At 31.2% G+C, this 72,089-nt stretch overlaps 6 protein-coding genes across 9 annotated transcripts in view; 5 read left to right on the top strand and 1 right to left on the bottom strand.

Moving 5' to 3' along the window:
* The window catches only part of LOC144998925 (RAF-like serine/threonine-protein kinase 20), a 4,516-nt gene extending 1,320 nt beyond the window's left edge, over positions 1-3,196 (bottom strand). Inside the window, exons 1-6 of one of the 2 annotated variants that reach the window (XM_078958661.1) lie at positions 2,993-3,196; positions 1,415-2,784; positions 689-1,335; positions 536-616; positions 278-436; positions 37-200 (exon numbers count right to left, since the gene is read on the bottom strand). In XM_078958661.1, coding sequence (XP_078814787.1) covers positions 37-200; positions 278-436; positions 536-616; positions 689-1,335; positions 1,415-2,528 — 2,165 coding nt within the window. In that variant the 5' untranslated portion in view covers positions 2,529-2,784; positions 2,993-3,196. The remainder of the gene's footprint in view (positions 1-36; positions 201-277; positions 437-535; positions 617-688; positions 1,336-1,414; positions 2,785-2,992) is intronic. The other variant, XM_078958668.1, reaches the window with a different exon arrangement.
* Positions 3,197-19,364: 16,168 nt separating this feature from the next.
* Positions 19,365-23,756, top strand: LOC145038862 (RING/U-box superfamily protein). The gene is made up of 9 exons (XM_078987091.1): positions 19,365-19,713; positions 20,160-20,956; positions 21,052-21,496; positions 22,169-22,252; positions 22,384-22,557; positions 22,662-22,747; positions 22,852-22,951; positions 23,029-23,124; positions 23,342-23,756. Exons 1-9 carry the CDS (start codon positions 19,669-19,671, stop codon positions 23,402-23,404), a joined length of 1,890 nt encoding a protein of 629 aa, XP_078843217.1. The 5' UTR covers positions 19,365-19,668; the 3' UTR covers positions 23,405-23,756.
* Positions 23,757-30,286: 6,530 nt separating this feature from the next.
* On the top strand, positions 30,287-34,589 carry LOC145038850 (aspartate--tRNA ligase 2, cytoplasmic-like). Its single transcript, XM_078987081.1, has 10 exons — positions 30,287-30,951; positions 31,111-31,221; positions 31,349-31,462; positions 31,543-31,833; positions 31,930-32,040; positions 33,299-33,352; positions 33,435-33,514; positions 33,608-33,723; positions 33,815-33,929; positions 34,278-34,589. The coding sequence occupies exons 1-10, from the start codon at positions 30,457-30,459 to the stop codon at positions 34,402-34,404; spliced, it is 1,614 nt and encodes a 537-aa protein (XP_078843207.1). The 5' UTR covers positions 30,287-30,456; the 3' UTR covers positions 34,405-34,589.
* Positions 34,590-39,272: 4,683 nt separating this feature from the next.
* Positions 39,273-41,533, top strand: LOC144998914 (aspartate--tRNA ligase 2, cytoplasmic-like). The gene is made up of 5 exons (XM_078958651.1): positions 39,273-39,348; positions 40,054-40,249; positions 40,328-40,437; positions 41,042-41,157; positions 41,274-41,533. The coding sequence occupies exons 2-5, from the start codon at positions 40,112-40,114 to the stop codon at positions 41,282-41,284; spliced, it is 375 nt and encodes a 124-aa protein (XP_078814777.1). The 5' UTR covers positions 39,273-39,348; positions 40,054-40,111; the 3' UTR covers positions 41,285-41,533.
* A 20,196-nt stretch (positions 41,534-61,729) lies between these two features.
* On the top strand, positions 61,730-65,319 carry LOC145038823 (uncharacterized). 3 transcript variants are annotated; one of them, XM_078987074.1, is made up of 3 exons: positions 61,730-62,124; positions 62,274-63,663; positions 64,732-65,319. In XM_078987074.1, exons 2-3 carry the CDS (start codon positions 62,326-62,328, stop codon positions 65,062-65,064), a joined length of 1,671 nt encoding a protein of 556 aa, XP_078843200.1. In that variant the 5' UTR covers positions 61,730-62,124; positions 62,274-62,325; the 3' UTR covers positions 65,065-65,319. The 3 variants fall into 3 exon arrangements, with proteins under 3 accessions (XP_078843200.1, XP_078843194.1, XP_078843187.1); XM_078987068.1 differs by having other exon boundaries at positions 62,241-63,663; XM_078987061.1 differs by having other exon boundaries at positions 61,730-63,663.
* A 1,955-nt stretch (positions 65,320-67,274) lies between these two features.
* LOC145038811 (Tetratricopeptide repeat (TPR)-like superfamily protein) lies at positions 67,275-69,681 on the top strand. Its single transcript, XM_078987054.1, has 4 exons — positions 67,275-67,525; positions 68,484-68,696; positions 68,792-68,947; positions 69,044-69,681. Exons 1-4 carry the CDS (start codon positions 67,406-67,408, stop codon positions 69,467-69,469), a joined length of 915 nt encoding a protein of 304 aa, XP_078843180.1. The 5' UTR covers positions 67,275-67,405; the 3' UTR covers positions 69,470-69,681.
* The last annotated feature ends 2,408 nt before the right edge of the window (positions 69,682-72,089 follow it).

The following is a 72,089-nucleotide window of genomic DNA, read 5'->3' as shown; positions in this document are numbered from 1 at the left end:
TTTTTCTAATAAGTAATAAGTTGATGTTCAACTTACTTATCTTTTCTCAATAGAACATGTCTAAGTGAACCATTAACCATATATTCAGTAACAGTGGATAATGTTCCCCCGGGTCCATCTGACACCACACCATAAAGTGCCACCACATTTGGGTGGTGAAGTTTTGAAAGTATTTGAGCTTCTCTCCAAAAGTCTTTAGTCTAATAAAAGAATCATGGATCAAATCTAATCTTTATTTATATATAATTTAGGTTAGATGCAAGAAATATCAAATTACCAATCGCTCTTGCTCTGATTTTTTTGCTGAAAAACAACTTTTTTTAATCCTTTTTATAGCAACGTCTGTTCCCCTCCATTTACCATGATAAACAGTTCCAAATGTACCAGATCCTAATTCACGTAGTTCTTCAAGATCAGCATTTTTTATGATCTGCATCTATGGAATCCTTAGTTAAAATAAGCTATTTGATTTAAGTTTTTTAAACTTTTATTTATTCGCCCTATTTGTAACAGGAGAAAGCATGAGTTACATCACCTGTAGACCATGCATTCCAGCTTCAACTTCAGCTACTGTTGTATGGTGTTCACCCTTTACTCCTTTATCATCCTCAACATCCTAAAACTGGAGATTAATCAAATTGACCAAAAGAAAATTACTAAATAAAATGAATTTCTATCAATAATTCACCTTGTTATGAGATTGAGCAACAATCTCATTTTCTCTGTTTCTAATTACTAAAACTCCATCGCTTGATTCGTCTTGAACATATGGCATCATTGCTGCAGATGAAGGGATGCCAGGTGGCCGATTATCAGTTACATCTTCAACAATAACAGGAAACTCTTGCACACTATCGTTTTCCACAAAGCTTCCAAAACGAGAAACATCGTTACTAATGGCAGAAGAAACAGCTGTACTTGTAATGATGACGTCATTCATACGAGGGGTATTTTCGTAATTCGATCTCGAAATGGACCTACTTCCGCTTCCGTTAGATGATAAGAGAACACAATTTTCAGCATACACGTCAGCAATTCCCATTTCTGCTGATGTGTCATGATGCCATCCGGAAGATAGGTTGAAGATTGCGTTGCTACTTTCTGTTCTAACGACATAATTTTGTTTATTTGAAGGAGGATATACAATGTTGTGCTGATTTTGATGTGGGTCCCTTATATCTTGACTCCATTCAGTATATTGATTGCTAAAATCAGAAGTTATGATAGTTGGAGGAAAGTCAACTTCAGATGTTTGACTTGTCTTCTTTATCATCTCTTGATGCACGAAGAAAGGGTTTTCATGTTGGGTAGGCATTAAAGATTGAACCATGTAATCTGCTCATAACGATAGTAGACAAGGGCAAAATAGTCAAATGATGAGGATCAAATGAGAAATTAAGGTCATAAAACATACCAGATTTATCATGCGGGAAAACAAACTTTTTTGGCTGGATTGAAGATTCATTATTTACAGGTGTTTGAACATCAACATTGTCATGATAAGAAGTAAGATCAAGATGATAAGAGCTCCCATATGATGGTTGTTGATCTACTCGATCTCCATAATTAAGCTGACGTGGCATTTGAGTTGGCATATATGATGTCATCACATTAACAGGAGTCTGAATCACCTGATTTTGATTTGTTAAATTTGTTAAATTCATCAAATTCAATGAACTTCCTTCAATTGGTTGAAGAGTTAGAGAATCTTTACTAGAAATCTTGCGAACACATTGATCTTTCATGCCATTTACAGCAACCACATACTGAATAGAACTTGAATCATTAGAATCTGAACTCTCGGGGTCGTTTAAATTTATAAGAAAAATACGTAATCTTTGAGACCCTTTTTCAAGTTCATGATATTCATCAATCATATGGTGAAAGTCTTCATTAGAACATACGGATATTAACGCATCAAGATCTTCATCTGGAAGTTGATACTTTATTGTATGAGGGTGGTTGCAGATATATGAAGTTTTATTTATAAGTTCTTGATAATTTAAATCTTTTCTAATGGATATAATCCGTGTCTCCCCTCCAACATATCTAAGCTTCCCATCACTTGGCCTTGGTAATATTTTCCCTCCAAAACTACATAAAAATTTCATTTTTCCAGAAGAAGAATAATCAGAATACGCATATTTTTCTACTTCAATTGGAAGTTGAAGTCCTATGTGAGGATGATCTTCATAAAGAATTTGTGGGTTTGGATTGAAATGAAACCCTGCTTTCTTTTGTTGGTATGGATCAGTATATGTGTTATGATCTTGAGGGTATTCTAAGGGGCAATCTTCAAGATTTTCTAATAAGTTTCTTGTTGATCGAGTTTTTATGTAAACTTTTTGAGGACATTCTTCGGTTGTTTGTATGATTCTTCTAGGTGTACGTTCTCTTATAAATTCTGGGGAAAATTCTTCGCCTGTTTGTACAGAAAGATTACGTATACGGGAGTCTAAATCACTTTCACGCCTTGTTATACCATTATATACATAAGTGCCTGAACTACCCGAAATTTCATTTGTCATTGTCTCAAATAAAACCGATGATATAAAGATTGGTTAGCAATGAATTAGCATTATTGTCCCCTTGCAAAAGATGCACTTTATATGGGCTTGATATTCCAAAACAAGAGATGTTGTGGCAGGAAAATCTCAACTGAAATGGGTTTCGGATTAAAAAATATACCCTTTCAAGCTGTTGTTCTTCAATTTCTTATCAAATTATGAACAAAAAGGATGGCACGTCTTCATTTGACTCCAGTAAGTTACAATTCAAAGCATCCTGCAATCAGAAAACCACATATTGTCGTTTAGGTATTTCATTGAACAACTTATCAACAATCACATTGCATGGAAACCGACAAAAAGCATGGTCCATGGAGACCTTCTGTTTCTAAGCTTTCTTTGGAGAATTATGACATAAATTTGACATTCTCGTAGGAAACTTCAAAACATAAATTTAAGATGAATTATTGAGAATCGATGGTTACCTGCCATTTTCCCCATGGATTCAATTAGATTGAGGTTTCATTATCCAATCAAACCCTCATGGGGATCAGACAGAAAATTGGATTAGGGATTTCAGTTTTGTTTATTCATGAGGTGTAAAAAGATAGAGGCGGATTGATCTTTCATAATTGTCGGGATTACGCGCCACTAACCGATGAAAAAAGGAGGAGGCGGGTGGGGGCACCCTAACTAACTTATGAATTGGGATTATATGTTCATATGTTTTAACGGTTGGAAAGTTTAAGAGTTTTTGGTAAAGATAGGTAATTTTGAAATTGATAAAATGGGTTTTTTTTTTTTTTTTTTTGTGTGTGTGTAAAAATAGGTCTTTTTTGCTTGGGACCCAGGGTTTATTGACTTTAGAATTAAACAAAATTCAGATTTTATATTTTTTTTCCTTTAGCTTATATCATTAGTTTTTATATAGCTTTTGGACAAAATTGCAAAAATAATCCCTATAGTATGTAAATTTTAGTGTTTTAGTCCAAACTACGACTTTTTTGGATTAGTGGTATTTTGAGCTAGTTTCTTTGTGTTTTTGGTCCCTCGATAAACTGAAAATACTATTATGTCATTCTGATATATTTTTTTATGCTTATTCTATTTAATTTAAATAAAAAATAAAATAATTACCTAATTTGGGGCCCACCCCCCCTCTCTCTCTCTCCAATTTTCTGTGAAATTCAAAGGAGTCAACACCCTCCTAGTCCTTCAATCAACCTTACTGCCTTTCTTTTTGGCTGCACTGTTAAGAAACGACACCACTACTGGTGGTCTTGAACCACCATGTTGCACCACCAAACATCATCCAACCTTATCCTTCTACACTCTTCCTCTCGAAGACATGTTTCTCATAAAACGAAGAAGGAAACAAGAACCGCTAAGGGTAGCCACCCACGACTACCCACTGTCGCTAATGCTGTCGAGTTCCGACCATCACCGCCACCACCAAGTTGTTGTTGTCAGGGCACTCCAACCATCACTAGTCACCGAATTCGATCACCACCAATCTCCGTAGAGAGTAAGTCGTAAACAAAGCAACAGAAGCCGCCGGAATTCCACCACTCGCCTACATCATCGCTCGGTGCCACCACGTCTCCGTTACTATGAAGCTCCGCCGTCGTCAGCTGCTGCTTCCTCTTGACCCCTCGTCGAACTCATCGGAGCAGCAAGAAAATGAAGCAGTTGAAGCTACCGTCGACCGCCATTACATCCCACCACCAATGCAGTCCGCCACCATCGCCTTGCTGCCATTGGTAAGTCTATTCAAGATCATATGTTTCTCATGACACTAAATCCTTGAAACCCGATTATATGAGCCAATGATAATCAATGAAGTAGATCAATGGAGAAAATCTTCATTCCATGTAGCCGAGTACAGAGTAAATATGAAGTTCTAATTCCATCATCTTCTTCTAATTTCATCCAAAAATTAACCCAAATCAAGTTTCTTTTGGGCTTAAATTCGTCCCACCGGATACCTGCATCTGGATCGGTGGGCGGTGACTGGTGGGGACTGCCCACCACAACAACGACAGCGAGTAGTGGTAGCACAGCAACTTCGTTGCTTCTGTCTTCCCAGTACAACGGTGATCGGATAGGAAAAAAGGAGCAAGGATTGGGGTTTGTTTGGGGTTGCTCAGATCAACAAAAAAGAAAAAGAGATGGGGTGAGGCTGTAATGGTTCTATGGTGGGCGGAGATGTAGCGGTTCATGGTGGAGTTTGGTGGTCGAATGGAGGGTAGCAGGTGGTGTGGTGGCTATCTCCAGATTGTCGGAGGTAGCAACCCCTTCTTGTTCGTTGAAATAGGGAACGAAAGAAAGAAATGGTTATACGACCCGGAGAGAGAGAGAGAGACAGAGAGAGAGAGACTTTTATTTTTTTAATTACTTAAATAAATAAATAAGTATTTAGATTTTTTTTTAAAATGAAATAAATGAAAAATAAGTAAACCTAAGGGTATTACAATCATTTTACTATTTAGATGGACCAAAAACGCAATTAAACTGGTTTAAAAGGACCACCAATCCAAAAAAGTCGTGGGTTTGACTAAAACCTCAAAAATTTGAATACCACAGGGACCATTTTTGCAATTTTGTCTAGCTTTTATTATTAAAAACTATACATTTTAACCTTATTATATGTTATATATTAATTACTTTATTCATTATACATAATTATCTTATTTAAAAATATGTTCATGTATTATTTTTAGGAAATTACATTTTTAAATAAATCTAATCAACACCTTCAAATAAAACACCAATATTGAATATATTACATTGTTACGAAATTACAAAAGCATTTAAATATGACATTACATTACTAAATAAGCATTAAACAACAATACAAATTAAGCACACATTTATACATAAATTAATAAAGTACATACTTTACATGACATTGTATATTGGTTGAGAATTTCAACAATTTCTTCGACTATGATCAGGTTGGTGGCATAATCTATATTTGTGAGGTTCGTCGGGGTGCTGAATGTCCATCTCATTACGAAAACGGTTTAAACGTCTCCGACCTTGATGAACAGAGAGTTTCGAGTAATCTGTTTGGATCTTCCAATCTGACTCTAACTAATAATCAACGTGAGAAAGCGGTACAAAAGCAAAATTATATTGATGTTTATACGTCGTTGTAGTGTACACATTATTCACAACAAAAAGAGGGTTATCATATATATTCCGACAAACTAAAAGAGCATGAGTACACGAGAATATTTCCATTTTCCATTTTCCATATGTGCATGTTTGTTGAAAATAATGGACAATATGTGTATTTCCTCCAGGGCCATTTATTCGTAACTTTGTAACAATTATGTAGACGCCTTCATTGTGATCAAACCTGGTTAAATTATGGCTTTGTGCATGAGTGTCCCAGTTACAAAATAGACACCACATATGTGACAACCCGAAATTTCCATTCTGAATAAACCATTTGAAGCCAATAGAAGTAGAACAGTTACAGTGAAAACTCAGATTTCGAGTATAAGTTTGGTAGTTTTCAGGATTTTACACTTAAGGAGATATTAGGAGAGTGGATGCACTAGGGTTTTGTGAAACACTGTTATTCCAAGACTCTAGGACATTAGAGTTCGTTCCAGGAATACAAATATTTTCTGCCAAAAATATCTCAGGACTATAAATAGAATTATGAACCAAATTGGTTCATTTGTTGAATTCCATTTAGAGAAAAGTCAATATTCTCTCTCACGGATCTTCAGGTTTTCATCCCAAATCGTGAGTATACTTCTCTAGTTGTTTTATAATACTTTTTATAAGCTTAATAACATGGATTACATGTCAAATATGTGAGATCCGGGAGTTTACCGCCCAAGAACGTTCTTGGGGAGTAAACTCCATTTTAAGGTCCTTAAGGGTTCCAATGACCCTCAAAGCTTTAGAACTCGAACTAGAAGCCTCTAATTCATGCTTTAGACCATAAAACAATTAGGAACCATGGCTAGAAGTGAGTTCACGGCCAAGGAGCTTCTTAGGCCGTGAACTCCCAGTTTTAAGTGCCAAAATGCTTTGAAACACTTCCTAAGGCTTAGACTTAAATTAGGACATGTACCCTAAAGTGTTTATAGCCTAGAAAACATAAGAAATCACAAGGAAAAAGGAGTTTACGGCCAAGACAAACTCTTGGGCCGTAAACACCCATAAAGGGGTCAAATGACACCCTAACTCCTTCCTTAAGCCAAGAGACAAATTAGGACAAGTACCTTAGTGTGTTTGGGGCTAGCAAACACCACTAAAGCACCAAGAAAAGAGATTTTATGGCCCAAGATATTTTAGGGCCGTGAACTCCAATATATGGTGCCAAATGGTGTCATAATTCATCCTAAAGCCTTGAACAATTGCCTAGAACATATCCTATGTGAGTATGGGACTTGAAAGCATCATAAACACCCTCCCAAGGGAGTTTACAGCCATAAACTCCAAGGGATTATGTGTTGGATTAGTGTCTAAGTCCATAACAATTTTGGTATGTACTTGACCCGATGGTGCATGGTCCTTTTGGGTTGCCTTCACTAAAGCAACTTGATTGGAGAAATAAATAAAGAGAGAGAGGTTATTATGATTTATTAATATGTTATAAGAATAATATATTAAAGGAGAAATCATATTTTCTTAATTAATATTGGTCAATAATTAATTAGGAATTAATTTTGTGATCAAGTGTAATTAATTAAACTAGAGGGGCTGAATTGTAATTATGTGATAGTTACAAAATATGGTAATGGTTATCCTAAATATGGGTTGAACGAATTCAAGGAGATAAGGATCCTTGAAATCATCCAAAGGATAAAGGATAAGGGTTTTCAAGGCTTATCTTATGGTTGCTTTGTGGATAAGCAACTAGATAAGGATAATGACTGAAACCCTATCTCTACACCTATACAAAGACCCTAAGGCCTTAGAATTCGTGTACTTGTTCCCAAGAAGTCCTAAGGACGAATTCTAACCTCTCTCCTCTCTCTTTATACCTTCTCCATTTGCTCTTGGTGTTTGTAAGCCATTAGAGGAGTGACACTTGTGACTCTAAGCATTCCAAAGTCAATTCAAGGTGGAATTAGGATTGTTATTGCTATATAACAATCAAGGTATGTTCTTAAACCTTATTATATGTTAATATCGATTTCCATATGCTAGTATTAGGGTTTGAAGTCTTGGATTCAAAGCATGTACAATAGAGAAACCTAGATCCAAGCATTAGGGTTTATATGAGCACATAGGATGTCTTATGACCAAAACCCATCAGTGGTATCAGAGCCATTAGTTTGGTTTCAATTGTATGAACTTGATATATTAGGGTTTATTGCCAATAAACCCTAGGAGGCTAGTTTTTTTTGAGATTAGGGTTTGCAAACCCTAATTTGCAAGAGTTTGAATAAGATCTTCAAATACTTTCCTTAAACCCTTAAATTTCGAAATCTAGGGTTTGTTATAATCCCTTGATTTTCGAAATTTGCCTCCTCCCCAAGATAAGATCCTAATTTTTAGGATTTGGATTATCCCATATCTTGTAATTATGCTCTAGTTGTTATATATGGTAATTCAAGATCTTGCATTATCCATCCATATTTTCGAAATCTATATAGATATTTAAGGGATTAGGATAACTTAAATGTATAAATGGTAATTATCGTCATTATTTAGATAATCCCTTATGATTTAATAATTAAATTAATAGTCTAATTTAAGATAATTATTAAATCAAGAGTTTTAATATTTAAAATTTTAAATTTAAATGTCATAAATTCGAAATTTTAAGATAGATTAAAACTAAATTGTTTTGAAATGTTTCAAAACTTTCCCTCAAGTTTTGGAATTTAAAAGTTGATTAGGAATATTAAATTCTATAACCCTAGTTTTGAAAAGTTCAAATACACCCTTATGGTTTTATTAATTAATTAAGAAGTATAATTAAAAGAGATTTAATAAATCCATAAAAGTTTAGGTTAACCATTTAATTGAATTAAAAGTGTAATTGTTAAAGTTAACCACATAGTATTTTAAAAGTATGAAATGCACCCTATACTATATATATAACATTAAAAGTCTAACATTATATATATGTATGAGTAAAAGTCAGTCTTACCGTTAGTAGGCCTCATTCACGAAGTTGGTCTATAAGGGGTGTTTAAGGAAATTGCCTATAAAATGGCGATTGAATGGGTATCCACTCTTACCCACCGCATTCTTGACTAGTGGAGGGTCGTTAGCCGAACGGGTAGGATAGGACGAAACCTTCCATTATAAGTATAATGAAATACAAAGTAACTAACTGTTTTTCAAATTCCCAATCTTAGTTACTTAGGAAAAGTGAATTGATGCAATTCCATGAAATTACACTTTGTGCCCTTGCAAAGACGTTAGTGGAGCGTGTGTGGTTTACCGGCACACTAAATGGTTCTAAGCAAAGGTAGCAAAGGGTAACTCAATATTTGTCATAGTTCGGTGAAGCGTGTGTGGTTTACCGGCACATCGAATAGGTGACTGTAACATGTGAGGGCACCACGCAACTTTGCATGGTTATTCACACCCGCTTTGTGATCCTCGGCATCCCAGTCACAAACAAGAGGGGCACATCGAGAGTTAAACATGCCATTGAAATGTTCAATGAATCTCAAAGGATCTAGGAGTTTTCATAGATTTAAAACTTAAATTTCTTTTTCGTTTTTCGTGGTGGAAATTAGTGAATCGTCATTCACTTACCTTCAAATATTCTGCAATTAGGGTTACGGCATCCCTCTCCCGAGTTGTAAAATATTGTGTTGGGTCCTAGCCTTAGTATTTCATTTGGGTGATTTACTAAGGACTTAATCGATCAACTAACTTGAATTTTGTTTGTCCTGTTTTGAAGATGTCAAAGTTCGACAACTATGATCTTCCCAAATCTCGTGGAACAAGCATTCCACATGAAGATGATATTCCACGATTCGATCGAGGAACAAGAAATCATGCTTCACTTCCTCCTCCTCCTCCAATTATTCTCCCTAACCCACAAGATTGTAAAATTGAAAGGTTCAATATCACTCAAACCCTTTTGGCAAGTAAACATAAAGAAGGAAAGTCGGTGTGTGCACATGTCCTAGGGATGGAGTCACACATTGATAGGTTAAGTATGATGGGATCCGTTGTTAGTGAAGAGATGGCTGTTGATTGGGTTCTTCAGTCACTTCCCAACTCATATAGTGAGTTCGTAAGAGAGTACTATATGATGAACCACGACGTGACCCTTATGGATCTCACCTATATGCTTATTGCTGCTGAATCAGCAATGGTTTGGCGCAATAGAAAAGAAAATTTGATTGGTGAATTTGCCTTCAAGACCTCTATGGATATAGACAATGGCAATGAAAGACATGCAATGATCGAAAAGTTTGATCATAAGAGAAAGGCGATGTCTGAAGTAGTTCCATGTGTTGTTCCAAAAGAGTCAATTTGCTTTTATTGCCAAGAGAAGGGGCATTGGAGACGAAGTTGCCCTATTTACCTAAGAGATCTAAGAGATCTAAGAGATGGGAGAGTCAAAAGTATGACTACGCTTCAGGTAAAATCCACTATCTAACTCCATTAAGTTCTTATTCATTGATTCTTAATACATGATGTGATAAGATTGCATTTGAATGTTTTGCAGGATCGATGAAAAGAAAGGAAGCTTGATGAAAGAGCAAGATGAGTCTAATCACAAGGAATGGATCTTGATCGCATGGACTTGAAGATTAGATTTTGAGCTTAGATAGTTATGATAGAGTTGTTAGAAATTTTCTTTTTGAAATACATAGTTTTCAATTGATTTTGCATTGTAAGGACAAATGTTTTTCCGCTGCTTTTATAAATAAAATAAATTTTGTTTGACTTATTTATTTATTTGTTTACTTCCTTGCAATGAAATCGTTATGAAAATTGATGTTTGCATATTTCTACAACGAATGGATATGATTCTTAGTTATGTTATTTATGGGAATGTCGAGAATTTACCAAATAGGGAGAGTTTCTTATCGCCCAAAGTTTCAATTGGACTGAAATTTGGAATCACGCAACTTGGTTGCATGATGAATGAGAAATTTCATATTTGGAAATTAGACAAATTCGTTGACAAAGTGTCAAGTGAAGGACTAGGAGATCGAGTACACAAAGTTGTGTGTTGATCAAGTTCACCATAAGAGTAACAAAGATATTCGTCATGATTTACTAAAGGCTTAGTAAATATGATTACACTTACAAGATTAAGTGTGATTCTGAATTGATTAAAGGGTTTAGATCAATAGTAGAACAAATAAGAAGAATCAAGTAGGTAGAAAGATAAGAATTTCTCTACTCTAAGAAGAAGGGAGAGTAGCTTTTATGCTTTATGATAAGTCTTAATGATTAAGAACCATATCTCAATTGATCCTCTAAGTGAGTCTTAGTACAATTGTATGTTTAAGAAGAGGAATCAAGGATTGAAGAAATGGTTAGATCAAGAAGTCTATCATACTTCGTTCCAATAACAAGTCTTAAAGTTAAGATTGTGGCAATGAGTGAAAAGTATTAAAGGTTTATAACATTCATAAAATGTGGAAAGTTGTGATGTCTTGAATAAGACAAAGACCAACTTGGACCAATTTATGAAGTGTTTTGATAAAAGCTACACTAACTCTTGAATATTTGTTTGTCAAGAAATGTTTTGACAAGAGAATCGTATATGTCAAGGAGTCAGTGGGAGTCTTTATAGTCTTGAAAAGTTTCAAGAACAAATCAATTAAACCTTATCGATCATCACTAGCACACGAGTTGAGGTTTACAACCTATCGTGTTGACATTATTTTGTTTCTGTGCTGTTTCCAATTGAGTTAATTATGCATGTGAGTTCTATGAGTTCTCATTTTGAACGCATAAAAGGCAAGGCACCTTGATTAATGAAAGGTACATTGATAGGAAAAGGTGAGTTGCTTAACTACTTGGAAGACGTGGTGGGCAGCTGAGCTACCATAAGGCAAGAAATCAAGATTAAAAAAGGCTCGGTCCATATGAGTTTGAATTTATCGTAAACTTTGGTTTTAACAAATTCACATGGATAGGAACAAATACACCATTTAAATTTAAGTATCATAAGATTTCCTCCTTCATGAAAATGATTGTGAGGAAATGCTTTCACTAAGAAAGATTTTAAGAAGATAGTGATTGTAAAATTGCATTCTCGAATTCAATCATGGTTACGGTATCCATTTCCATAATTTGAATTGTGAGGTTTGGCAATTAGTCTTAATTGTTAAGACACACATATGCACTATCTAAGGCAAAAGTGTATAAGTTCAAGAAGCCTTGATAAAAGATTATCAAAGCACCAAGTATTAGAAACATGGACTTAAGAAATTCAATAGGTATTGTCTTTCTGAAAGGTAAGATGTTTATGAATACATGTCAAAGCTAGTGGGAGCATAAGTGTTATGTTTTATAGTAATCATCATGATAGTGGGAGCATAAATATTATGAGTGTATTATTATTATGGAAAGTATTGCAAGTTGGCAATATTAATTATAGAAAAACAAGAGTTATACCTTGCAAAGTCGTAAGGGTTGTAAAGTTGTTTTGCTATAATTAAGGGAGAGAATATTATGCTTCATTTCAAATCTAAAGGATTAGGTTGTGGAATGTTAATAAATTTAGTCAAAGGTACATTGTGTGTTCTTAAAATTTTGATTATGATTACGACATTCCTCTTCACAATTTGAATTTTGAGAACATAGCGAATAAAACATTGTGCATTGTGCATTGACCATTCTAAAATTTTCCAAATGTCTAGCGCATTTAGAGGGAAAAGGGACTAGAATTGGTTTTGACTAAAATAATTAAACAACTATCAAAGGACGATCCAAAGTTCGACGAGGATTGGTCGCTTGTGAGTAGTTGGAAGTATAGTATTGGAAGATATGGAAATGTTCTCATATTGGATGGACCATATCGACATATTACGAATAGATAAGATTCTATTAAGAATGAGTTGTCATATGGAAAATATGGAAGCGTGTTCATATTAGGAAGTAAATATTGAAAATCTATGACTAGATTAGAAACTTTTATGCAAAATGATGTTCAAAGGAATGTATTTTAAGAGAGAGACATCATATCTAAGGAATTGTCTTGCAACAATCTCCGATAGAAGACTTTGTAATATCATTGGCAATAGTCTTTGTGACTTTGGTGCAGTGAAATTACAAAAGGATCATTGCATAAAGTTTTAGAATCTAGTATATTCTATAAGTAACAAGAATTTGATATTCTTACACTTAAGAAAATGGATTTGGAGTTGTAAAATGAGAATGATTGGAAATGTGTTCAATTTGTCTATTTCACAAAAGTAAGAACCACAGGTAAACATTGTGTGCATGCTAGGAGCATAGGACAAGTGTAATAATTCAAGTAAGAAGTTGATTACCCGAAACAACAAATAATGAGTAATCGATATGGTGATAAATAAAAGGAGTTTTATTTGTACTCAAAGGTTTGAGGCCATATGGGATTAGTATTATTCTTGTGTTTCACTTTGCATGTTTTGACTTCCAGAATAATTGAGTTTATTAAGAATAATCGAATTATTCAAACGGGCCACAGTCGTTCATATGTTAATGAGCACATAGGATGTCTTATGACCAAAACCCATCCTTATGGTCCCATGGCCGTAAACTCCTTAAAGGAGTTAATATGGAACCCAAACACTTGATTTAGCCTTGAAACAATTCACCACATGAGTTGTATAATTGATAGACTTCATTTAGGGGCTTGTTGAGAGTTTACGGTCAGGAGCTTACTCCCCTGGGCCGTAAACTCCAAGACATATGGTCTTTCGACCATAAACTCCCATTAGGGGCATTGCACTCCTTTGTTAAAACCCTTTAGCCTCCTAGCACTTGACCAAAAATGTTTTCCTCGCGTTTAAATGGCTATACTTGTATAATTAGTGTTTTAATCACTAATTATTTATATATACATATGTTTTCATATGTAATTAGGATCATTGTGTGTGTCTAAGTCTTCACTTGACACCAAGCACTTGTCCAATCCTTTCGTATGATAACAGTCCGTTCAATTCCAGTCACTTACTGCAGGTGAGTTCATACCCCTTAACGAATGTTTTAAACTATTTTTAAATGTTTTATGGGGGGATACAAGTAGGATCATGCTACTTATTATGTCAATCACATGTGATTAGTAAGTAGAATTATGCTACTTATTACATCAATCACATGTGATTAATATACAACATTCAAATGATTTGGCTACTCATTAGCCGTTTTACCAAACAGTTTCCTTCAAATGATTTTTATAAACATTTTATATGTTTTAAAATCCTTATTACACTGTACCTCTTACTCTGTATATCATATTTCAAACTTATTTACAACTGTGTTTCAAACAAATGTTTCTATATACTAAACTGTTTTATCAAACCCATGCCTTCAAACTGTTTTATAGATTGACATCAAGTCGATCATTTCTTAAAATAATATTTATGTTCCAATGTTTTACAAACCTTGTTTATGCTTTTATATTATAAATTTCATGCCTTTATATGTATAGTTATATAAGAAATGTTTAAAAGACTTAGGAAGGCTATCCACCCTATTTCCTTTTCGCGCTTGAGATGTGGTCTGGTGGGATATCGAGTACTCGTCCGAAGGTCGTTTAAATATTAGTTATATATCATGTGTACATATATAGTCATAAAAGGTCCTTCCAGTTCATCCTATGCCCTTGGGTAGCAAGGGTATACATCCATGTCCATACGTACCAGTTAGATTACTAGTAAACTACCATATGGGTAGTTTAGGAAGATACTAGAACCATTACTAGAACGCGATATCATACAATGAGTCAGTTCATTCATGAGTCAATACTTTCTAGAACATTACAGTAGAGAACATATACAACTATACTAGGAAGAGAACATATACAACTATACTAGAATGATTACATTACTATACTTGCTAGGTAGAGAGCACGTACATTACAGCTAGAACAGTTCATTACATTACATATACAAAAATACGTTAATTATTGTGATTTAAATCGGAGCATGACTTAAATGTCATGGATCGAGTTGTAGCCAGAATTCTCTTGGAGGGAGAGTGTGAGTTTGCGTATAGATCTATACTGGATTGACAATCCTACACCTTGCTGCTAGCTACAGCCGGACCTGCAGGTCTGCGGGTGCCAAACGTCATTCCGTTATTACGACCATTCATTATTTCATTGTTACTAGTCGATAGTATGGTGCAATTTATCACATAATGCCTTAATATAAATCCGGTTTAAGGTAGTTAGTACGGCAGTAGTTCTTATAGCACTACACCATAGTACTATTTCATTTTTCCCATTACATTCACTTCGTGAACATTCACACGACGCACGATAATGTAGAAACTATATTTTTGGATAATGATAGTTATACTTAGGAATTTACATAGTCTTACAAGAGACACACATTCAGAGCAGTTAGGTCTTGGTAGAAGACTACATTCAGAACAGTTAGGTCTTGGTAGAAGACACCTTCATAAACTAGTAGGAATCATAGGGATTTCTAGGGTTTTTCAAACACTTACAGTTCATATACACTTTCAATACTTACAATACATATACTTACAAATTCTTACATACAAATTAAGACACTAAAATACTTATGATCTCACCAGCTTCAAAACTGATACTCGCTTTCAAAATTACTTGTATCCTCAGTTCATCATAGACAGGTACCGATGCAAGGAGAAAGGAAGATGCAGCTTGTTCAAGACTTATCTTTCATTTTGATTTATGCTTTAGTGTTTATCAAAATTTGACAGAACACATTTGTATAATAATTATATTATTAATGCAATGGATGATGTTGTTTCTTGTTTACTACTTTACATTGTTGTGATATTATACATGACGTCCTCCCCCCCAGAACGTTTCCGCCGTTCTTGGTTTTGGGGTGTGACAACATAAATGATGGTGTAGAGGTGTATTGCAATTTGTTGCAACATTACTATGCTTTCTGTGACAACCGTCTATTTTGGTCAAACAAAGTCAACTTGATCAACTCAACTACTGCTTGTATAATAGGGTTTACGTTATGTTTTCCTATTGTACAACTTACTATTATAATACAAAGTACCACTCGAGGATTTCAAAATTTCAAATGTAAACTCTAAATAGAGTGAATAACGTAACAACTCGATAAAACTCAACCATGTATCCTACTGGGATGTATAATACTCATAAGATTATGTAGTGGAATCCTAACACTATGGGGAAAAGCTATAATAAAGGCTACAAACAAAATCTCTTTCTATCTCTCTCTCTCTCCCAAATCTCTCTTGGTAATAAAAATCACATTTCCAACTTTTTCACAAACACTCATACCATTCCAACCCTTCCTTTGTTGAAAATGGCTCAAAACTGAAGAAGAAAACCAAAAAGGCCAAGAAGGGTTCGTAGGTTACTGTTCGCATGCGAACCTTCGCAAGCACTCCAAGCCATTAACTACATGTAAACCCTCTTAACATCTCGCATGCGAACCCTTTCTTTCGGATCGAAACCCTCACTTTCGCATGTACCGACAACTTTCACATCTTCTTGGTGACTCTCGCACAGAAGCCCCTCGCAACGAATCAGACATGTTCGCATCAGACACTCTTGCAACAAAATCTCCTCTCGCAGCCAGACACTTTCGCATCTACACCTTTTGCACCAAACCGAGAACTTTCGCATCAGACACCTTCGCTACGAACTTCTTACTCTCGCACCGAACCTCCAGCTCCGCGGGCCAGCAGCCTTCGCACCTTCGTACCCCATTCCGGATGTTTGGCAGTTTCGCACTTTTCGTTAGTTTTATGAGTTTGACGTGAAATTTCCACCAAACCCATATTTTCACATCCTAGACCCCCTAAGCTCATATTTTATCCACATCTTGAAGATTTATTAATAATAAATCATACTTTTGCATTAAATAATATCTAAAGTTAAATAGATATTACATTTACACAAGTGGGTCAAGTGGATCCCCACTTGCCATATTTATGCCACTTCTCAAGTCTTCATTGGTCAAATCATTATTCATTACACTTCTAACAACCAATCCACTTACCCATTTCCTTCCATATAAGAAAAACCTCCAGGAGGTTGAAATCACTTCTCTATTTCCTCCAAAATCCACTTTTATCCAAAAAAGAGTTCCCACTTTTTCCCTTCCAATCACGATTTTTTTGAAGTATCTTTGGGTCATCTCCTCACTCTTGGTAAGTATTCCTTCAATTTCTAAACAATCTACATATTCTATACAAATCTCAAATCATTTACACAAATATTTATATATATTTGTTCATAGGACCATAAAATCTTCAAGTATTTTTCAAGTGTTATCGACTTGAAAACTCCTCACCATATCCTTCCACTCATCAAGAAAACACATAAGGTGAGTTCATACCCCATATATTTTCTCAAGACTTTTTCTATGTTTTAGGGGGGAATACAAGTAACATACAAGAAAATTTACGTTAAAACGCAAACATTTAAATACATTATTTTACGAAGAGTGTTAAATACGTGAAACGACTTTACTACCGATCTCGTATATTTTTACATACAACGTTTTGATAAAACGTAAAGATACGTAAACGGTTACAAAAATACATTACATTATTCTTATATATATATATATATATATATATATATATATATATATATATATATATATATATATATATATTGAGTACAAAACGTTCATTTCATTAAAACTTTATAAATATAGCTTACAAAACTCTACCCCCTTTGTAACCCGTTGAGCAAAGGGTAAAATTATATAAAGTGCATATATAATTGTTTTACGACATTTTCGATATTATCCTGGAAAAATGGGATAATTTCATATACAAATGCTTTCATTTCAAAAACACATACACTCGTTGAATAAATTTGTGAGACATTGTCTTCATCGTACCTAACTGAGGTATACACGAAAGTCCTATATTATAATCGGAATCTCTGATACGAGAGTGTGATACTTGTAAATAGATCTATACGAGACTGATGATCTCACACCCTGACTATTAGCTACAGTCAGACCGACAGGTTATGAGTGACAAATGTCATAAATATCTCGACGCTTGAAGAACGTCGAGACAGGCAGTTCATTGTTAGCACGGTTATGAAAACTCACATGGGGAAACGACTACATGTATATTTTACACGAAAACACATTTCTTCAAACGGTTTTATACATGAATAAAACTATATATTACTACTTTAAGTATGTAAAACACTAGTACATTTCGGTCTTGGAACCTTTAAGACTACAACTAATTTCTAGGGAAAATATTGGATTTCTGGAATAAACACCATCATTTTACAAGTGAACGACTTACATCACATTTATTAGAAAATATCGGATTTTCTGGAAACAACACGATATCTTTTCACGGAAAGGGTACTATTTTTATACAAATTCTTATGAACTCACCAACTTAAATGTTGACATTTTTTCAAACAACTTGTATTCTCAGGAAATTACTAAAATAGGTAACCATCAGCTTTTGAGGATGGGGCGCTACAACGCCAAACAAATCTTTTGTCATCATATTGTAATTGACTTTTGAAACATGTAACACTTACAATGATGTAACCTTTTCAATTATATATATGATGACTGTATTTGCTTTCTTTACTAATACTTAATTGTTATGATACAATACATGAAAGTCATCCACCCTCGAGCGTTTCCCGTTATTCTGGTTTGAGGGTGTGGCACTTTCTAAAAAGTTGCACGGTTATGTTGAATGCAAGGTCAATACACACATGAATCAGTAGATATCTCGCTCCCCGCAACGCATTGTTCATACTCTTAGAGATATTTGTTGTCAAGATACCCCATCTACGATTTTTATCATATAAAAGACATCACTGACTTTTATTGATTTGTTTTAAATACTGCCAAGATTGAAGTTTGAGTTTTTTTGACTTCTTTCATATTTGTAGCAAACTTCCTTTTCTATGTGGTGCTCCCAATAGTCCAACATAATTTTTTAATACTAAAGTTCTTGTACCTTTTCATTAGGTAAAGGAAATGCTACATTTGAGGGATTGAGCTTTTACACTTTAAAATTACGTAGAAGATCTACATAAGTGATTATAGTAGGAGACATTACTTGTTATAGGGGTATTCATTTATTTGTTGTATAAATAGATCTTATATGAGTCTTCATTTACTTATTGTACAAATCCAACTTCTAAACCACAAGAGTACATCCTATCAAGATTCTTAATAGAGCTTTTAAACCACAATAACATCTATTGAATCGGTTAATTTGTTGACATTGCAACAAAATTGTAAATATAATGATATAATTGAGAAAAAAAAAAACTTGATGTTAATATTGAAATTTTATGGTAATATAATGACTTTCCTGCAATTTGAAACTCGGTGTTAAAATCAAAATTTTGGTAAACTTAATGATTTTATTGTAATTCGAAAAAAATGGTTACCGGAAAAACAAATTATTTGATTGATATTACAACAAAATTATAAATATAGTAACATAATTACGAAAAAACATAACTCGTTATTAAAATCGAAATTTTACAATAATATAGTGAATTTATTAATTTACCCTACATTATGGCCCTCTGTGTAGTCTATTTTGCTTTTGGTATTTTTTTAATAATTTCTTAGATATCGGTAAAAATCAAATATATATAGTTTTTTTTGAAAAATTTGGATTTGATTGTCGAAATGTGGACAAATTCTTTGAATTTTACGTATTCCGAAATCCAAAACATATTGTTATTATTGATTATTGATATGGCATAAAGTTGGAAAGAAAACAATTCGTTTTGGGCTTTAGCGTGACTGCTTCGACCTCCTTGTAATCTTGTATATCACAAATACCAACAGAGGGTGCCCTGGTTTTGAGACAAAGATTATCAACAGAATTTGGAATTTTAGAATTCAGACAGCTCATAAAATTTACGATGGGCTGCTTGTAGCTATGAATCGAGGCCCAACGATTCGCACCGCCTGTCAATTGTCATCCCAGAAAACAAAATGGAAACTTGAAGCATGCGCATCATCGTCTTCCATACGCCAAGAACCCTAGATTCCTAAATCGATTTTATCAGATGACTTTGAAATCAAGGTCGGAACTCCTACAGGAACAATCCAAGGTATAATCCATCACTTCAGTTTTTTTATTTTATATACTAGAAATTGAGGATTAGACATGAATTTAACACTCGTGGGTATGAAATTCATGTTTATATCTATAATTTGGGATAACTTCCCAGATATTGCTCAAAATCCAGGGTTTTAACTTTATATGCCACAGAAGGGATCAAACAGAGAAGCTTGGTTTGGTTGCTCTCATTAGAAGTCCAGAACAAATTTTGTGCTTTTCTTCTTTAACCCTTCAGTTTATATATATTCTGATCAATAAGATTTTGAATTCGGCAAACCCCTGAAAATCTTGTCTTATTCCTTCCAAATATTATGATCATGAAGAGCACTTCTAAACTACAGATTCCCAATTTTGCCTATTGTTTTAAGTTTTCCAATTATGATTTCAACATTGGGATAAACCATTGATCATGCTTGTTGACTTTTTGTGATGCAGACCATGGATTTAATGGATGTGAATCAGGTGTTGGAGGTTCCCGACACACCTGATAGACAACAAGTATCAGCAACACATGATAGTAACTTCAATGAAAGGCAAAACAATGCTTCCACAAATAATCAAAAACCAAGTAAAGATTATATTAATGGAAGAATGAGAAATCAGCAAATTGAAAATGGGAAATCAGTCACAGTTAGTGGGAACCGAAGATTGTTTATTCATCCCTATAGTTCAACCTCTTTTGAACATGCTAAACCTTCTGTAGACACTACAAGACATGACAAAGGTAAAGGTAAATCTTTGTGTAATTCTGATGTTCAAAAGTTAACTCATCAAGAAGGTGGTAGTTTTGTTGGTGTATCCAAGCAAAATGGAATTGGACATTCTGGAATTAGCAGAGTAAACGCTTTTACAAAAGGTGTATTACCCCTCAATCGTATTCCTGCAGTAGAGTCTTTAGATAGATCAAGCAAATCATGTAAAGTAGATAATACTTTCAAAAATGTTGCTCATTATAAAGCTGAAAGTAGCATTCAACCTTGCACATCTATCAAAGTCCCTCATAAGAGAATGTTGGTTAGAAATGGATGTATATCTCCTCATAACATTGCAAAATCTAAACACATTGAAAAGAAGGATGAAACTGGTATTGTGGTAAAAGAAGTACAAAATGGTTCAATTTCAAATACAGTTGATATTAAGGATATGGTAACTGAAGATAAAGATTCACATAGATGTAAGGGAAAAGGAGTATCTGTATCACATTCACATCATCCTTTAAAAGAGCCTGATAGGTACCAAACATGTAATCTTTTGTCAAATTGAATATCTTTTGGTGGGTATTTTTGTAAATTTAACTTTATTGATTGTATGATATATATACTTGCAGGAAAACTATTCATAAAGAACAATCTATCGAATCAGAAAGATGGAGAACCACACACAACCATAGGAAACAGAGAGACATTGAACAACAGAAAAAAGGGTTGATGCAAAGGGATCATAGGAATGAAAAAGATTTTGTTAATCTTGATGAATCAAAGATAGTGTCTTCTTCTTCTTCTTTTTCTTCAGTGTCCACTTCAAGAAATCTTGGAAAACGTTCTGTGTCACTTGTGGATGATTTTAATGGAGAAACTTCAAATTCAAGACCAAAAAGGAACAAGAATCTTAATGGTGTGGGCCCCTCGAATCCAGTGGTGGAGCCCATTACATGTAATAATGAGGATTCAAGTGTTAGAGCTTTACAGGTCGAGGCAGATGAGATGTTGGCTAGAGAATTGCAACAACAGTTATACAATGAGGAACTGACACCTGTCCTTGAAGTTAACGAGGTTTTTTCTTTTTGTTTTTGTTTTTATACTTAGAGTAAATTATAATTTGGTTCTTATTTTGATGTTTCATAACGATTTTGGTCCCTAAATTGTCAATTCTAACTGTTAAGCTGTTAACTTTTAAAAAATGACCATTTTACCCTCAAAACCAAAACTGAAAAAAAATATACCATGTTTTTAAACTACCTTTTCTTCTATGTCCAACGGGATTTGAGTGTTGTTGTTTATTTTTTATTGACAAAATCGGTGGACCAAGGACAAAATGATCATTTTAATTGTAACCTAAACTAAAAAAAAACTAAATACTTCTAAAGATATGATTTAGAAAATAATTCAATAAAAAAAAAGTAAGAAAAATACAGTGGTATACTATTTATTTTAGTTTTTGTCCAAGGGCAAAACAGTCATTTAAAAAATTAACAGCTAATAGTTAGATTTAACGATTCATTGACCAAAATTGTCATATGAAACTTTAAAATCAGAACCAAAATTGCTAACCGATACTTATTGGAACCAAAACCGAAATAAATACTAAACCGAGGGACCAAATCTGTAATTTACTCATATAACTATGAACAAAAAATGACTTATGTTATATACTTATATAGTTATACTTATATGCCTACCTTTTATTTACTTACAATATTACACATGCCTTGCCTATTATCACAGATGGATTCAAATCTTCCATTTGCAATGCCAGCTCAGCAGGACAACAGTACACGCCAGGCTGGAGGTCGCCGTCCATATCGCCGTGTATGTCATCATCCAACGAGAAATTATATTTGGATTCGATCTTTTCATAATTAATGTTCCAATATCACTTTTATGCTTAACTTTTTTTTTCAAAAAAACATTATTTATTTATTTTTTTTTTTTTTATGCAGCAAGCTCCATCATCATTAAATGCACGACAACCAAATACTTCACGCCCCTCTTCAATTCAAAGACGCCTTCAACCTCAAGCTCGTGCCTCCTCAAGAATGTCTCAATTGAGAACTCGTTTCCAAACAATTAACAGAAGAAACTCAATATTTCCTCCAAATATGGATGTCGACGTGGTATTAATTTTTTTTTTAAAAATCTTTTTATTTATGTGTTTTCATTTCGATAATGGTGTGATTGACTTAAAAGAAGTTGAATATGTGTAATGTGGTGAATACAGAGAATGCAAATACTTGAAATGTTAGAGGCGGATGGTGATAGGAGAAGGCGTAATGATGTGTCACGAATTAGGCGGGAATTCAATGAGTAAGAAAGTTGACTTGATTTTATTCTTTCAATGCTTTATTCTATAATATATTATGTTGTTATTATTATTATTATTTTACATTTGAGGTGTTTGTGATTTTTAGGGATGATTATGAAATGTTATTGGCTCTTGATGATGATAATCATAGACATGGAGGTGCAACTCCTGCACAAATTAATAACTTACCAGAGTCAACTGTTCAGGTAATTTACAATTTGTGGTTATTTTATTTTTATTTATTTATTAGTAATAAATAAGGAAATACTATTTTTGTTTGCAGGCTGAAAATCTTCAAGAATGCTCAATTTGTCTTGAGACTCCTGCAATTGGTGAAACCATTCGTCATCTTCCTTGCCTTCATAGATTTCACAAAGAGGTAAAAACACTTTTATGATTAACCCAAAAAATAATTAAGGGCAAATTTTAAAAAAAGGTAGGACTTAATGGGGATAGCCTTACTTTCCTTAACTTTCTCCATTAAGTTGTTCTAACAAAAAAAGAATAAATGACTATAAATTAATTGGAAATTCTTCAAAGAAGACAAATCTTTTACTCATAAACCATTGCTCTTTGTGTGTGTGTGTGTGTTACAGTGTATCGATCAATGGCTGAGAAGGAAAACATCATGCCCTATCTGCAAATCATCGATTGCATAATTTGTTGGGATTTTTTAATCAAAAGTCAAAGCCAAATATGCTAATAGTCTCATTTCAGAATCCCAAGGTAAACTCAACTTGGTGTTTGTGAGTTATGAGAGGAAAATTAGTTTATATAGTTAGTGTTGGTTTAGTAAAAAAAAAAAAAAAACCATGGTATGGGAATGGCATCATAGAATTAAGCTTTTGAAAATTTAAAGTGTATTTTATTCTATCTTCATTAATTTGTTTTTTATAAGCAGATGTATGTGCAATGGTATTTGTAATTATATCTATGATTTCATTACAAATTTGTAATGTTGTTTGTTAATAAAATATGTATAAACGCCACAGAAGGGGGTGGTTAGATTTAGCGTTTGGGTAAAGTTATTATGATTATGATTTTGATTATTTGATATTTATATCCATACAATCAATTTGAGTAGCTATAACAAAAACAAACACAAGAAATAATGAATTACTTGTCGTTTTAAACTTAAATTTATTTATTCTGTTCTTAACAGCTAACTTACACCGATCTAATCTATTTCTAAATTTACACATTTTGGGAGAGAACTTTTTTAAGATTCATAATCATGTGGCATGTAAATCGTTTTGCTATGGTTTGTTTAAATATTATTTTTATAAGTTTGAAGAAATCAATTATATATATATATATATATATATATATATATATATACACACACACACACTAGCCGTTACCTGCGCAATGCGACGGACGGCGAATAGTTTCTAGTTTTCTTACGGCTATCAAATCAAACCATAAAAGTCATTAAGTATTAATCATGTTACAAAATATTGATAATTATTTACTTTTTACGATTCTTGAATCAAAAAATATATATTTTTTAAACATGATGTTTAAATCTGCATTTTAGATATATCAAAACATTTCAGGTTTATTTTAAGTTATAAACAAAAATGACAAAATTCAAACTATTTAGCTTATAAACAACTATCTATTTTAGATCTTTAAAGGTAAACTATCGATTTCATTATCTATTATTGTTTGTCTTCAAAATTAGTAAGAACTTGGTCCTGAGATCTCAAAGCATCACAACCACATATAATTAGCAGAGTAACTTAAAATTTGTAATAAGCCACTCAAATCATTAAAATCAAAATTATTAGTCTCCAAAAAACACTAATTGCGTGTATTTATATCCAGTCAACATCATCATCCAATTAAGACATCAACCTTAGGGGTAATATCGTCTAAACCATGACAAATTTATATATCTCAATCCATTTGAGCAATATCCAAACAACAGTAGACTTATTTAATGACCTTAAACTCGAAACCATCGGCAAAATCGTCCAATTTAGCTTAAATTGCCAAATCCATCCAAACTCTTAACCTGGTATGCTTTATACATTTCACATTCTTTAATCCAACCTGTCTTCCTTTTTTTTTTTTTTTTTTTCATATGCATACTTGTTTAAATTTTCTTTCCATTGGAATTCTTGACATTTTCTCTTCCATGTCATCTAGTACTATTTAGCTCCCATTTAGTTATCATGAATTCCCTTATTTTTTTGTATTGTATGCATAAAAAGCTATCCATCAAAAAGATTTGGTATCAATTGGTTTAGTTATCTCAATTGGTTGTTGCTGGAAAAGTTGAAAAGCACATTGTCCTTAAATTATAAACTGAAAATAAAGTATCTAGTGTTATACTTTCAGTCTTGCCAGTGCTGCTCTTACATATTAACTACAACAAATGGGAACTAAATATATTTACCATGTGATGTGTCCATGCATATTAAATCAATTAGTTATTTATTTATTTATTTATTTTTGGCGAATAAGCTACAAAAACAATAAACTTGGGACAAAAAACATGGATGAAAAAGGCTAAAAAAATATCTTATAAGAAAATACAATATACAAGATGACTTGTTTATAAATTTTGATGAGAACACTGTGGCTACTCCTGACGTCCAAGGTGGAGGAATTGATAGAGAAAACATACAAGATATAGAATGGGGTCCAGAAGTCGTTCAATATATGTGTGTTTTGCGTGATTAGATTGTAAATCAACTACTTTCACCTAATTTACATTAAATTATTATGTTATTTTAAATTTCATTATGTTTTTATAAGAATATTAAATGATTATGTTTAATTTACATTTTGTATGACAATTTTTATTTGGATTTTTAAATGATTTGGTGTAATTTACATTTTGTATGATAATATGTATGTTTTTATAATTATTCAACATCTTCATCCATCACTATATAGAGCAGCAGAGTAAAATGATCATTTTTCATCGGTCAACATATTTAGTCAGATTACAATCAAACAACATGGTTTCTTACTCAATCATGATTTCTTACCTAGATAAATCTTTCCTAATCAACACTTTCTCAGTCAACAACTATCAAACGGGGCATCATGTCTCTATTTTCGTCGAGTCTTCGTTTTTCGGAGAAAGTGTTAGTGTATCCCATATTGGTGTGGCACCATTCTATATAGGATCTCCTTTTTTCCACTAGGTTTTTTTGGATTGATAATTTGTTTACAAATAAATGTTTTCTTATAATTCTCATATTATAACCCACTGTTGTAAAAATCCCGACTAGGTCCCGATTAATCTCCGATTAATCCCTAGGCGCTACTCGACCGATTAGAGGGCGTCTAGCGATTAATCCCTACATACATAATGAGTGAAACACTATAATACAATAAAATTTTATAATTTTGAAGTAGTTTTATTTCAATGGACACTATTTGAGGTATGATTAGTGATGTATTAATCATATTAACCAATTTTGTTATTATATTAATGGTATTTACGAACTTTGTATGATATTACTCATATTTAATTTTTTAAAATTCAACAAATTACCAGTTAATGGTCCCCGATTAATCCCCCGATAAATCTCCGCCTAACCGATTAATCCCTTGACCCCGGTCCACCGACTAGTTAACGTCGAGCGTTTTTTACAACCTTGTTATAACCACATCTTATGTCACTGAATCAGTGTCTAGCTTTATGTATATGGATTATGTGTGTTTTTGATGATCCAATAGCACCAAGGAAACACAAAAAGGCCGTTAGAATCACATAGACTTTTCGTCCTATGAGTGGCATACAACTATAAGGTCGTAAGTGCTCTAAAAGGGTTATTTGTAAGGGAGATTAAAGAGCATATATGTGAGAAATTAGAGATAAGTTATGAAAAAAAGTACATTGCAGCACAATGCAAGAATCGGTACTTTTTTTTATGCAATTCCAAAAATATTTCAAGCAAACAGAATTAGGGGTGTGCAAAAAAACCGCAAAACCGAAAAACCGAGCCGAACCAGTCGATCCGAAACAGAAAAAACCGAAACCGAAACTTAAAAAAACCGAAACCGAAAAAACCGGATATCAATGGATCGGTTTTGGTTTTGATATCTAGCTATCCGTGGATAACCGAACCGAACCGTTTGATATATATATATATATATATATATATATATATATATATATATATATATATATATATATATATATATATATATATATATATATATATATATATCATTGGTAAAGAATAACAAAGAAAATATCATTTAACATCACTGGATTGAAGGCCACCACTAATAGTTAAAAATGATTAAATAAAATTAACATCGTTTTTACTCCTTGGACAAATGAATTTGAACAGAATGATATCTAACCATAATATAATGATTAGTGGTTAGTTGGCCATCAAATACTATGAAGTTAACTCAATGGATTAATTCATTCGAGATTTTCATTATCAAATGAAAGTTACAGTGACTTTAACTACCATGCGCTTGAAACCAAATTTTTTAAAAATTGAAAATGTCGTAATTAATAATTGAATGTTGGAAAATTAATTGTATGGATTGATATCAAAGAACAGGATATTCGAAAAATTAAGGTGAATTAATATGAATCAAAACTATATTTAGCGGGTACCCGTGAACCAAACCGTGGTTACCCGCGTTTATACGGTTCGGTTCGGTTCGGATTTTTTGCAATTCGGTTCAGTTTTGGTTAGTGCATATGAGGTACCCGCCCCGTATTGTTGGTTCAAAATTTTATTACTATCCGAACCGAACCGCCCCGTTAACACCCCTAAACAGAATCTTGTTGTGCCAATAATACTTACATCTTGACTTGCCACAGTGAGAACCAAGTGTCTTGATCTATCTACAATATTTCATACTTCATTGAGACCATTGTCGATTGAAAGCCTTTTTCAAGAAAGTTGACTAAGAACCTTTGCAGGTTTATGAAAGTCGACTAAAACCTTTACGGGTTCAAGGAATTATACTATTTAATAACACAATGCTATAGGATATGTAGAGGTAAATAAAGAGCAAATAAGCACAAATGATTTTAGGTTGAAAGCCTTGCGGGAAAAACCACAAGGTACATAACTTAGTATTATAAAATCGAAACTATCTTCTCCATTGATTGTTAGCTTCACATAAAATAGACAAACTAATGGCTTATTTACAAGCTAGTTACTATAGTCATAATATAAACTCACTATAAATACCAAATAATAAGGTAATTTATCATATTCTAATAAATACAAATATGAAACAATATCATAACAACTCTAAAAGGAAAATTTGGATCATGCATCAATAGTTTGAGGCAAAGCCACCTGGACATCATATTTGATTCAGACAACATGTCATTTTGTGAATAATCTACAAATAACCTAACAACCTATTTGCTTTGAAGTGCTACTTGATTTTTTCTATATGTTATTTAGAAATTAAGTTGGAAAAATAAAATATTTTGATATTTTAGTAGTTATATACAAAGCTTTATTATATATTTCTTATAAGCATGTATGTGGTCTTTTTTTGTTAATATCCTTTTAAATACTTTGAATTGAAATCATACAATTAAAAAATAATTAAGTAATCAGTGTCTTAAATTAGAAGTTCTTTTTGAAAACGTTTATAGATTCAAATCTAAAACTATTTCATTTTAAAAGTTTTAATACTTCTAAACATTAAAAATATGTGAAGTTACGAAAAGCAACTTGTGATTGCATGACCTTTTTCAAATTTCTTAAAGATCCGTAAAATTATAAAAGAAAATATTTTTTGTACATATAATTGATTAATAATTTGTTAAAAGCTATAATCCATAATTTCCATAACTATTTACTATTCTAAATATATATTTTTTAAACTTTGGTTTTGATGTTAAAAAACTAATATTGTTGTTTTATCATTTTGTAATAATAAGGGTGTGTTTGGTTTTGAGAAAATTTTCTAGTTTTCTATGAAAATTTTCAAATAAAAATGAAAATGTTGAAAACGCAAGTAAATGATTTTTTTCCTTCTGTTTTTCAAGTTGTATGTAAATTATAAAAATGATTTTTAATGTTCTCCAAAGTTTTTTAAATTTCTAAAACAGGAAAATGAAAACTCCAGCGGTTAACGAAACACATTTTCTAAAATTTTCATTGAAAAGTAAAAATGAAAACTCAGTTCTATTTTCTGAAAACGTTTTCTAAATAAATAAAAACAATTTTCCACAACCAAACAAACTTTAAGTGTTGTTATACCAACAATGATTATCATAAATTGATTATTTAGTATTTAGCAATAAAAATTTGTGCAATATTGATCAACATTTATAGTCGACTGCTTTACATCAATGTTTTAAAAATCAGATTTTTACAACCGATCTGGTAACTGGTTCCGGTTCAACCGATTCTACCACCGCCTCAACCCAATTTCTGAAATTTACATAACTTCCGTACCAAACAAAATTATATAATTTAAGCACCAAAAAGTGGCATACCATTTAACAGAGCCACAACACTTATGCTCCTGATTTTTTTTTAATCAAAAATCTATGAATTCTGACATTTTGACACTCTACAAAGTTGTTCAATATAAATATTAGAAATCAAGTAAAATATTATACGATTATCTCATATTCAAAGGGTTTTCATAGTCATTTGAATTGTAATTTTTTTTTTACTATGAACTAGTTATCAAAAAAAAAAAATATAATAATAAGAGAAGTCTAAATAGATATGAAAATATCATCGAATTTCTATTACACCAGTTCAACATGAATTTTATAAGAATCGTCGGATTTATTCCAGAAATAAACATAAAACCGATGTGGTTAGAGATGTCAAAAACTTCTGTGGAACCCTGATTCCGTACGAGATTATTTTTTTATATAATTCGGAGGCGTGAGTGAGATTAAACCCCGTTTTATTTTCAGGACCAATGGTGGGAGTGGGTATTTCCTTCCCGTACTCCCGCGTGGGTTCCGTTTGTATATATATATATATATATATATATATATATATATAATACATTATCTAATTTTAAGGTTTCTTGATTTTCTTCCAGTTTACATCGTATGACGATACAATAGTGAATTTGTCATATATTTTTAGATATTTTGTATTTATTTGCAATGTTGGATTTGTCGTATTTTTTATTTGTAAGTTTGTTGGATTTATCGTTTTGTAATGTTGAATATTTAATTTTTTAGTTGTTAAAAAAAACTAGATTTTAAGCTTTAAAGTTATGAAAAATAGTTTTTTTAACCCAAAATATAACAATTATTTTTAGCAAAAAAAAATCAATTTTAAGTCTATAAAACGGGGGAATGGGTGGGATCATGGACGACAAAGGTATTCGGGGGCGGTATCGGGGCTATGTAAATGAGAAATTCAGGGGCAGGGGCAATAACTGATTTCGGTGGCGGGGACACAGGCAACTATTTCCGCTAACATTTGGTCCCGTTGACATCCCTAGATCGGTTCATTTCTCGATTTTTTATCTAATTGATTAGATTAAAACCGAATTTTGAAACATTATTTTGTATTGAATATATTTTTCAAATTTAGAAAGATCAAAATAAAGAATGTATCCGCCCCTAGTTCCACGTTCTAGGTTTTAGATACAGCCCAAACTCCGAATTTTGTTTTAGAGTGTTTTCGCCTACCAAATCGCACTTTCTTCGCAATTTTGCATTCCACAAACCCTAAATCGTTTCCGCTCCTCTACACCTTCGCCAATCCAGAAATCAGAATACCTGCCCATGGAACCAGAACAGCAGCCATCACAAGAGACCAGCAAAAAAGCGGCAAAAAAGGAGGCTGCGAAAGCAGAAAAGCTCCGCCGCCGTCAGGAAGCCGCCGCCGCATCCGCCGCCGCATCTGGCGTTGCTGGCGTGTCCATCGACGCTACTGACCCTCTCGCCGCCAACTATGGTGACATTCCTATTGAAGATCTTCAGTCAAAGGCTATCTCCGGTCGTGTGTGGACCACCGTTAGCGCTCTCACCGAGGAACTCAAAGACCGCACTGTGCTAATAAGGGGGCGAGCTCAGGCGATTCGCGCTGTAGGGAAGAAGATGGCGTTTTTTACTGTAAGAGAGAAGGGATATACGGTGCAGTGTGTGTTGACGGTGGCTCCTGACATTGTTAGCGCTCAGATGGTTAAGTATGCAACTGCGATTAGCAAAGAATCCTTCGTTGACATCGAAGGAGTTGTAACAGTTCCCCCAGAAGCCATCAAAGGTGCCTCTCAGCAGGTAAAGTACACTATTTTTTTTGCCTAATTACTCCTCTTAACTTTTGCATCAACATCTACACGCTTTCTGCAATCTCTCGTTTTAGAAGTCAGTTAGAATCAGACTGTTTTTGCAATTAGTTGATGCACAGGCTGATTTCATAGTATTTATAATTTGTAGGTTGAAGTTCAAGTTAGGAAGATTCATTGCGTAAACAGGGCTGCTGCTATTCTTCCTATAAATGTTGAAGATGCTGCCAGAAGTGAAGTTGAAATCGAGAAGGCTTTGGAGGTAACATATGAAGAATGTAAACTTAATCTGCCTTTTCTTAGACTCAGTATATGGAACTGCTGAAGCAGCTGCCATTAATGAACTTATATCCTATTTGTACACTAAAATGGTCACTTCAATTATGCAGGCTGGAGAACAACTTGTTCGAGTTAATCAGGACACTCGTTTGAACTACAGAATTTTGGACTTGCGAACTCCAGCAAATCAAGCAATTTATCGCGTGGAGTGCCAAGTGGCAAATGTATGACATCATAGATATGTGTTTGTTTTTGTGTTTGTGTGTGTGTTTAACTATACTGATTTTGAAATAATTTTGTGCAGTTGTTTAGGCAGTATCTATTGAATGAAGATTTTATAGAGATCAACACTCCAAAGTTAATTGCAGGAAGTAGTGAAGGTGGTGCAGCTGTTTTTAAACTGGATTACAAGAAACAGCCAGCATGTCTTGCACAATCACCTCAGCTTCACAAACAGATGGCAATTTGTGGTGATCTTGGACGTGTCTTCATTGTGGGTCCTGTTTTTAGAGCTGAAGACTCTTATACCCATAGACATTTGTGTGAATTCACAGGTCTTGATATTGAAATGGAGATTAAAGAGCATTATTCTGAGGTATGATTTGTAAACAACGTATATCAAGAACACATTTTACTGATATTAAAGTATTTGGAAAGTTGATTTTGAATTTTTTTTAATTGATTTTTGTAGGTGATGGATGTTGTGGATCGTCTTTTTGTTAATATGTTTGACAAATTGAATGAAAGATGCAAGAAAGAGCTAGAAGCTATTGGGAAGCAGTACCCCTTCACGCCTTTGAAAGTAATTCAGATCCTCTTTTTCTTTCATTTGTGTAATAGCAATGTATTTGGTTCATGGATTTTGGTGGAATTCGATGGAACTGGAATCCAGGATTCCATTCTGGGGTGTGTTTGGTTGCTAAATGGATTAAAGTCATTTTTATCTGATTCCCTAATGTTCCATTTTAGATGGAATTCGATTATTAGAACATCATAATACAATAGGTATGTATAGATAGTAATATATAAAAGTAACAAATTTAGGAATTATTCAATTTCATCAGGGCAAATTACAAAAAAAAACCATTATATTTTGTGCAGGGTTGCGGTTTAATCATCAATACTTTAAATTTTCAGTTAAACCATTAAAAGTTGGATACTATTTTTTCAAATTAACCATTTTGACTTCAAGTTATACCGGTGATTTTCCAATTTCACTATTTTGACATCAGGTCAAAATGGTTAAATTGAAAAAAAGTCAAACTTAAATGGTTTGATTAGAAAAAATAAAGTATAAGTGGTTGAACACTAAAATTGTTCAAACAATAATGGTTATTCTGTGATTTGCTCTTTTGTATATTGAATTTCATTACATTTCCAGCCATTTAAACATCGACAGATTCCGATTCTCCATTTTGGTTTGTGGAATGTTTTAAAAGGAATTTGAATCTCTATAAGGAATTGGAATGTTAAGGAATTTATTTGAATTTGAACCAGTTCAAATCTATATGGTGAATGGATGGAAAAAATGAGATAGAATTTGGAATGTCAATAACGATAAATCACAAATGACAGAATTACCCTTTGTTTTGGTTTATATAAATGACAGAATTATTGTTGAACATAAACATAAAACCTTTATATATAAAATCTTATTGGAAAAATAATCTAAATGAGGTATTAATAATGTAGTAATGGAAATTATGTGTCTTGTGGTTTAATCAAATAAGTTTACAAGGATATTTATGTCTTTTAGTAGGAAAGTTTAATGGAATTTAAATTATTTCCACCCCCTTAGAAATGTTAGAATCAATCAAATACAAATTTTGAAAGAATATAATTTCATTCTTTTGACAACCAAACACATCAGACATCACAAAATGGAATGGCACATTCAATTCTCTTAAATTCCTTAGAATTTGTGATCCAAACATACCCTTAGATTCTATTCCTCTAAAACACATTTTGTTAATCAAATGTCCCCAAACGTATTTATGTTTCTTTATTTATTTATGTACAATATGTTAATTTCTCAATGTTGGTTGTTATTAAACATGCAGTACTTGCGTAATACATTGCGGCTTACATTTGAAGAAGGGATTCAAATGTTAAAGGTTAGTAAAAAATAAAACATTTGTTTGTTTTGTGTTTATGTTTTTTTTGTTTTTTTTAATATTTTAAAATATGCATGAATAGGAAGCTGGCGTTGAGGTGGATCCACTTGGGGACCTTAACACAGAATCAGAAAGAACATTGGGAAAACTTGTGTTAGAAAAGTATGTTGAAATTCTCAAACTAGTGACACACCCTATACTTTTTGTCTTCCAATTTTGCCCTTGAAGAAGTTTTTCTTACTTTTATCATTGTAGGTATGGAACTGAATTCTATATACTACACCGCTACCCTCTTGCAGTTCGACCTTTCTATACAATGCCTTGTCCCGACAATGCGTTGTATAGCAACTCATTTGATGTTTTCATCAGAGGTAATGAACAAGTAGCCCTAAAAATCTTTCAGCTTTTAAGGGTAAGTATGTAAATTCGGTGCTGAAGTTTCATATGTTTTTTTTTGTCCAGGGGAGGAAATTATTTCAGGAGCTCAACGTGTGCACATACCTGAGCTTCTAGAGGCACGTGCAACAGCATGTGGCATAGATGTCAAAACCATATCATCCTACATCGATTCTTTTAGGTATATGTTCTTTGTTTATATGGCATCCTACTATTTCTTTGAAAATTTACTGAATTGCATATTTTAGTTTTATTTATTATTGGCATTTTTTACTTTGAAAAGTTCTATGCCAATTATAGCATTCAAAAGTTCTATTGAAAATTGATTTAGATGACTATTTTTGGCATTTATTGAACAAGTTTCTGAAAGTATGTTGCAGTTTCAATAATCCGCAAAAAAAAAAAAACAAACTTATTTTGAGAGTCAAGAGAATTGAGTTTATTCTTATTAAGTCGTAACTTTTTACAAATTTACCCTTGTGATATGCTGTTTATAATAATAGCTAATATTTTGTGGCATTTGTTGAAGGTATGGTGCGCCACCACATGGTGGGATTGGAGTTGGATTGGAACGTGTTGTGATGCTCTTCTGTGGCCTTGACAACATACGCAAAGTGTCACTTTTCCCACGTGACCCTCGAAGGCTAGAACCGTAATTTTACGTTTTGCAACTTGGGTTTTTGCCTTTTTGGTATGTCAAACGAAATCAGTTATATTTTTTTGAAAGTATTGTTGCAATTTATTGCTTCAGATGGCTGTGAGGGCTAAGGAAAACCTTTTTTAGTTGTCATATACTTTTAAAACCGAATTTATAATGGTGGAACATGAACCTGTTGTTTTAGTTGTAAATCTTACTTGAACTCCAATTGGAATCTCATGACTTTTGTATGCTAACAAAAGTTTAAAATGCTACAAGGTCTTCTAAGTATATATGTAAGCGTTAAACTAAGTGATTAACAAAATCTAAAGGCTAACATAATCCAACAATATGTAAAACTGCAAATGATGACACATATAATGATAGTGCATTGACACAGTTATGGTGATGCCTAATTTCAACTGTCACCACGGTGGAGTATTTTAATTTTCAAAGTGAACCAAAACCTGTTATTAGAGTTGACTTTTTTGTGATTTCGTTTGGCTTGACAATTGTTGTGGACCAATTCATGGATCTTATGAATTGGATTTGTAAACCTTGTTGTAACTGTTTTGTGATCATATCTTGATCTATTCAAAGAACGAGAAGGAGCACAATTACCAAATCCCTGCCCCCATTTGCATCCCCATCGGGTATTTTTCCCCATATGTTTAGTAAGTTCAAGTTTATTTTTTTAAATTGAGCTCTAAAACAAATATATTTTGAGAAGCAAAACTTTCAAAAAAAAAAAAAATGGACGGCCTTGGTCGAGAAAACCAAACCTAAATTTCAATTGCGTCGTTATAAAAAAGAAAAGATTTTTATTTAAGATAAAGTAGAGTGATATTACCTCTATTTTGGACGGAAAATCAAATTATATGTACCATGGGGATAAAGTATCAACATAAAAGTTTAGAAGCAAAACTTTAAAAAAAAAATGGATTTTGAGAAGCAAAACTTTCAAAAAAAAGAAAAAAAGAAAAATTGACGTCCCTCGTCGAGAAAACCAACCTTAAACTTCAATTGCATCCTTGTAAAAAAGAAAATATTTTTATTTAAGACAAACAAGAGTGATATTACCTCTATTTTGGATAGGAAATCAAATTATATATACCTTTATTTTGGATAGGAAATCAAATTATATATACCACACGTGGTAAACATGAAAGTTTAGAAAATAAAGAGGTGAAAATAATATTTTATAAAGGTTAAAGTGAGAGTCAAAATCATGAAGTCATAAATAGAGGATGGGTACGATCACGCCTTTGCCTTCCCCCAATCATCTAAAGTACTGAAACTATTGGAACCTAAAAAATGAACCTCTAGGAATCACAAGTAATGAAGATCCGAAGTCACCAGTGTCTGAGATTGCGTGAAGTCCAAAATGTAGATAATGTACGAGATGTTACAAACTTATAAACATAAAATATAAAAAAATTGCATAAATGATCCTAATGATTTACCCATGATCGCAAACTCTGTATTTACTACCTTAAACAAATTACACCCACGCTAACTAATGAAAACTAAAGGTGTTAGCAAAAATGACCATTCATTCAAGTTTTGAAAACCACAAGGACAATATTCATCAAAATAATAATAATAAGGATTGAGTTTGTGATTTTTGATAAATCATAGAGACCATTTATATAATTTTGTCTAATAACACCAACAATAATAATAATAATAATAATAATCTAATACTACTGCTAGTACTAATAAAATACAATAAAATGTAAAAAGCAAATATTTAAAGGGTAATAATTAGCATTGGCCAAAGTGCTTAATTTTTTTGCCATGATAGAGTTAATTGATAATATTAAATTTCATGATTCTAAGATTCTTAAGTGTGGAATTTGATTAATAATGTTAAATTTTCGGTGAAAGATACACGTGAAGTAATTGATGATATAGACACATATTGTTACCTCATGGTACATGTGAAATTAGATGTAATAGATTGGTGCCGATCAAATTGAATATTTTTAGTTGGAGAGCTATTCAGTCTATTCTTTATCGCCTTCGTACTAAAGATAACTTAATTTCTAGAGGTATTGATGTTTCCGATTCTCACTATCCTATTTGCATGGATCAAGTGGAGAGTATCAATCATCTTTTTCTCGAGTGTATGCTTGCAAAAGATTTAATTCAAAAACTCAATTTGTGGTGCGATCTAGATTTATCCTCGTTAAATTCAGTGGATGTGCTATATTTGTTCTTGGAGGCTTTTCATTTAAATATGAATAGGAAGACGATCTTGGAAGCTATTAACTACATGAATTGGTGGTTCATATGTAATTTCAGAAATAAATGTGTTTTTGATCGATCGAGGCCTAGAAAAGATAAATATTTTTCCTTTTTCTTTTAATTGGATGGTGCATCAGAAGCATAAAGTTTTTATTCCGTGCATTTTAAACATTATAATGTAATTGTTTCATTTCGTCTTTAGCTTCTTGCTAAGACTTTTTTTGCTTTTGTATAAAATTCAACCCATCAAAATAAAAAGGTAAAAAAAAAAAAAAAAGAAGAGAAAAACAATAAAATACAATGAAAAACAACAAACATTACCATCAACGAAAATACAATAACAAATAGGTGCAGATCCACTCTTTTAATATTTATCTTTTACTTCAACTCTTCTAAAACAAAAGGTTGAATATAATGGTTTACTTTAAAATTTAAATCGTGACTATTTTCCTTTTTAATATATATATATATATATATATATATATATATATATATATATATATATATATATATATATATATATATATATATATATATATATATATATATTTCCATATTATATAATATATACAATTGTTATCTTGTAATATATAAAACATAAATGTTAACATTTTTTTTTTTAATTTTGAAAAACAAGTTCATAGGCAAGAACTTCGTCACACTCTATTTATAAGCAAATATTGGTAAGAATGACAAATGATTATGTGGTGCATGAGTCACCAAATTTTGATATACAAAAACATCATCACACCTTTCAGCAGAGTGGTATCGTGTGTCCTTGCAAATTTGAAGAGTGGGTGTTTGAAATCCACCACTTCATTGCTGTTTAATTTCGCAAATGAATTTTTCAAAACCTAATGTCTTTTAGAAAATTTTTGCAATTATTTTACTAATAATCAACTATCTTATTATTATTATTATTATTATTATTATTATTATTATTATTTACTTTTCTGTACAATATCTTTATATTTGTTATAACATTTTCCTTGCTGATTTTTACATGTCTAGCTAGTGATATCATGTAATCTTGCTAGTTTTTTATTTATTTATTTTTTTTTTTTTATTTTATTTTTTTTTTTTTTATTTTTTATGTTTATATATTTTTTATTTTTTTCTTACTATTTCTTTTCTTATTTGTATTTCTACAACTAATTATATGTTGTAATATCATGGAAACAATCTAGTTGTAATATTGATCGATACAAAGGTGGTTCAGAATGTCCATACAAAGTTGGGTTGACATATAATTAATGTATCATAATTTTTTCCAATCATATAATAGATTTTTGGAAACAAATCTTTATAACTTGAATTATATAATTAAAATCATACCATTTTAGATCCTAACATTTTGAAACATATAATTTGGATCATAACACCTCAGATCATTAAATTTTGGACCATATCGTTTTGAATCTTACACCATAATTTTGAAAACATTTTTTTATAACTTTAATCATATTATTGAAATCATATCATTTCAGATCATAACATTTTTAAACATATAATTTTAAATCATATAAGTTATTTTTAATCATATCAGTTTTGAATCATCCGATTTTGAATAATAGTTTTTGGATCATATATTTTGAATAATATAATTTTAATGAAGTTAAAACTTTCACATAATTTATTATTCATAAACAAGTATTGAAATCATATCTTTTTGGATCATAACATTTTTAAACATATAATCTTAAATCATATCTATTATTTTTAATCATATCAGTTTTGAATCATCCGATTTTGAATCATATCTTTTGGATCATATGTTTTGAATAATATACTTGTAATACTAAAATTGTAGCTTAAGCTTTATAACATAAGTACCTAACCTACAAAGAAACAATTTAGTTTTTTAGATAATTCATAATAGTTTATTTGGTTATAAACATATGGTATTTCTTATACCTTTTCAACAAAAATATATACCAATACGACATGTCTTCTAAAATCAAATACATAAACACAATATTTATTTTATATATATATATATATATATATATATATATATATATATATATCATTGTTTTTATATATTTATAAAACTAAACTTATATCTTTTTTCATACTCAATTAAATCTATAGTTATATTTATATCTATTATCATAATATACTTGTGGTATCAATGTAAAATGAGAAATTAAATATACTTCCACATTTTCGTCATATTTTTCTTCCTATCTATTTAAGACGATGATAAATGTACAAATTTAACATCCTAATCAAATTTAAATTAAATTTAATGACACTTATCACAATCTAAAATAAGTAGGAGGATAGTTGGAAAAAAAGTAGGAATACATTTAATTTTTCATGTAAAATTTTAAAGGCAAAAAACAAACTTTAATCCAAGTAAACCCCAAACTTTAAACGCAAGAAAACTATAGGTATAGGAGGAGGCTGAGATATGTCCGTTTTTTTATAGGAAAGAAAATATAAAAAATGATGTTCATTATTATTATTATTATTATTATAAATTTTTTTGAGAAAGAAATGGAAAGAAAAAATCTTTTTCATAGCTTTCCTCCCAAAATGGAGAGACTTGGGGAGAAATTTACTGATTACTAATATTACTAATAATTATATTTATTTACCCTTACAACATTATATACACCATCACGTATACGTGTCTTCTACGCATCATCTTCAACGACAATACTCTACTGCTCTGCTTTGGTGGTCGACGTAACTTTCATCTTCAGAAGAGACAGTGAGTTCCCTATCTTCTTCTCTGTATTAATTATGTAGGACTAAACTTTGTAACCTATGATTTTATAATTTTTCTTGTGCATTTGTAAAACTCCAAGACACACATGAATTCTATATGTAATTCCATTTGAGTTTGCTATATCTATAAAAAATATGTTCGTGATCTTAATCGTTTTTATGAACTCAGAGATAATTATTACTCTAATGTCACAATATGGTGATGTTAACTACTAATTCTATATATATTCATATTCTGAGGTTCTCTTCTAGTTGAATTCATTAATTACTAGATTCGTTGGGATCGAAGCATCAAAATTATGGTTCCAGAATTGCTTCGATCGATTCAAATACTTCTTGTTTGTTCATATCTGTTCATTGAAAAAAAAGGTAAATAAATTGTGTATTAGATAGCACCAAGTGTTAAAGGTATCACATCCTTTTTTATTTTGACTTATTAATGGGTTAATCACTTAATCTGTAATGTGGGGTTGTCAAAAAAAACAACTTGGCTTAATGAGTTAAGAGATGTTTGCAGCTATTCTTATTTCACCTCGTCTTCTCTTATGTTCTTATTGTTGAACATTGCGAGATTTTATTTTTTGGATTCCAAGGATTAAATTGTCATTTTATATTTTTATTCAGCGTAGAAAGGAAAAATAGTAACATACCTTATGTATATGTTAACGAAAACTATGAATTTGTGTAGTTATTTGGGAAGTTTCTGGATAAGAAAGGTTTTAGACAGACCCCAGCTTCACAAACAGATGGCAATTTGTGGTGATCTTGGACGTGTTTTTATTGTGGGTCCCGTTTTTAGAGCTGAGGATTCTAATACCCATAGACACCTGTGTGAATTCACAGGCCTTGATTTCGAAATGGAGATAAAAGAGCATTATTCTGAGGTATGATTTCTGAACGATGTAGTGGATTTACAGTGTATGCAAAGTAAACATTTCGAATTTTTAATGGAGTTTTTTTAGGTGATGGATATCGTGGACTATGTTTTTGTTAATATGTTTAACAAGTTGAATGAAAGATGCCAGGAAGATCTAGAAGCTATTAAGAAGCAATATCCTTTCACGCCTTTAAAGTAATTCAAATTCCTTCATTTTTCCTTTATATTGTAACATATTTGGGTGGTGTTTGTTACGACAGAATCAGAGAAGGAACAGAAACAATTCATTTCCATTGGAATGAAAAAAAAAGTTGTTTATTATATCGTATGGAATGGAATTTACCATTTCGGGAGAAATTTGATTTCTTCCATTTTGCTAACTTTCTTTCCTTTGGTAATGGGTGTCTTTTTCCATTAAAATAAGTCATTTGTTTATAAAATTCTCATTAATATAAATATTATTTGATTCCTTTCATTTTGATAACTTTCATTCCTTAAACAGAAATTTTAAATCACAAGAATCTTTTTAAGCATTTCATGATTTCAATTTGATTATGATTTTGTATATTAAAAACAACAACAAAATGCTTTTTTATTTAATCTTATATGGGTTTTAATGACTTTTTATTATTTTTAATTGTTTAGTTTTGTAAATCATAAATTCCATAAGTATAATAACAACATTAGGAAAACTGGTTTTGGAAAAGTACGTTGAAATTCTCAAACTATTAACATACCCGATATTTTTTTTTTTCCAATTTTGCCCCTGAAGAGGTTTTTCTTACTCTTATCTTTGTAGGTATGGAACTGAATTCTATATACTACACCGCTACCCTCTTGCAGTTCGACCTTTCTATACAATGCCTTGTCCAGACAACGCATTATATAGCAACTCATTTGATGTTTTTATTAGAGGTAATGTTGAAAGCAGCCCTAAAAACCTTTGTATATCCATTATGATAATGTCGAGCTTTTAGGGGTAAATATATAAATCTGAATCTGAAGTTCCATATGTTTTTCTTCTATTCAAGGGAGGAGATAATTTCTGGGTCTCAACGTGTGCTAAGACCTGAACTTCTGGAGGCACGTGACCCTCGAAGGCTAGAACCGTAATTTTACGTTCTTTAGTGATGGATCTTTTTGGTATATATGTTCAGCAAAATCTATTATATTTTTTTGACAGTATTTTTAATCTTTTTTTTTTTTCTTTAGCGATATGGATTTTTTTCAGCATTGAGCCCTGTGCTAATTTGTCTAGATACAACCACTACAAAAGAAAGTAAATTGTAGGTTCATGACTATTCTATGTCCATAATTAGGATTTGACTTGTTCAAGTTATAATTAGTTATATGTCCTTATCAAACTTGTTTAACCATCCATTATTCATAGTTGGTATTTTAACTCAAGATATTTTCCTATCACTAGGTGTTTGTGTTTGATGAGATGTCTTGTTGAAATGTTAATGAATTTTCATAAAATTAGATTTCAAGTTACTCTGAAATGATTTCCACTTTTTAATGTTTTTTTTTTTTTTTTACTTCTCTAGCACCTTGGTAGTTTTATAAAAGTTTTAAGATTACTAGCCACATGCAAGTCTTGAATTTCAATCAAGATATGCGATTGTGAATGTTGGACCTCATTTTGAGGTCAATATCATTGCAATGTAATCTTGTGTCATGTCATTAGCTACGTATAAACTTTCACATTTATAACCCTATCTCCACTATCCATATACCTTTTCAAGGTTTATAAATAGGTACCACACTTTTATTTATTTATTAACCTATAGAATAGAATATAAATCTTTATATGTACTCATGTAGAGGATGTGATGACGTGTCATGCTGTCCAACATTAGAGATGTTTTTACTTTAATAATCTAGCTAAATAGCATGCTTGTGATACAAAAAACTAGCAATTTTTTGGCTCATTAGCTTGAAATATTTACAACAAACTTGGCAAATATTTGTCCTTAAAACTAACTTGAGATATCAACCAAAGTAATCATAGAAAAAATTTAAGGATTAAATCCTAATTTTATGTGGAATCTTCCAAAAATAAAATTTAAGTTTAAACAAAAAAACCTCTAAAGGTTTTGCTATTAATATCCTCAAAACACGAGACACTGACAAATCATGACATCACTTGAAGCTGAGATTACATGTTACCAAATTACTATTACTCATCAAGCGCATCATAATTTTCTATATCTTTCAATATATACTCACCAAAATCATTTCTTGAAGCTAACTTTAGGAGAATAATAAGTGTATTCACAATATATTTAAAATTGGGACTGACATCAGGTCAAATAATTGTATTCAAAAAGTATTTGGTCGACTTAGGAGTTTGTTTGTATAAGCCAATAGTGGTTATTTTGATTTGAACTCTGAAGATACCAATACCACCTCTCATATATTTGATCTTATAATATGATAATATATTTATGTTTTAATACTCACCTCATAACCTGCTTCCTTTAGACATTGTCTTGTTGACCTTTATGTTTGGAAGCCCATCACCAAAATTACGGTTCTAGACTTCTAGACTTCGCCTTCGAGGGTCACGAGGGAAAAGTGAGGTTTTGCGTATGTTGTCAAGCCCACAAAATAGCATCACAATATAAGATATACTTTTAAATACTATTTGATATATTATTAAATTATATTATATAAAGTTTATGATTTAAAAAACCAACAAATAAAAAATAGTAACAGCATAGCAAAAAGCACTTTCAAGTTAACTTTATATGCTAAAATGATATTTAAATAAAATCATGAAATCCCTAAAAAAATGTGTGATTGGAACTTTTATAAATAAATAAAAAAAAAGTTATATACTTATAGTAGGTTATAATCCGTGTACTGCATGAGATGATAAATTTAAATAACATACACTCTAAAAAATAGTCTTAATGATAAATAATGATAATTTAGTTAATAACATTGTACTTCAAATTTTGTAAGTAGTTTGTTTTTTTTACTCAATAAATATACAACATTGTAATTTCTGTCAAAATATAAGTATGTTGATATTCCGGTTAATAAATATAAGTACGATGTTGTATAAATGGTACACATTATATGGAAATTTATGACACTAAGATGTTAAACTCAAATAGACTATTGAAAATATATATAACAAATATAAGATTATTTAATTATATTATATAAAGTTTATGATTTAAAAAACCAACAAATAAAAAATAGTAACAGCATAACAAAAAGTACTTTCTAGTTAACTTTATATGATAAAATGGTATTTAAATAAAATCATGAAATCCCTAAAAAAATGTGTGATTGGAACTTTTATAAATAAAAAAATAAATTATATACTTATAGTAGGTTATAACCCGTGTAATGCATGAGATGATAAATTTAATTAACATATACTCTAAAAAATAGTCTTAATGATAAATAATAATAATTTAGTTAATAACATTGTACTTCAAATTTTGTAAGTAGTTTGTTTTTTGACTCAATAAATATACAACATTGTAATTTCTGTCAAAAATATAAGTATGTTGATATTCCGGTTAATAAATGTAAGTACGGTGCTGTATAAATGGTACACATTACATGGAAATTTATGACACTAAGATGTTAAACTCAAATGGACTATTGAAAATATATATAACAAATATAAGATTAAAAAAAATTAGTAACAGATCGAAATGAAAAAAACATGTTAACCAAAATTGTTTTACCAGCAATTCATATAAGCATTTTAATAGATAACTGTTATTCATAAATTCCATAATCCATGTCATCAGAACAATTGAAACATCCCAAAATACGATCCAAAAATTTTTGTTTGATAATTACTAAAAACACCATGATGATATCATAAGGTAAAACTCGTACGTCAATATCTCAAAAACAATAGCAAAGTGTTATGAGTAAACTGTATCAAGACTGTATCAAATCACATCTATGAAAACCAAAAACAACTCCCAGGACAGTTGAAGCTGTGGTGTGTGCGATGCCATCAACCCGAGCTCTTCCCTTTGCTTGCGGAAGTACCTGAAACCAAAACTGAAACTGTAAGCACGAAGCTTAGTGAGCTCCCTCAAACTACCACATACCATACATTACATATAAACACATACTGGGCCTTGCCTACTGCATCGGACCGACGTCCGGAAACTGCATCGGACCAAAGTCCGGAACTAACCAGGGCCTTGCCCTCTGCATCGGATCGAAATTCGGAACTACTGACGCCTTACCTCCTACATCGGACCAAAGTCCGGAACTAACTGCATCAGACCGAAGTCTGGAACTGAATGCATCGGACAGAAGTCCGGAACTACTGAACATAGCATCACATAAGCATATAAACTAACATGGGCACATAGATAGCATACTACATCGGGCTGTAACTCGGAACACATAACACAAAATCCTGTCTGAGCCACGAAGGCATCAAACATACTAGAATCTGCATCGGACTGAAGTCCGGAAACTACTACTAGCTAAACGGGCTAGCATTGTAGCCTTAGACCCGTTCCTACTGAAAGGAAACTCACCTCGTGATCTGGCTGCTGAGTGTGTGGCTCCGGGAACTATCTACTGCTGCTCCGGTATCTCCCCGGCTACAATTCCACAAATACACTCAATCAAATACTAATAACTGTATTGGGGTAAAATGACTCTTTTACCCCTGGCTAAAGTCAACTCTCCTGGTCAAAGTCAACTTTACAGTTGACCTGACTCGCCGAGTTGGGCCGCCAACTCGCCGAGTCCCTACTCTCATTTCTCAACCCTGCTCGTTGCTACTCGTCGAGTATGGCATACACTCGACGAGTTCCCATTCTACATCCACACTCAGGTCATCTGTACCCGGCTCGCCGAGTCGTATGAACAACTCGACGAGTTGTTCTTGAATCATAAGAAGATTGCCTTGGAATCGCCGAGTTGTATGAACAACTCGTCAAGTCCCTCCATTGTTGAGTCTAACCTCTAACTCACTGAGTCCATACACTACTCACTGGTCCCCACTCGGAATCACTCAAAGAGGAAGAATCGGGGACTCGCGACTCGACTCGCCGAGTCCGAAGAACGACTCACCGAGTCTCATGCATGCAACTCCTAAAAACTCAATTCTGCTCAAAACCACCGCATACAATATATAGATCTGAACTCCTAAGGCTGGTTAACCACGTAAAGTTCCCAACTTTACGTGTACAAAAACATACAAAAGGGTATAAAGGCTAGAAAGGCACTTGGAAGAGTAGATCTAGGGCTATCATGCAAAATGGCTCCATAAAGTTGATAGATCTACGTTTTTGGAACTGAAACATGGCTAGATTCGAAAGCTAATCCATCCAATATGATTTCTCTACTATAAACAAGCTAAAGAATGGGCTAAATATGCTTATAAAGGGGAATCTATCAACAAAACGGGAAGAAACTGATCAATACCTTAAAGTACTCTGAGATGGGTGCAAGGACTTGGATCTTCTTCTTTTTTTTTTTTTTTGGATTTAGCCTTCTTCTTCTCTTCAAAACTTCAAGAATTACACCAAGAATGCTCAAAACTCAAAGGGATGATTAAGGTTTGCTTAGATAACGTTTTGGGGATGAAAGAGGCGAGTTTGGGGGTGATAAGGTGGTTTAAATAGGGTGCAAACCCGGAGATTTAGGGTTTCTACCTGGCAGGCCGACTCGTCGAGTCGCCGATCTATAAACTGATCAAAATCGCGACCCTACTCGACGAGTCGGGACATAGACTCGCCGAGATCCTCTACAAACTTCGAAAATAAATACTATAAAAGCAACATACCAGCGACGGGTCGTTACAACAATAGTTGTAGACTTGTAGTTACCTACATCAAAAGAGGGTAATTTAGTATTTGGTAATGTACGTATTTCCCAAATAAGATCTTCAAAATTATAAAACACTTTGCTAGCCCATTAATTAGTTACTGTACTTGCATTCATGAACAATAAAGTATCAACACCATACTAATATTATAGACTAATAATTTGTACCCAACCCTTTTAATAGAAAGGTTTATGAATCGTTAAAGGGTAAAAAAAAATAAAAAAGAAAATATCCAAACCCTTATAAGTCTTATGTGTTTGAATCGAATCAGGTTTAAAACCCGCTTTATTGTCGGATCTAGTAATATTATTTGGTTTCTAACACAATTACACAAACAAAGACAATCTCATATTCTCGGCAGGTTTATGATCATCGACTTCTATAATTTGTGATCTCAATTATAAGTTGTAGTGTTTTCAAATCTCATTATTCTCATCTCAATTTTTATTGATACCTTTTATAAATTTCATATATGGGATTCTTGCTTTCTCAAAGTTTTTGGATTTTTTGTTTCAGAAAATTACATCAAAATGATCCGGTGTTATAGGTTCTCATTCTTCCACAGAGAGAAGGGTGTTCCTATTTGTGATAGTAGACCATAATTTGGAAGGAATTGATGAACATAGTTGGAAGCCCTCATTTAGAAACCTTTTAACACGATTAAATGATGAGTGGTTTAAAAATGCAATGAAATTTTTTGGCATGCATACATAGGATGGAAGGAAATTCATTGTTGAAACAAACAAATAATGATATATCTATTTTGATCAGAGTGAAAAGCTATAAACAAATTTATCTTTTCAATAATTGTCATAATTTATTGTTAAATCGGCTAAAGGGACCTAGACTATCACTAGAGTTTCTCCAACCACAAACACTAAAATGGTGATTATTTAACACAATTTTAGTGTTTCATTCCAACCAACCTCTAAAATAATGTTTTTTTAGAGGATTTTACATTTAACTTTTATATGTGGTGTTAAAAAGAAGTCAACACAAAAATATGTTAATTTTAAAGGTTTATTGGATTAAAATTGGCCTCTAAAATGGTGTTTTAGAGGTCCATTGGAGTTGACCTTATTCACAATTAAACCAACCCAACTATTTATTAAAAAATTATTTTTTCTTTCACATAAAATTCAACAAAGAACTCAACTAAAATCAAACTTTTCTCATTAGCAACCCAAATCAGCTTAATCTATCATTTACTTTTTGTAATTTAAATTTAATTTCTATTACTTATTAGACTATGAAAAACATAAACCTATGATTTATTATTTAAAGTTATAAAATTTAAAACAAAAATTAAAAAAAAAAAAAAAAAAACTATAGTAATAATCGTCTTCATTTGTAGAGAAAAAAAACGTGCATTTGTTTGTATTTTTAGTAGTTATCAAATATATTTTGTAACAAAATAAGTTATATATAAGAAATTAATTATAGTATCAATAAAATAAAATAAAAAGAAAAGTGGGGAGAGTTATGCACAACTAATAGGTCCGTGGGTAAACCAGGTTGTTGGTTTTAGACAGACAAAAAAAAAAAAAAAAAAAAAAAAAAAAAAATCTTTTAATATTTTGCCAACCGAGTGAAGTTTTGGTTTAGCAATGGTGGTAGTCTTAGGCCCGACGACTAAACTATATACATAACCTAAGTATAGTACATTGGTTACATACAACGGACAACAAAAAATACAATACACAACCATACCTTTTTTTCTTTTTAAAATTTTATGTTTACCCCTTCCTGGTAATATTTATAATCTGTTTTTTCTTAATAACTTTCGTTAACTTGGAAAAAAACTATTTTCTTACCCTTAAAAAAAAAAAAATATATATATATATATATATATATATATATATATATATATATATATATATATATATATATATTTTTAATCAATTATTCTTTTATGTAATTTTATATATTTCAAAAGTTTCAAGTTACTTTTGCCATACATTCATATAACAAATAAAAACTATAGTTTCCTACTACCAGCTACCTGCTATACGCTACCAGCTACCCGCTACCCGCTTCCAGCCAACAACTACTTTTACCAAAAACACCCATAAAATTTTAAATGTGTAAAGATTACATACAAACCTACAAATAAAAGCTCCAAACTCTTATTGAAATAACTTTTTTATCATAAGTTTTTGTTTAAAATTAAAATTAAAATCTAGTACGGCTAAACACACCTTACTTTATAAACTATTTTATATTGATTTTTAAATATTCCAATCCTTGAATTTTATACAAATTTTATTTGAAAATAAAACGAAGTATAATAATGATCATTGTACTATCGATGACTTTAATATAAAAGAAACGATTTAATATTTAGATGGCTTACTTATTAGGTTTATATATAAACTAGACGAACGCTTGCGCGTTGCATAGAAACATCTATATAGCTGAACTCTTTACAAATATATGTTTTGTTTAATATAACAATAATGTTGTTAAATTTGATATAATAACTCATATACCAAGTTGATATAATATATTGATTATTTTGAATATATAATTATATATATATATATATATATATATATATATATATATATATATATATATGGTTTTATATTATTTATAGTTGTTATTTTTAATTTATTTTTTAAAATTTATTTGCTAAACGTTTTAATTTCTAGCATTATAAGTATTTAAAACATCAAACATTGTTTTTGATTATAAAGGTAACAATATAATCATTTATATATAATCATATTTAACTATTGTTATTGTAAATTATTTTAAGTTACTAATTTGAAAACTTTTAATGATTATACAAATATCTTTAGGAAATATTTTAGTTAACTTGAGATTATAATTTAGTTTTTGCATTTACCACTATAATTTATCACTTTTAACTATTCACAAAATGCTCATTGAGTTTTTTAAATGGAACTGAAATTTGTATTTTACACTATAATATTATATTTAAATTAACAATTTAAGTATTTTGTCCAAATTGTTCAAAATTTGTCGCTTTAAATTAATAATGGTTTACGTACAACAACATATTAAATCTAAAAAATTAAATATAATATGTTAGAAGTTAAAGACATAATTTTAATATTGAAATTTAGTTTATTATGATTACACTCTAGGTTTGATATTTATTTAACCTTATTAACTAACTTATAATCATTATTAGAAAGACACTACAATTTATCACTTTTAACTATTTACAAAATATTTTTTAGGTTGTTTAAGTTGAACTAAAATTTATATTTAAGTTGATCATGTAAGATTATATTTAAAATAACAATTTAAGTATTTTATACAAATTGTTCAAAAGTTATAACTTTAAAATGATAATGGTTAACATACAACAACATATTTGACCTAATAAATTAAGTATAATACGTTAAAAGTTAAAAACATAACTTTATAAGCTGAATAAAATATATTTTTTTAATATTAAAATTTAGTTTACATATGATTATACTTTAGGTTTATATTTTTTTAATTTTATTAACCAACTTATAATCATTATTAGAAGGAAGTTCAAAAGTCATAGGAGTTTCAAATGAATGTGGTGAAAGAAAAAAAAAATTAATGGGAGTTTCAAATGAATGTGATGAAAGGAAAAATGTTTCCTTTATAACTATAATAGACGAATTCCTGCGCGTTGCGCGTCGTAGGTTAAAAATATATTGTTAGAATATAATTTTCAGACACCTTTTAGTTAATTCAATTCATCAGTTTAGGTTCTTTTATTAATATTATATTTAATGTTTTCCTTTTAACTATTTTAAAATATATATATTGAATTTTTTTAAACATGATTTGATATTTTACATTAGGTTTTAAATTGTACACTAAATTTTTAAGCTTATTTGATATATTAATGTAGGTTATTTATTTAACTATATATTGAAGTTAACAAATTGAGTATATCATATTGATAAGTCAAAAATTCTTCCATTTATGATAATGTTTACAACTAAAAGCATATTTAAGTTAATAAATTAAATATATTGTATGGAAATATGAAAAGTTTCGAGTTTCAAATGAACGTGGTGAAAGAAAAAAAATACTTCCTTTATAATATACTGGACGAATGCCCGCGCGTTGCGTAGAAGCATTATATAGCTGAAATTTTTACAATTTTTTTTAATATAACAAAAATGTTGTTAAATTTGATATAATAATTCGTATACTAAGTTGATATATTATATTGATTATTTTGAATTATATGATAATATTACATCTATTAAAACTGTATAATCTTAATTTTTTGAATGACCTCTACTCACAGGTTACTCATGAATAAAATTAAATATAATATATAGTTTATGTTATTTATAGTTGTTGTTATTGTTAATTAATTTTTTCAATTTATTTGGTTAACATTTTAATTTCTATTATTGTAACAAATTAAAACATCCAACAAATTTTTTCTTTTGATTTTAAAGGTAACAGTAGAATCATTTATATAGAGTTATTTTTAACTATTATTATTATAAGATATTTTAAGCTACTTATTTGAAAATTTTTAACGATTATAAAAATATCTTTAGGAAATATTTTAGTTAAATTGATATTACAATTTAGTTTTTGCATTTAGCACTACAATTTATCACTTTTAACTATTCACAGAATATTCTTTGGGTTTTTTAAGTGGAACTAAAATTTATATTGAAGTTGATCCTGTAATGTTATATTTAAATTAACAATTTAAATATTTTTTCCAAACTGTTCAAAACTTGTAGCTATAAACTGATAATGGTTTACATACAACAACATATTAAATCTAATAAATTAAGTATAATATGTTAAAAGTTAAAGACATAACTTTATAAGTAGAAGTAAAAATATTATTTTAATATTGAAATTTAGTTTACTTATGATTACACTTTAGGTTTGATACATATTTAACCTTATTATCAACTTATAATCATTATTAGAGAGATATTATTTTTTATTACTTCTAACTATTTACAAAATATTCGTTAGGTTGTTTAAGTTGAACTAAAATTTATATTTTAGTTGATTCTGTAAGGTTATATTTAAATTAACAATTTAAGTATTTTATACAAATTGTTCAAAAATCGTAGCTTTAAAATGATAATGGTTTACATACAATAACATATTAGACCTAATAAATTAAGTATAATGTGTTAAAAGTTAAAAACATAACTTTATAAGTAGAAGAAATATATTCTTTTAATATTGAAATTTAGTTTATATATGATTACACTTTAGGTTTTATATTTATTTAACCTTATTAACCAACTTAGAATCATTATTAGAAAGAAATTGTGTTGCGCATCGAAGATTAGAAATATATTGTTAAGATATTGAAAAATATATGTTTAAAATGGTTATGTTATTGACATTAACTTTGAGATAATATTTATACACTAATATATATATATATATATATATATATATATATATATATATATATATATATATATAATCTCTATTATTTTGAACAATAATATTCATTGAAATCAACCTACATTCCTATTAATAGAATTACATATAATTATCTATTTAGGATTATTTTTAACAACTATTATTATTGATTAATTATATTTTTACTTATGCTATCATTTTCTAATTTCAATAATGATGTTCATTTAAAATACAATTTATTTATAGCTAAATGTAATTTATAATTTGATGTTATTATCATTGAAAATTGTTATTCATTAGTTTTAAATCACTTATTATTAATAATAAGTTAATGAAGACTATTAAGAAACACTTAATACTATTATTAAATTGTGAAACATACACTAAATAATAAAGTGATAAGATAGACAATTTGCATTTCAAATGAGACTTGCATGGATAATATGACATATCCATGTAATTTGATTTTATTATTTATAATTATTGCTTATTAATTTTAAAACCACTTGTTATTATTAATAAGTGAAAGAAACTTTTAAAAAACACTTATTGTTATAATTAAAATGTTAAATATATACTAAAATATAAATTTATAAGATAGACAATTTACATTTTAAAAAAGGCTTACATGGATAATACGACATATCCATGATTTTTAATTAATTATTGTTTTAAAGCAACATGAACATACAAACATGTATACAATAATTAATTAAATATTATATATATCATCTTCCATAACATATGATCGATAACATGAATCTAATCTAATTTACATTAAAATTTCAACCACAACATACAATGATATTCTTAAAAGAATACTTAAATCAAGAAAATACAAAAAAGAATACTATATAACAAACTTACAAATTAAAAACTTCAACATAATAACATGGCTCGAAAAATTGTTCAAAGCCCTCAAACCAACACAAAAAAACTTTAAAGTTGTCTTCTTTGTGAAGTTTGTATGTGATTTGTATTTGTGTGTCTACTCAAAAAGATTGACCTTTTTATAGTAGAGTATCCATTAATTGTTTATTAAATGTATTATATAAGTTATAAAACATATGAATGGTTAATCATTATTAAGAGACTTTTGAGTGGTATTCATTAAAATAGGAGGTTTCAAATGTATAAGGTGTTTCCAAATTTTTATGGGCGTTTCAAATGTATGAGGTTTAAGGAAAAATGTTAGCCATATAAGTATGTATGATAATGATAATGATAGTCTGTTTTATTGCAATTTTAATATTTATATTGCCAATACATACAATGTCCTAATTTTAATTTGATGTTACTTTAAAAACAATGTACTTTATTTCGAATTTATCATATGAATCAATTTAATTGTAAAATAGTTTCCAGTATATAAAATTATAAATGAAATTTTTTTTATGTAATTGACTCATGAAATAAGAAGTTTTTGATCATAATACGGTAATTGAATCCTTTTTTTTTAATCATTTTAGTATACTTTGAATATATCAAAGTTTATGTAATATTTGAGTATTTGCACCTAAATATTAAACACAATCATCTTTACATTTTTCTTTTCTCGGGTACTAATACACCGAAGTTTAAGATTTTATGTTTGATTACCAAAAACATTTTATGTGTAATATTTGAGTTTTGCATCTTAAAATATATTGTTTGTTTAATTTATGATGGCTAAAATTTGATAGTCAATGATTTGTATAAGAAAAACAGATATTAAAAAAAAAAAACAGAAATAAAAAGGATAAAAAAATCACTATTTAAAAAAAATAGTAAAATAAGTAACAAACTAAAATATAAACTGTTATTTAAAAAAATAAAAATAAAAAACAGTGAAAATGTGAAATAAAAGAGAAAGGGAGAAAAATCGAATATTTAAAATAAATAAATAAAACATTAAGAAAAACTAAAAACTAAAAGAAATACTAATATTATAAATATTTTTCAAAATAAATAAAAAAAATTCAGCATAAACTATAAACTATACAACAATAATAAATCTAAATAATAATGACAACTAACAATTGTCCCATCATTATTTGTTCTCTATCTCTCTCTCCAAAATTATCCGTTTGTAGGTCAACTTTTTTATTGTTTGTTGGAAACTATTGTTATTCTGGCAACACCAATAGCTCCGACCTACGTTTATTAACTCTTGGTTGGTACTCTAACAACTCCAACAGGCCTGCCGACATGTTAACAACATCTCCAGGATGACAATCCTCCCAAGATCGTGCATAGGTACCGATTGTATATGTTAGATGTCATCTATATAACACGATCGATTTTACTTAAGGGTCATCTATATAACATGATCGATCTTACTTAAGGGTCATCTATATAACACGATTGCTCTTTTCCTTATGGAGGCATGATTGTCGACATATATCTCCCTTACTTCTATTTCAATAGAATACGATATGAAACATTAATTTAAAAGATCTGAAATCATTAATTTGAAAAATCATTTTTTTCAAAAGAACATATAAAATATAAAAGTTTTCTTCCCGTTAATCATTTTCCAAATACACAAATGCTACATGTTCGTATTAGGGGTCGTTTGATAAAGCTTCTAACTGGATCCAAAAATTTTGATTTGGCAAGTTTGTTTGGCTTTTAAACTCATGTACTCGGTCCATGACATTCATGTGATTCGATACCTTCTCAACATTTTAAGGACTGGGACAACTCTAGAAAAAAAGTGGAGATTACCCATATTGCCCTAATACGATTCTCCTCTGGCCGACTCTACACATTACCGTCGTCTTCCTCCCAACCTCCGACCACCCTTCCTCTTCCTCCGACTCAACAGGTTCGTACTTTCTGATTTTGTTGTTCCCGTTTCCCCATTTTGTTGTTCATGTTTTCCTTTTTGATCAAGAATTCTTGTAAGAAATAGTTTTGATTTGTGTTACAGAAGCTATTACCGATACACAACTCAAAAGTGCACAGTAAAGAAAACCCCCGCCGTTAGGCTTCATGAGTGGGGGTGGTTGTGTTCAATCCATATCCATTATTTTTTGACAGCATAAGGAAGCATAATATTGTTAGTTGTTGTTCAATCTCAAGTTGCAAACTATCTGAATAAGGTAGAGCAAATGATAAACAAAGGAAGAGGAGCTTGAGGCCATTTTTAGGTGAATTAAGGATCTTTATCTTGCTTTCTTTTGTTGAATTGACATGTGTAAGAGGAGGTTGAGGCCATTTTTAGGTGAATTTATGGATCTTTATCTGGCTTTCTTTTGTTGAATTGGCATTTGTATGGTGATCAAGAGACGAGGTGAATTTATGGATTTAGGAATTCTAATGGTAATTTAATGATGGAGAAGAAGATTGAAGAAATTTCTTGTTTTTGTTTCGTTGTGTTTGTGTGCTCAAGCGAAGAGAGAAGAAATCTTTATAGAATAAAAGAAACCATCTTTTTCTTTATCAAAAACTTTAAGAACGAAATATTTTTGCCATGTTGGGTGTATAGTTTTGTCTATATTTCTTTCCTTGTGTTGCATCACTTTTGTCAATAGAATAAATTACAATTTTTGGTGTGATAAAGTGTTATTATTTTTGAAGAATAATTATAAATTACATCATTTTAATCATGTGTTATTTGCACCTAAATATTAAACACAATCATCTTTACATTTTTCTTTTCTCGGGTACTAATACACCGAAGTTTAAGATTTTATGTTTGATTACCAAAAACATTTTATGTGTAATATTTGAGTTTTGCATCTTAAAATATATTGTTTGTTTAATTTATGATGGCTAAAATTTGATAGTCAATGATTTGTATAAGAAAAACAGATATTAAAAAAAAAACAGAAATAAAAAGGATAAAAAAATCACTATTTAAAAAAATAGTAAAATAAGTAACAAACTAAAATATAAACTGTTATTTAAAAAAATAAAAATAAAAAACAGTGAAAATGTGAAATAAAAGAGAAAGGGAGAAAAATCGAATATTTAAAATAAATAAATAAAACATTAAGAAAAACTAAAAACTAAAAGAAATACTAATATTATAAATATTTTTCAAAATAAATAAAAAAAATTCAGCATAAACTATAAACTATACAACAATAATAAATCTAAATAATAATGACAACTAACAATTGTTCCATCATTATTTGTTCTCTATCTCTCTCTCCAAAATTATCCGTTTGTAGGTCAACTTTTTTATTGTTTGTTGGAAACTATTGTTATTCTGGCAACACCAATAGCTCCGACCTACGTTTATTAACTCTTGGTTGGTACTCTAACAACTCCAACAGGCCTGCCGACATGTTAACAACATCTCCAGGATGACAATCCTCCCAAGATCGTGCATAGGTACCGATTGTATATGTTAGATGTCATCTATATAACACGATCGATTTTACTTAAGGGTCATCTATATAACATGATCGATCTTACTTAAGGGTCATCTATATAACACGATTGCTCTTTTCCTTATGGAGGCATGATTGTCGACATATATCTCCCTTACTTCTATTTCAATAGAATACGATATGAAACATTAATTTAAAAGATCTGAAATCATTAATTTGAAAAATCATTTTTTTCAAAAGAACATATAAAATATAAAAGTTTTCTTCCCGTTAATCATTTTCCAAATACACAAATGCTACATGTTCGTATTAGGGGTCGTTTGATAAAGCTTCTAACTGGATCCAAAAATTTTGATTTGGCAAGTTTGTTTGGCTTTTAAACTCATGTACTCGGTCCATGACATTCATGTGATTCGATACCTTCTCAACATTTTAAGGACTGGGACAACTCTAGAAAAAAAGTGGAGATTACCCATATTGCCCTAATACGATTCTCCTCTGGCCGACTCTACACATTACCGTCGTCTTCCTCCCAACCTCCGACCACCCTTCCTCTTCCTCCGACTCAACAGGTTCGTACTTTCTGATTTTGTTGTTCCCGTTTCCCCATTTTGTTGTTCATGTTTTCCTTTTTGATCAAGAATTCTTGTAAGAAATAGTTTTGATTTGTGTTACAGAAGCTATTACCGATACACAACTCAAAAGTGCACAGTAAAGAAAACCCCCGCCGTTAGGCTTCATGAGTGGGGGTGGTTGTGTTCAATCCATATCCATTATTTTTTGACAGCATAAGGAAGCATAATATTGTTAGTTGTTGTTCAATCTCAAGTTGCAAACTATCTGAATAAGGTAGAGCAAATGATAAACAAAGGAAGAGGAGCTTGAGGCCATTTTTAGGTGAATTAAGGATCTTTATCTTGCTTTCTTTTGTTGAATTGACATGTGTAAGAGGAGGTTGAGGCCATTTTTAGGTGAATTTATGGATCTTTATCTGGCTTTCTTTTGTTGAATTGGCATTTGTATGGTGATCAAGAGACGAGGTGAATTTATGGATTTAGGAATTCTAATGGTAATTTAATGATGGAGAAGAAGATTGAAGAAATTTCTTGTTTTTGTTTCGTTGTGTTTGTGTGCTCAAGCGAAGAGAGAAGAAATCTTTATAGAATAAAAGAAACCATCTTTTTCTTTATCAAAAACTTTAAGAACGAAATATTTTTGCCATGTTGGGTGTATAGTTTTGTCTATATTTCTTTCCTTGTGTTGCATCACTTTTGTCAATAGAATAAATTACAATTTTTGGTGTGATAAAGTGTTATTATTTTTGAAGAATAATTATAAATTACATCATTTTAATCATGTGTTATTTGCACCTAAATATTAAACACAATCATCTTTACATTTTTCTTTTCTCGGGTACTAATACACCGAAGTTTAAGATTTTATGTTTGATTACCAAAAACATTTTATGTGTAATATTTGAGTTTTGCATCTTAAAATATATTGTTTGTTTAATTTATGATGGCTAAAATTTGATAGTCAATGATTTGTATAAGAAAAACAGATATTAAAAAAAAAACAGAAATAAAAAGGATAAAAAAATCACTATTTAAAAAAATAGTAAAATAAGTAACAAACTAAAATATAAACTGTTATTTAAAAAAATAAAAATAAAAAACAGTGAAAATGTGAAATAAAAGAGAAAGGGAGAAAAATCGAATATTTAAAATAAATAAATAAAACATTAAGAAAAACTAAAAACTAAAAGAAATACTAATATTATAAATATTTTTCAAAATAAATAAAAAAAATTCAGCATAAACTATAAACTATACAACAATAATAAATCTAAATAATAATGACAACTAACAATTGTTCCATCATTATTTGTTCTCTATCTCTCTCTCCAAAATTATCCGTTTGTAGGTCAACTTTTTTATTGTTTGTTGGAAACTATTGTTATTCTGGCAACACCAATAGCTCCGACCTACGTTTATTAACTCTTGGTTGGTACTCTAACAACTCCAACAGGCCTGCCGACATGTTAACAACATCTCCAGGATGACAATCCTCCCAAGATCGTGCATAGGTACCGATTGTATATGTTAGATGTCATCTATATAACACGATCGATTTTACTTAAGGGTCATCTATATAACATGATCGATCTTACTTAAGGGTCATCTATATAACACGATTGCTCTTTTCCTTATGGAGGCATGATTGTCGACATATATCTCCCTTACTTCTATTTCAATAGAATACGATATGAAACATTAATTTAAAAGATCTGAAATCATTAATTTGAAAAATCATTTTTTTCAAAAGAACATATAAAATATAAAAGTTTTCTTCCCGTTAATCATTTTCCAAATACACAAATGCTACATGTTCGTATTAGGGGTCGTTTGATAAAGCTTCTAACTGGATCCAAAAATTTTGATTTGGCAAGTTTGTTTGGCTTTTAAACTCATGTACTCGGTCCATGACATTCATGTGATTCGATACCTTCTCAACATTTTAAGGACTGGGACAACTCTAGAAAAAAAGTGGAGATTACCCATATTGCCCTAATACGATTCTCCTCTGGCCGACTCTACACATTACCGTCGTCTTCCTCCCAACCTCCGACCACCCTTCCTCTTCCTCCGACTCAACAGGTTCGTACTTTCTGATTTTGTTGTTCCCGTTTCCCCATTTTGTTGTTCATGTTTTCCTTTTTGATCAAGAATTCTTGTAAGAAATAGTTTTGATTTGTGTTACAGAAGCTATTACCGATACACAACTCAAAAGTGCACAGTAAAGAAAACCCCCGCCGTTAGGCTTCATGAGTGGGGGTGGTTGTGTTCAATCCATATCCATTATTTTTTGACAGCATAAGGAAGCATAATATTGTTAGTTGTTGTTCAATCTCAAGTTGCAAACTATCTGAATAAGGTAGAGCAAATGATAAACAAAGGAAGAGGAGCTTGAGGCCATTTTTAGGTGAATTAAGGATCTTTATCTTGCTTTCTTTTGTTGAATTGACATGTGTAAGAGGAGGTTGAGGCCATTTTTAGGTGAATTTATGGATCTTTATCTGGCTTTCTTTTGTTGAATTGGCATTTGTATGGTGATCAAGAGACGAGGTGAATTTATGGATTTAGGAATTCTAATGGTAATTTAATGATGGAGAAGAAGATTGAAGAAATTTCTTGTTTTTGTTTCGTTGTGTTTGTGTGCTCAAGCGAAGAGAGAAGAAATCTTTATAGAATAAAAGAAACCATCTTTTTCTTTATCAAAAACTTTAAGAACGAAATATTTTTGCCATGTTGGGTGTATAGTTTTGTCTATATTTCTTTCCTTGTGTTGCATCACTTTTGTCAATAGAATAAATTACAATTTTTGGTGTGATAAAGTGTTATTATTTTTGAAGAATAATTATAAATTACATCATTTTAATCATGTGTTATTTGCACCTAAATATTAAACACAATCATCTTTACATTTTTCTTTTCTCGGGTACTAATACACCGAAGTTTAAGATTTTATGTTTGATTACCAAAAACATTTTATGTGTAATATTTGAGTTTTGCATCTTAAAATATATTGTTTGTTTAATTTATGATGGCTAAAATTTGATAGTCAATGATTTGTATAAGAAAAACAGATATTAAAAAAAAACAGAAATAAAAAGGATAAAAAAATCACTATTTAAAAAAATAGTAAAATAAGTAACAAACTAAAATATAAACTGTTATTTAAAAAAATAAAAATAAAAAACAGTGAAAATGTGAAATAAAAGAGAAAGGGAGAAAAATCGAATATTTAAAATAAATAAATAAAACATTAAGAAAAACTAAAAACTAAAAGAAATACTAATATTATAAATATTTTTCAAAATAAATAAAAAAAATTCAGCATAAACTATAAACTATACAACAATAATAAATCTAAATAATAATGACAACTAACAATTGTCCCATCATTATTTGTTCTCTATCTCTCTCTCCAAAATTATCCGTTTGTAGGTCAACTTTTTTATTGTTTGTTGGAAACTATTGTTATTCTGGCAACACCAATAGCTCCGACCTACGTTTATTAACTCTTGGTTGGTACTCTAACAACTCCAACAGGCCTGCCGACATGTTAACAACATCTCCAGGATGACAATCCTCCCAAGATCGTGCATAGGTACCGATTGTATATGTTAGATGTCATCTATATAACACGATCGATTTTACTTAAGGGTCATCTATATAACATGATCGATCTTACTTAAGGGTCATCTATATAACACGATTGCTCTTTTCCTTATGGAGGCATGATTGTCGACATATATCTCCCTTACTTCTATTTCAATAGAATACGATATGAAACATTAATTTAAAAGATCTGAAATCATTAATTTGAAAAATCATTTTTTTCAAAAGAACATATAAAATATAAAAGTTTTCTTCCCGTTAATCATTTTCCAAATACACAAATGCTACATGTTCGTATTAGGGGTCGTTTGATAAAGCTTCTAACTGGATCCAAAAATTTTGATTTGGCAAGTTTGTTTGGCTTTTAAACTCATGTACTCGGTCCATGACATTCATGTGATTCGATACCTTCTCAACATTTTAAGGACTGGGACAACTCTAGAAAAAAAGTGGAGATTACCCATATTGCCCTAATACGATTCTCCTCTGGCCGACTCTACACATTACCGTCGTCTTCCTCCCAACCTCCGACCACCCTTCCTCTTCCTCCGACTCAACAGGTTCGTACTTTCTGATTTTGTTGTTCCCGTTTCCCCATTTTGTTGTTCATGTTTTCCTTTTTGATCAAGAATTCTTGTAAGAAATAGTTTTGATTTGTGTTACAGAAGCTATTACCGATACACAACTCAAAAGTGCACAGTAAAGAAAACCCCCGCCGTTAGGCTTCATGAGTGGGGGTGGTTGTGTTCAATCCATATCCATTATTTTTTGACAGCATAAGGAAGCATAATATTGTTAGTTGTTGTTCAATCTCAAGTTGCAAACTATCTGAATAAGGTAGAGCAAATGATAAACAGAGGAAGAGGAGCTTGAGGCCATTTTTAGGTGAATTAAGGATCTTTATCTTGCTTTCTTTTGTTGAATTGACATGTGTAAGAGGAGGTTGAGGCCATTTTTAGGTGAATTTATGGATCTTTATCTGGCTTTCTTTTGTTGAATTGGAATTTGTATGGTGATCAAGAGACGAGGTGAATTTATGGATTTAGGAATTCTAATGGTAATTTAATGATGGAGAAGAAGATTGAAGAAATTTCTTGTTTTTGTTTCGTTGTGCTTGTGTGCTCAAGCGAAGAGAGAAGAAATCTTTATAGAATAAAAGAAACCATCTTTTTCTTTATCAAAAACTTTAAGAACGAAATATTTTTGCCATGTTGGGTGTATAGTTTTGTCTATATTTCTTTCCTTGTGTTGCATCACTTTTGTCAATAGAATAAATTACAATTTTTGGTGTGATAAAGTGTTATTATTTTTGAAGAATAATTATAAATTACATCATTTTAATCATGTGTTATATGCTTATATACATCTTTTTTTAAGAATGGTTATAAATTACATCCTTTTGATCATTTTTAATTTTTTTTTTATAAAAAAAATGTAATTTATAAATAAAATGGTAAATCATAAAGGACTTATTATAAAAAAGGTTGTGAGAGGGTAACGTAATGCAAAATCAAACATTAATTTTCAGTCAGAAGTTAATTCAGTTAGAACTTCTAACTCGATCAGATTATAATCCAATCAGCTTCTATCAAACCACCTCTTAACCAATCCAACATACCAATTAGCAACAATCAAACACCTTAATCAATCCGACATCATTTATCTACCGTAGGCTTTTTCTTTTTACTTATCTTCTTCCCTGTCCCTATCTGTCCAATATAATGCCAAAAAACGGAACCTTAGCTCCTCCCACTAACAAAAACCTCACAGAAATTTACACTGTTCACCATCTTATATACTCTTTAAACATGAAAAATTCCCATACAGTTTGATCTTTCTCTCTCTAAAACCCTACGATAGAGACATGCTCAAAAAGTCTCATACATCTATATATTCTTGATGCTTTCTTTGAGTTTTATTATTCCTTTCTAACACAAGCAGTTTCCCCCTTTTGCTTGGATGATGGGGTTTGGGCTTTATATTCTTTAATCCTGTTGTTGTCTTTCTTAATTCCCCTTTCAAGTTTAAGCTTTTCTTCTTTCTTGACCAATATTTGAAAAAAATCCAATCTTTTTGAAATCCCACCACCCCACATGTGTGTTCAGGGGTTTATCTGATCGGAATCGGATCAAAAGTGTTTCGTGGTAGCTGAATTCTGTTCAATCAAACAAGCCAGAAGAACAATAAGAAGGTTTGGCTTCTTCTATATTGTTCTATCCATCCTCATTTCATTCGAATATTGAAGTAAATTAAATTGGGTTTTTGTTCAATTTGACCAATTCTCTGAGTATTTCATACGTTTACCAGACTTTCTATGAACCTTTCTTGACCTGGTAACAGTTGAATAGGATTGATCAAGTCAAAAACTTCGGGTCTTGCCCTAATTGCTCCCATGGCAGCTATGAATGTTGCTCCATATTCCCATAGCCCCACCCATAAAGCCGTATTAACGAAAGATTACGCGGGTCTTACCAAAATAATCTCGGGTCTCCCTCATCTCAGTGACCCGTCCAAAATCCGCACCGAATCAGCCTCCATTGCAGAGGAAGCCATAGCCGATGCAATCTCAACAGTCATCGATCGCCGTGATGTCCCAAATCGTGACACCCCTCTCCATTTAGCCGTCAAACTGGGTGACACCGCCGCCACGGAAACACTCATGCTCGCCGGAGCTGATTGGAGCTTGCAAAACGAACATGGTTGGAGCGCCCTTCAAGAAGCCATATGCAACCACCAAGAACACATCGCTAAAATCATAATCAAACACTATCAACCCACAGCTTGGGCTAAATGGTGCAGAAGATTACCTCGACTGTTACAAACCATGAGAAGAATGCGTGATTTCTACATGGAAATCACTTTCCAATTCGAAAGCTCTGTAGTTCCATTCATTTCCAGAATTGCCCCTTCCGATACTTACAAGATATGGAAACGTGGTGCGAATTTGAGGGCAGATATGACTTTAGCCGGATTCGATGGTTTTACAATTCAAAGGGCCGATCAAACTGTTCTCTTTCTCGGTGATGGTTCTGAAAAAGTTCCTCCGGGATCTCTTTGTATGATTTCACATAAAGACAAGGAGGTGATGAACGCTTTAGATGGCGCAGGTGCAGTGGCATCGGATGGGGAACTGCAGCAGGAGATCCAAGCCATGTCTCAGGCTAATATGTTTAGGCCCGGGATTGATGTCACTCAAGCCGTTCTTTTGCCCCAGATGACGTGGCGTAGACATGAGAAAACCGAATTTGTTGGGATTTGGAGGGCGAAAGTTTATGATATGCAAAATGTGGTTGTAAGTATAAAATCCCGGAAGGTCCCAGGGGCAAAATCGGAAAACGAGCTATTTGGTAACGAAAAGGAATCGGATAGCAAAGAGTTCAATAACATTTTGACCAAGGATGAGCATAAACAACTCGAAAGCACGTTAGACAATGGGATTATCAAACATCGAGATATCCCGATTGAGAATGGTGTTGATTACCAAAAGTCAAAGTCAAAGTCAAGTCAACTCTCGTCTACAAGTCAAAGTCATAGTAGATGGAAAGATGGAGGTCGTGAGAGCGAATATAAGAAAGGTTTGAGGCCAATTTTATGGCTTTCACCCGATTTTCCATTGCATACGGATGAATTATTGCCTTTGCTTGACATTTTGGCGAATAAAGTGAAGGCGATACGAAGGTTAAGAGAATTGCTTACCACAAAATTGCCAGCGGGGACGTTTCCGGTTAAGGTATGTATATTTCTGGATTTTATTAATGTTTGGGTAATGTAGTTAGAGCATGTTTTCCTCTAAATAGGTTGCTAATTGTAGCGAGTCCTATGTAAAATCATAGTATAATGTATGTGTTTAGGGAGGTGTTTGGATGTGTGTTTTGAAAGTTATTCTTGGGACTAAAAGAATCAAGATCAAATACGATAAGTTAAGAACCTCCGTCAAGGTGGTCTAGTGGTGAAACATCCAAAATCAAGTTGACCCATATTCGAATCCTGATTGTTCAAAGTGAAAATAAATAAATAAATAAAATGAAATAAAATAAAATAGATAAGTTGATGAAATTAGGGATAGTTTGGTAATTTTACTTTTATTTTAATACTCCCTCCGTCCCAATATTATAGTCCACAGACAAAAAACACATAGATTAAGAAAAGCATTAATTACCACTAACTTTATTTAATAAAATGACAGTTTTGTCCTTACTTTGCATTTAATATTCCATTAAATGCTTACTTGGTTAATTAATAATAAGGGGTATTTTGGTAAAAATGATATTTATTTTTAGAAATGGACTATTATTTTGGGACAAACCAAAAAGGAAAGATGGACTATAATTTTGGGACGGAGGAAGTAATAAGTTTGCTTAGGTCATCTCCAACTTGAGGCCGAAAAAACATAATAGATTATGGTTACTTATTAGCAAGAATTTATTTTTAACTTCAACCACACACTATTTCATATAAAACATATATTTAAACCTTTTATCAAGAAATTAACATATTTTGGAATTATTATAACTATTACAATAGAACATTATAGTTTGTAACTAGTTATTACTTAATTTTATGTTACAGAAACTCGCTAATGTTAAAAAAAGAAATAACAAGTTTAAATATTCATTAGACTTTTTTTAAATATCATACTCGTCATTGGCTTACGTTCTATAAAGCTCTTTTTGAGATTTTTGAATAATATATTTTATGTAAATTAAATTTTTGAGCAAATTACATTTTTGGTGTTCGAGTGTAGTTTATTATCTTGACCCGAAATAATCAAAACCCAAATTATCGTACCATTTTTTAGGTTGCCATTCCGGTGATCCCCACAGTAAGGGTAATGGTTACTTTCACAAAATTCGAAGAATTACAACCGTTGGATGAATTCTCGACCCCACCTACAAGTCCTACAGATGCAGACCGCAATCCTCACACAACAGGCTCATCATCTTGGTTTCAGTGGATCAAAACTCCGTATCAAACTGCCAGCTCATCAACAAGCGGGCCCACTCCGTGTATAGAGCATGTTAATGACCCGTTCTTAATCCCTACTGACTACACGTGGATCACAGCTGAAGAAAAGAAGAAGAAAATGCAGGAGAAGAGTAAATTGAAGAAAGGAAGAACTCAAAACCAATAATGGATTTAAGAACACGATGATTTGATAACATTGTTTCAAATGATTTTTACTAATTTACACTTTACACAAGGTATTGGCTGATACAGTGAGGGTATAGATCTTTTAATCATATTATTTATATTTTTGTAATCGTTAGTAATACTAATAACTTTTGTTTTATATTTTAGTTAATTAACATTTTATTGAGGATTCATGTTAAGTGGGTTAAGAAAGGTTCGAGTGGGTGAAAACAAGTATGGTTGGTTGAGTAGCTTAGACTTTTGTTTTTAGGTTTTCCCAATATTTTTGAATTTTAAAGTATTCAAAGTGTTAAATTTAGCTAAGATATTAGTAATACAAACAATAATTATTTGCACGAAAATTGGTTGTGGAAGACATGAACAAAGTACATTATGAGTTGATAAATATAAATCATGCCAATTGGAATTGATTTCTCCTCCGGAATTTTTCCACACAATAATTCATCTCATTGTTCATTTAAGGGAAGAGGCAATATCCGGGGTGGGCCTATATACATGAGGCGATAATAAATATATTAAAATATTAAAAAATCTTTATATCTATGGATGTTTTTTTTTCTATATTTCAGTTATGTTCAATCTCTAAACAACAACACTAGCAAGTAGCAATGCAAATTGCATCTTAGATCAAATATTGCCTCCTCACTCCTCAGCCATAAATTTTGTTGGGAGATTTTCACTGGTTTACAAGTACTTCACCATTCTACAGCCCTCCACGTTGATCTTACAACCCCCTATTCATCAAAGTCATCTTCGTTGCTTTCATTCGTAAGTAAAATTGGATGTTTTGCAATGAAATAAAAGCTAATAATTATAACTCAAAATCGACCGTTCACACACCCAATGACACAAGGGAATTTCCTAATTTACCCTTGTGTGCTTTTTGCATGATGAGAGATAAGATATCTGCTTATACGAAGTTAAGGACATGACATACCCACATATACATAGTATTCTTTTTGAGACATAACTTGGAAAAAAAAAAAAAAAAACAGCATAAGGCATGAAAGACTTTTTTTAGGTTTAGTCAAAATTTACTTTATGGGAAAGTGTATGTCTAACATATTTGTACGCATGAGATAAGATATGTACATTAATTAACTGCTCTTAGGTTGTAGAACCGATGATTTCACCTAGATAATCGATAACGATTCTCCTTGAATCGTTTTTGGAAGATCGGGTAGGATCGTAAGATTGTAAAATCGTTACTATTTATTTTTTATTTAATAAAAACTTAAATTTTGTCTTGCACTAATTAAATATACAGAATATGAACCCTAGAAAACTCATTGTGAATTATTTATTGTTAAATGCTCTTGCGGATCTACTAAGGAATATGAACCCTAGAAAACTCATTTTTTGAATTATTTATTGTTAAATGCACTTGCGGGTCTACTAAGGAGTCTGTGCTACTCCTCAAATTTTTAGGCGTAGTGAAATTTTTTTGATGTGGCGTAATTTTTTCGGCATGCTACCTCTAAAATTAACATGTGCTACCCATATTCAACGTCCGCCGCTATTAAATGATGTATTTCCCGTGGTCTGATATATTTATTGTTAAGTGAATGGTTTGATTAAAATGTATTTTTTATATTTCAAATTGTTTTTTTAAAGATCTTACGATCCGATTCAATATTACGATTACGATATTGCAAAAACGAAAATCGATAATATACAAGATTACGATATTGACAGCTGTGTTTTATATATTATCCAATCGTATGGAATTAGATATTGATTTCTATTATGAATAAGAAATAAAATACATTGTATAAATCCGCTTTAATTAATGTTGTGTGCTTTCAAATATGATTACCCGTTTTAGAAAATTACAACATACCGACAAAAACAGATAATGTCATAAGGTTTGGATGGTTGTTAGAAAAAGATTCTTAATAACCATTATTTTACGATAAATAAGATTTTTTGATCATCAAAATATGCCTTAATTAAATACTTTTGTTTAATTATATGTGTCTTATATTTATATGTGGAATAATTGTTGCATGAAACAACAATACAATAAAAGGCGGTTAAACAATACGTGACAGAGGGCTATACGTTGATTAAACAAATCTGTTCCCTCAAGTCCGTTCAAAACCAACTAAACTGAACCTAGACTCCTTTACGACCCAATTCATAGTCCCCACCTTTTATCCTCTCTCTCTCCTCCCTCCCCTTCACATTCGCCATTGAAAAACTGCCCCTGAACCCCAAATTCTCCAGTATTCAAGTTTTAGAGTCAAAATCAAGCATAAATCCGGATTTAAAAAGCTTTCGTCAACTGTTTTTGGAGATAGAAAGAAGAAAATTCCAGTGAAATGAAGGGAGGGAAACGAGAGAAGAATGAAGAAGCTGTTGATGCTGCTTCTGTTGCGTATCATGTGCTTCATAAGCTTCCTTCTGGGGATAGTCCGTATGTCAGAGCCAAACATCTTCAGGTTTGTCCTGATCTGGATTTGTACTTTACATATATTTTGAGTTTTTCTTCAATTGTATATATATACTTGAACTAATTTGCCATTTGTATGAATATGTTTATGTAACCTGAATGCGTTTTGTCATGTTCCGATTGTATGATACTCAAAATCGAAAAATTACGCGAACGAATTCGAAAAAAAAAAAAAAACGTATCAATTGCTTACAAGTTACAACTATTCTGTGTTTTGTCCTGATCTGGATTTGTATTTTCCATAGAGTTAATCGATGAACGATTATTTCATACTGGAATATTCGATAATTTCGTCTGATCCGATTATTTTGGTTCATTTTTTGTTATCTATAGATTGTTACAACGACAATAATGAATTATTGCGCGAACGAATTCGAAAAAACAAATCAATTGCTTACTATTCTTTGGTCAAATACTAACCAATTGCTTGATTAATTCATAACTATTTTACCGAATGTTTAGCTATTCTTCTTGAATAATTGCTTGTTCTATCTTTAGAAATTGAAGTATGTGTGTGATTTGAATCTTTGATTGAGATTTGAGATCGAGATTATTGCTTTGCGGAGAAGCATTCTTATTTCTTGCAATCTGTCCTACGGCTTGTGTAGGGTCCGGATCTTCAATCAATTATTTGACCATTGAATTTGTTCCTTTTATTTTTATTTTTATTTTATCAAAAAATGATGTTGTCAACTATTCCACCATTGAATTTGATTTTACTAGTTGTAGAAAATCAGTCCATGAAATCAACGTTTTTTTGTCCAAAAGTGTTTTCCATATCTTTTATCTTTTTTGTTTTGAGTCAATTTACAGCTTACAACTATTTTTACCCAACACTTGTACACAAATAATAAAATATACATTTTACACTACCAACAAGTTTTGTCATACAAATACACAATCTTTTATTTAATTATATATAAATATAAATATATATGTTTTTTCAGCTGGTGGAAAAGGATCCAAATGGAGCAATAGTCGAGTTTTGGAAGGCAATAAATATGGGTGATAGAGTTGATAGTGCTTTAAAAGACATGGCAGTTGTTATGAAACAACAAGATAGAGCTGAAGAAGCAATTGAACTTATTAGATCCTTTAGAGAACGTTGCTCTAAACAAGCCCAAGAATCACTAGACAATGTTCTAATCGACTTATACAAGGTAACTTTTTCTATATTTGTTTGTTTTACACAGCATAAAGTACATTTTTTTTGTTCTTTATGAGTTAATGAAATGAAGCTAATGTGATTTTGTAGAAATGTGGGAAATTAGAGGAACAAATCGAGCTTTTGAAACAGAAGCTTCGGATGATTTATCAAGGAGAAGCCTTCAATGGAAAACCCACAAAAACCGCACGTTCCCATGGAAGAAAATTTCAAGTTACAGTCAAACAAGAGACATCAAGAATACTGGTAATTTTATGGATTCTATTTTTCAATCTAAACATAGAATGAAAAATGAAAAATAAAGTAAATTCCTAATTCACACTTGGATCAAATGTGGTGCAGGGTAACTTAGGGTGGGCGTACTTACAGCTAAAAAATTTCCAAGCAGCAGAAGCCGTATATCGTAAAGCTCAAGAGATAGACCCAGACGCCAACAAGGCGTGCAATTTGTGCCTTTGTTTAGTGAAACAAGGTCGATACATAGAGGCAAATAAACTTCTTTTAGAAGTAATGGAAGGTAAACTTTTGGGGTCGAATGACCCCAAGTTACTGAACCGGACTAATGAGTTGGTTCAGGAGCTAGAGCCATGGCGGCTAGCTCAGGTGCACCCTGGTCCGGACCTAGGTCCGGACCAGGATGTTGTGAGTTTGGAGGATGCGTTTATTGAGGGGCTTGACCAGTTAATTAACCAATGGACTCCATCGAGATCAAGGAGACTTCCGGTGTTTGAAGAGATATCGACATATAGAGATCAATTAGCTTGTTGATGGATTAATGATTGTGTGGTTATGGACCAATAACTCAATGGTTGTTGAGATAAATGGATATATAAATATATAACATGTATACACCAATAATAGATCTTTGTACCAGAGGTATGTGTATAGTGTAGTTTAAAGAACTTTTTTTTTTTTTTTGAAATGATTAACTCACACGCCAACTATTCTACTCTTAAATCTAACTCGTATTGTTCTAATAAGGACTTGAATCCTCAACCTTTGGCTTTCTGTCAAACTCTATACCATGACACCATACCTTTCTGTCAAACTCTATACCATGACACCATACGTTTATTAGGTCTATAAAATATGTATTTTGCATAATATGGATTTTGAAGTTATAAAATCTTTATTTCTCTGAGTACTAAGGTGCTGTTTGTTTTTTGAAAAAAAACTTCTTCAAACCTCTTACTGTTGCGCGGTGCAGCACACGCGCAACACTTTTCATCTCGCAGCTGTTTGTTTTTTAGAAGTCTTCTGAGTCAAAAACATCTGCGCGTGCTCTGTTTGGCGCAGCACTTGTACTGCCTCTTCCAACCTCTTCTTCTTTTTTTATTGTTGAAATTTTGATTATATATTATTAAAATTTTATTTCACATTTTTTTCCCTTTTTTTTTCGTTTATTCTTATTGAATTTATTTTTCATTTTTTTTAATAATCAATAATGATAATTTCTTGATGAAATATTATTATTTTTTACTGAAAATATCTTTATTTTTTGTTGAAATATCATTCTTTTTTACTGAAATATCATTAATTTTTATCGAAATGTTATACATTATTAAATTTTACGTATTAAAAAGTTATTTTCGGTTTATAAAATTAGTTTATTTTAATTTTTTAATATTTGCAGCAGTATGCAGATGTTAAAAAAACAAACACGCTTCTTATTATAGTCTGCAGCCGTTTGGTCCACCTCTTCTACTGCAGAGGGTTGCAGAGGTGGTCCGCAGACTTCATGAATTTTTGCTTCAGAAAATCAAACAGCACCTAACTAAATGTCCGAAATGTGTCGCCAAGAGATACTTTGAATGGTTAGGATGGTGAATAGAGTAGGTTACAATTAAGAGTTGCTTCACATTCCTTCATACAATTAATACATTAAAAAGGAAACGAGCTCATTCCTACGTTTAATACACTAAAAACGAAACGGTGTCAAATACAAGTACGAAAAAAAAAATCACACACACAAATACATACTACTCTTAAATGTGATCTAATTGCCTCCACATGGTGGTTGAGGAATGAAATTGCACACAAAATGTCTATGTTTCAAACTCTAACACATCCAAAATATTACTAATATTCTACGATTGACCTCTCATGTGGACCTTAAACGGGTAGACATAGATCGCTCAGATTATTCGTTTCACCATTTTTTTTCAGATGTGATCGACACTAGCTGACCATGTGGTAGTGGTGTGACGTATCAACACCATATTACTCAATTATTTCATGTTTTTAGGTCGATACAATGCATTGTGACACAAATAAATGAGTTACCAATATTATATGGACTAGATAAATTCTTGTCCGTTTATGCAATTCTTCGGTAAATTCACCCCCAAAAAAATTGTATATTATTATGTATTATAGAAAACTTATGTATAACGTCACGTTTTAAAAGTAGTAAGACCTACCTTATGAAAATGAGTTTGTAACGCACTTTGAATAAACGCAACCATGTGCGACTAACTAAAGAAACAAAACTCTAGCCTTTAAAGCACCAAATTCATTGACAACTCTCGCCATTGTACTAATTAAAAAGTTCAGTATTTTCTTGCATTTGGGATTTGTCCGGGTAGATTACTTGGATTTTTCTTTTTACAAAAACCTTGATTACATAAAAAAATATATTTGAATATATTTTTATTGCATTAAAATTAAACAAACGAAAAACTAATACTTACATCCCAATGTAATGAAGGTGTCGTATTACTGTCAACAATTGCAAACATCTATGCTTTTGTGCTCATTGCTTGCTGAACTAACCATTATCTTAAATGATGAACTAACCATTATCTCAAATGAAACGATTGCAAATACAATTAAAAAGAAGGGAAATTGAGTAATCTTACATTTATAAATGACATTTTTGACATAAATGATCATTTTTTTTTTTGAAAAGTAACTACATTGTTCCGGAGAGCTCTCTGAAATTCCGAAGTACTGTTCCGGAACACAGTTTACTATTTTTTTTTTTGTAACATTTGGTTTTTCTTTTAGAGTAAGTTTTGGTTTTATATAATGTAGAAGTTTTGCTTTTATAAAATGTACACCTTTTGGTTTTATAAAATATAAAATGCAATTAAAATCAACAAACAACTAATAAATACACAAACTAAATAAATGATATGTTTGTAGGTCATATTACAAATACAATGTTTAAATTGTCTTTGTCATGGTACCCCAAAACTTTCTGTTGGTCGTTTTCAATAGCCCAAAGCCCATGGACCGGTTTTACCCTTTATATAAATTGATTTCCCGGTGATCAACGCCTCTAGGAACCAACACAAAAACACCCCACAATCTCCTTTGTTGTCAATCTATTGTGGTACGTCTAGGGCCTTTTCGAGGGTCATCTTGAAGCTCTCAAGTGAGATTGAAT

This window comes from Lactuca saligna, chromosome 1 (assembly GCF_052625555.1).
Source record: "Lactuca saligna cultivar CGN05327 chromosome 1, ASM5262555v1, whole genome shotgun sequence".
Lineage (NCBI taxonomy): Eukaryota > Viridiplantae > Streptophyta > Magnoliopsida > Asterales > Asteraceae > Lactuca > Lactuca saligna.
This window is presented reverse-complemented; position numbering and strand designations above follow the sequence as displayed.

Bases quoted from the DNA above. Each gene is read 5' to 3' on its own strand.
- LOC145038823 (XM_078987074.1), top strand. From the start codon at position 62,326: ATGGCAGCTATGAATGTTGCTCCATATTCCCATAGCCCCACCCATAAA. The intron at 63,664-64,731 runs GTATGTATATTT...ACCATTTTTTAG, and splicing joins CGGGGACGTTTCCGGTTAAG to GTTGCCATTCCGGTGATCCC.
- LOC145038850 (XM_078987081.1), top strand. From the start codon at position 30,457: ATGGAACCAGAACAGCAGCCATCACAAGAGACCAGCAAAAAAGCGGCA. The intron at 33,515-33,607 runs GTATGTTGAAAT...TTATCATTGTAG, and splicing joins GGAAAACTTGTGTTAGAAAA to GTATGGAACTGAATTCTATA. The intron at 33,724-33,814 runs GTAATGAACAAG...TTTTTTGTCCAG, and splicing joins ATTTGATGTTTTCATCAGAG to GGGAGGAAATTATTTCAGGA.
- LOC145038811 (XM_078987054.1), top strand. From the start codon at position 67,406: ATGAAGGGAGGGAAACGAGAGAAGAATGAAGAAGCTGTTGATGCTGCT. The intron at 67,526-68,483 runs GTTTGTCCTGAT...ATGTTTTTTCAG, and splicing joins TCAGAGCCAAACATCTTCAG to CTGGTGGAAAAGGATCCAAA. The intron at 68,948-69,043 runs GTAATTTTATGG...AATGTGGTGCAG, and splicing joins AAGAGACATCAAGAATACTG to GGTAACTTAGGGTGGGCGTA.
- LOC145038862 (XM_078987091.1), top strand. From the start codon at position 19,669: ATGACTTTGAAATCAAGGTCGGAACTCCTACAGGAACAATCCAAG. The intron at 20,957-21,051 runs GTACCAAACATG...ATATACTTGCAG, and splicing joins CCTTTAAAAGAGCCTGATAG to GAAAACTATTCATAAAGAAC. The intron at 22,952-23,028 runs GTAATTTACAAT...TTTTGTTTGCAG, and splicing joins TACCAGAGTCAACTGTTCAG to GCTGAAAATCTTCAAGAATG.
- LOC144998914 (XM_078958651.1), top strand. From the start codon at position 40,112: ATGGCAATTTGTGGTGATCTTGGACGTGTTTTTATTGTGGGTCCCGTT. The intron at 40,250-40,327 runs GTATGATTTCTG...GAGTTTTTTTAG, and splicing joins TAAAAGAGCATTATTCTGAG to GTGATGGATATCGTGGACTA. The intron at 40,438-41,041 runs GTAATTCAAATT...TTATCTTTGTAG, and splicing joins TATCCTTTCACGCCTTTAAA to GTATGGAACTGAATTCTATA.